The 71,050-nt window shown below is 46.7% G+C and overlaps 5 protein-coding genes across 5 annotated transcripts; 2 read left to right on the forward strand and 3 right to left on the reverse strand.

Moving 5' to 3' along the window:
- Nucleotides 1–7,340: 7,340 nt before the first annotated feature.
- LOC102450346 (olfactory receptor 52M1-like) lies at nucleotides 7,341–8,604 on the forward strand. The gene has a single exon (XM_006130082.4). It carries the CDS (start codon nucleotides 7,499–7,501, stop codon nucleotides 8,444–8,446), a length of 948 nt encoding a protein of 315 aa, XP_006130144.4. The 5' UTR covers nucleotides 7,341–7,498; the 3' UTR covers nucleotides 8,447–8,604.
- An 8,870-nt stretch (nucleotides 8,605–17,474) lies between these two features.
- LOC102450574 (olfactory receptor 52M1-like) lies at nucleotides 17,475–18,996 on the forward strand. The gene has a single exon (XM_006130083.3). It carries the CDS (start codon nucleotides 17,576–17,578, stop codon nucleotides 18,521–18,523), a length of 948 nt encoding a protein of 315 aa, XP_006130145.1. The 5' UTR covers nucleotides 17,475–17,575; the 3' UTR covers nucleotides 18,524–18,996.
- A 17,559-nt stretch (nucleotides 18,997–36,555) lies between these two features.
- On the reverse strand, nucleotides 36,556–37,506 carry LOC142827335 (olfactory receptor 52N4-like). The gene has a single exon (XM_075922329.1). It carries the CDS (start codon nucleotides 37,492–37,494, stop codon nucleotides 36,556–36,558), a length of 939 nt encoding a protein of 312 aa, XP_075778444.1. The 5' UTR covers nucleotides 37,495–37,506.
- Nucleotides 37,507–51,564: 14,058 nt separating this feature from the next.
- Nucleotides 51,565–52,536, reverse strand: LOC142829799 (olfactory receptor 52K2-like). The gene has a single exon (XM_075931444.1). It carries the CDS (start codon nucleotides 52,534–52,536, stop codon nucleotides 51,565–51,567), a length of 972 nt encoding a protein of 323 aa, XP_075787559.1.
- An 11,718-nt stretch (nucleotides 52,537–64,254) lies between these two features.
- On the reverse strand, nucleotides 64,255–65,193 carry LOC142829813 (olfactory receptor 52N4-like). The gene has a single exon (XM_075931538.1). It carries the CDS (start codon nucleotides 65,191–65,193, stop codon nucleotides 64,255–64,257), a length of 939 nt encoding a protein of 312 aa, XP_075787653.1.
- Between the last annotated feature and the right edge of the window lie 5,857 nt (nucleotides 65,194–71,050).

A 71,050-nucleotide genomic window follows, 5' to 3' on the forward strand; every position in this document is an offset into this window, starting at 1 on the left:
TCTAGTGTCCCAGAGATGGCACGCTTGCTGGCTTCTAAGATCACCAGAGTGAATGGCAAAAAATTTGAAATGGTGCACAGAACTCTTCAAAACACACGAGGCTAATACAACCATGTTTGCAACCCTTGATTGTTCTGTCATCAAAGCACATAAAATGCCTTCAGCACACTGCATTTGCATTACTGAATGACTAACACTCCTGCGGTAAGCTAATGGGGGAAGCGTGACATTTTCTGCCCCAAAGCAACACCCTGGTATGTCATGTAAAGTATCAATGGGAACATTATGATTTGCTGATTTTTCTCTGCAAGTGGGAGACAGGGGAGGGATCAAGTGAGGATTTCCTGTTGTGTTCCTTCCCTCTGGGGCACCTGGCATTGGCCACTACTGGCAGACAGGATACTGGGCTAGATGGACCTTTCGTCTGACCCAGTCTGGCCATTCTTATGTTCTTAATATGATGGCCCTCTTTGTATGCATGAATATTTTTTGTATCTAAAGGTATGAATATTGAAAATGTGCCAGGATTTGAAAGGTTATCCTGGATGACATCTACAAGGAAGCTTACATCTAGTTTTGCCAGGACATTCGGGATGTACCAACAAGGTAATGCCCCCTTAAGAAACACCATAGAAACTTAACCTCTCATGATCTGCGGAGGGGACTTTGCTTAGAAAAATAGAGTTCCTCCAGTGTGGCCAAAGCTATTATGGGGGATGCAACATCCTCACCAGGCATAACCCAGAGGGTGACCAAAATGATGAGGGGGCTGGAGCACGTGACCTATGAAGAGAGGCTGAGGGGTTTGACTTTGTTTAGCCTGCAGAAGAGAAGAGTGAGGGGGGATTTGATAGCAGCCTTCAACTTCCTGAAGGGAAGTTCCAAAGAGGAAGGAGAGAGGTTGTTCACAGCAGTCTATGAGTCTATGGATGGCAGAACATGGAGCAATAGGCTCAAGTTGCGGTGGGATAGGTCTAGGTTGGATATTAGGAAAATCTATTTCCCTAGGCGGGTGGGGAAGCACTGGGATGGGTTTCCTAGGGAGGGGGTGGAATCTCCATCCCTAGAGGTGTTTAAGTCTTGGCTTGACAAAGCCCTGGCTGGGTTGATTTAGTTGGAATTGGTCCTGCCTAGAGCAGGGGCTGGACTTGATGACTCCTGAGGTCTCTTCCAATTCTATGATTCTATGATTCTAACTCCCCTCTTAAATTAACACTACAAAACAATTTATGAGCCAGGGCTGAAAGGAGCTGTGCTCCCGGCCGGAAAGGATTTCTAGTTTGTGTAGGTGAGATGGGTGGGCTGTTTGTGCCATCAGAGTGAGAAAGGGCTTGATTCAGATCCTGTCTAGTGGGTATAGAACTGAGATTGTGGTTTTGTTCATTTCTTCCGTAACCAACTTTGATCTGGTTGCTCTTATTGAGAGTCACTTAGAATTGAACCTTTCATGCTTAATAAAGATGCTTTACATAGCAGGGGAAGGGATAGCTCAGTGGTTTGAGCATTAGCCTGCTAAACCCAGGGTTGTGAGTTTGATCCTTGTGGAGGCCATTTAGGGAGATGGGGCAAAAATTTGTCAGGGATGGTACTTGGTCCTGCTGAGAAGGCAGTGAACTGGACTCAATGACCTTTTAAGGTCCCTTCCAGTTCTAGGAGATAGGCAATCTCCATTATAAATAAATAAAACATTTTCACCTAGAACAGTGTGGTTTTTGATATGCAAAAGGCAATTCTGTGCAGGGTCAGGGCCTGGTGTACAGAGTTGGGGTCATCAGCTGGGGACCTTACAAGAACTGGCTGGTTCTTTCTGTTGTCAGTTCATAGGTGACTATCGAAACATTCAAGGAACTGCTGCGGGGTGTGTCCCTTCCCGAATATGGCTGTGTAAGGGGAACACCCAGAGAGGACTTCCACTTGCCGGAACTGCATGGTGTAAGAGGAAGCTGATATTGATATGCCAGAGGGCTCAGTGGTACCTCATTCCAGGTTACACCCCAGTGCTGTGCATCACAACTCATAGGCTCTGCTGGACTGGGAGTCCATTTCACTTTTGTCATGCCCTCAGTTACTGGCAGAGAGGCAGGTGTCATGGTAGGGAAGTCAGGACTCCTGAGTACTGTTAGTCATTCTCTGTATGATGCTGGCCATGGCTTGTCTCTCCCTGCCTCAGTTTGCCTATCTGTGTTATGGGGATATGTTGATAGTGATTTTCATTTGCAAGCATTTGTGGAGGTCCTTGAATGAAAGGGGCAGCCCAACAGGAGGATAGTTTCAGATGGAAAGTTACTTCCAAAGTTACAGCCCCGTGTCTGCTGACAGTCCTTAGGTTTCCCCTCTGTCAACTGCCTCCAGTTCTGTCTGCCTGCTATCTGATTAGGACAAGAAGCAAGCAGCAATTTAAACTGCTTAAACTGTAGCAAGGGAGATTTAAGCTGGACATTAGGAAAAACTTCCTAACTGTCAGGGTGGTCAAACACTGGAATAAATTGCCCAGGGAGGTTGTGGAATCTCCATCTCTAGAGATATTTAAGAGCAGGTGAGATAGACATCTGTCAGGGATGGTCTAGACAGTACTAGGTCCTGCTGTGGGGGAAGGGGACTGGACTCGATAACCTCTCAAGGTCCCTTCCAGTTCTAGTGTTCTATAATTCTATGATCAGTCAGCCTAGGTATTTCCAGGGTGGAGCAGAGTCAGGACACAGGGCTGCTACAGAGTAGATGAAAAGCCCAGAAAGGGGGGAAGACCTGCTAAATAGAAGCAGAGGATGGCAGGACAATTAGAAACAGCTGGGAGGGAGCTGGTTCAGGCCGATTGGGTCCAGCTGACTCCACTGCTGGCTTGCTGGAGGCCTTTAAAGCCCTCCTCAATTGGCAGCTGGGGCGCAGAATGAGAGGATAGAAGGAGAGGCAGACAGAGATTGTTAATTAACCAGAACAGCTTTAGAATTGACAGCAGGGGAGGGAATTGCAGGAGGAGAGGCTGAGCTCCCTACTAGCTGCAAGCACTAGGTAAAGGGGGGAGAAGCCAGCCCAAGCAGTGGTCTGGGTAAGAGAGGGCCTTGCCAAAAGGCCTACATTTACATTTACATTTACAAAAGGCCTACGTCTACATTTACTTCCTAGTTTGGAGTAGGGCTGCAAATATAGGTGACTGAAATTGCTAATGATATGCAAAAAACATGTTTTGAGGAGTAATGTTAGTTTGAACTTCCTGGTTTGAATCCGCTGTGATTTGAACTAGCGTGCTAGCTAGATCTTGCTAATGAAGTGCAGGATATTTAAATCCCTGCTCCGAACTAGGGAACAAATATAGATGTACCCCAAGGGAATCAGAGCCCAGGGAAATCAAGACATTTTCCCTAGGTTTTTTTTTATATATTAATGCTAATATTTAAATCTACACAAATGCACAGTGCATCTGTTTTCTCCCTAACCTAGCCCAGTGCGCAAGATTTCCCACCTCCCTTTGGGATGGTCCCTTAATGACTGTTTACTCGTAAAGCTGGGAAGAGGAGACGGAAGCACAGCCAGCGAGAGAGAGGCACGGGGGTCCTGCGTGTTTGCTCTCCAGCTTGTTTCTAGACAGATGCTGCGTCTTCCCTAGATGCTGAGCGCACCCCCCCCGGGGACTGAACAGGGCTGCATTATAAGCACTGCAGGTGCCCACGTCGGATCTCAGCGAGGGAGGCTGCTGCAGATGCTGCCGTGAGAGAAGAGCAGGACGCCACTGCCTGAGGGGGAGTCCCAGGGAAGACACTTCCATCTCAAAATTCTCAGGTATCTGTCTCCTTCTGAGGAGCTCACCTGCTTGACAGACCCAGCGCACCGTGGGCATGATGGAACATGGAGTAAGTCTTCTTTCCTCGCTGCTCTGCACAGCCACTAAACATCCCAGGGCCCTTTGTACTGCTGAATGGTTTCCCCCAGTGACATGACCTAACATGTCCCTCTTTGCTGTGCTACCGGCCTGTAGACCCAGAGTGGCTCTATTTCTATGTTACAAGGTGTTAAATACAAGGCCCCGTTCTGAGGCGATGGCCTATACTGTCATAGAATCATAGAGCTGGAAGAGACCTCAGGAGGTCATCAAGTCCAGCCCCCTCCCAGAGCAGGACCAATGCAACTAAATCAACCCAGCCAGGGCTTTGTCAAGCTGAAACTTAAAAACCTCTAGGGACAGAGATTCCACTCTCTCCGTAGGTAACCCATTCCAGTGCTTTCCTCAGGATCTGCTCAGGCAAAACTGCCCTTGGAGTGAAAACCGAGTAAAGACTCCGTAGGTCTGTTATCTCCTCCTCTTGCGTTTGAGGGCTCTGGCTATTAACACGGGTGATGTTACCCAATTTCCATGTGCTGGGAAGCATGGAGGCACTAGATCTCCTCAATCGAACGATGACAAGAATTTTTCCACTTGGGAAAAACATCTTGTCTTCTAGCTGTTACCACCAAAACGTTAAAAAAAAAAAAAACCCACAACCAGTTCAGCTGGAAACAGATACCGAGCCAGGAAAAATCCAGTCCAGATGCTTCCAGTTTGACACACTTATACGCCACTGAAAATGAGTCGTCCTTATAGAAAGTGTCAGATTGTGCATGATGCTGATAGTATCACCTTTAATTAAGGCAAAGACAAAACCACTTGCGAATCCCATTCAACATATTTCTTTGGCTCTGTATGTGGATAGGGGCTGCACAGGAGAAATATCTATGCTGTAAACCATATTCTGTTATCACGGTGAAGCATTCAGCTTTTCTATGGGCCTGCATTTTCCCTTGATATTGCGATGGTAGAGACAGCCAATATAAATACCTGATCTATTTTCTTTAGATTCATAGGATTTAGGGCCACAAGGTAGCATTAGACTGTCCAATCTGAATTCCTGTCTAAAGAAGGCCTTTAAATTTCACCTAGTTATCTCAGTGTTGAGTTCCATAATGTGTTTTACTAAGGCCTTGTTTATACTAGGATTTTACAAGGTAGAAACATAGATCCACAGGGCCAGAAGGGACTTCAGGGCCGGCCAGTCTAACCCACTGCTGAAAATCAGGATTTGTTGTGTCTAAAGCACCCAGGAGAGATGACTGTCCTGTTGTCTTTGAAAACCTCCAGCAAAGCAGCACATCGAACACATCAGAAAAATCTAAGCTTATTGCAGATGTGCCCTTCCCTTGATCAACCAAATGTCCACTCTCATTAAAGGATGAAATTGGATTCCTTAGAAAAAAATCTGTTTTCCTTATACCCTGTCGTCGTTGGGCATTAACTGTAATTCTAGACTTTTATTTTAAACTAATCACATACCCGCCTTTCCATTGCTTCCTAAGCTTGTCAAATTTCATTTCCCTTTTTAAAAAATTCATTCTCTTTAACAAACAATTGTCCAGTGCTTGCGTGTTTTAAGGCTCTGCTGCTGCGTGATCGTGTATTTCTGGTTCTGGGCGAGATGGGTCGTGGATTGGTCAGTTTGTAAGTTTGGCGTTCAGAGCTCCAACGTTCTACTGTAGATACTTTTTAACATTCTCCTTATGAGTGTGAATGGACTAGAAAATAGTTAATCACTTCAGCTGATATGAATTCCTCATGCTATTTTTTTCCCAAAAGCAGAACAAAACTATTCCTTGGACCCATCTGCATTTTCAGCAACATTAAGACCTTTCTTTTTGTCCTCCCATAACTGGTGTACAAAAATGTCTAGGATTTTTCATTCTTAATATACAAAATAACCACATTTTGTTGTTATATTTAGTAATATCCACTCTTTATTTCTTAATATCGATTTTTCTTTTTTCCGAGTTGTTAGATATTGCTTTCCCACACTCTCTCCATACTGCCTTCCCTTTCCCACTAAACTGAATATTTCTCCAAAGTTACCCCCTTTTTTTCACTGTGCAATCATGACTTTTTAGCTATCTAATGAATGCCTCTCAATCTTCATTCCCATTTTCTGCCTAATTTTTTTTTCTCCCAGTCTGTTTTGTTCATAATTTGCTTCAGCTTCGGGAAATTAGCAGTTTTGAAGCGCCACGTGTCTACAGATGGGAATTGTTCTCTTGTTTTCGACTTCAGTGTAACAAGTCCCATTATTTATTTTCCTCTCCTCCGTCATATCCTTTGTGTGTTCTCTAAACTAAAGAGTCCCAGAATGTTCAGCCTGTCTGCATAGGCTAGTCTCCCTCATTCTCACCGTCTGTGTGGGGAACTCCCCTTTTGCTTTGCTTTATCCTTTATAGAGACAAGGCGACCAAAACTGTGTGCATGTTGACAGTGGGTTATTCTCCATGCCATGCTATAGGCATCCCAAAATTGCCTTTGTTTTGTCCAAAGGAGCAGAGGTTTCCACTCAGCTGCTGTCTGTGATGTTCAGATGTTCTTCCTGAGGTGTATTTTCCATGGGCTGTGTCCTGAAGCACATGATTTGGCACAGGTTTAGTTATTTTCCACTCAGATTTTGTGCAATCAGGTGACTGGGCCCTACGGCATGGATTTGGTAGCTGTAGGGTAAACTGAGGCAGTGCTAGTAGGCCTCTAAACAGCATGACTCTATCCTGCGATCAGGCCTGGGAGCACCACAGTCAGGATAAGAGCTGCAGGCAATAAAAAGACCCTGGGCACCATAGCAACCACGTTCTAAAACACTCGGATAGAATCTCAGTTAGTTACATAACACATTTTGCTTAAGATAACAGTCATAAAATTTGCTTAACTGTCTTGCTTCACTCCTAGATGAGCCTGAGAACCAAGCGCTGCACCAACTCAAGGCCATACCCGCCTGCTATAAAAACATCATCTATGCAGACTAAAATGTTATTACTGTTTTGCTGACATGTTTTGGCATTTGAACAGTAACGACCTGTATATTAATTAGTGAGTTGTTACTTTGCAATGGGTGGAGATATTATGTAATCTTTAGTAGTTCTATTGGCTTATTTCGTCTTGCTGCTAGACCTATCAAATCATTTTTCCTCCGTCCACCTGCTGACTATATAACCTATTGTATTGTGTTAATTAACCAGTGTTCACCAGGGGAACCCCTGCGTGTCTCTCCATCAGCTGGTGTATAATAAATCCTCCGCTTGTTTTCACCTGCATCCAGAGTGTCCTGGATTATTTCCAACAGTAGCCTGGATTTTATTGCAATAAAAAAAAAAACAATGAGGAAGAACCAGTCTCCACACTCCAGTTTCCAACAGGCGCCTATTAAGGTTCCCCACACAAACTATTGACACTTGCAGCACCATCCAATATGGAATTGTCATTAGAAGAGTCGGTCGTTTGTTCATCATTCATTTCTCTGAACAATGACAATTCTACCTGTCTGTGGGAGATGTGCAACCAAGCTGTTTCAACCTTGAGAACAGCCTCCAGCAGAGCATTCTATGTCTCACATATTGCTATTGTCTCTCCATCCAGGTACTTGTACTGTGACCATCTCCCGGACTCTGGTAGAGGCAAGAGTCGCTGTTCTCCCTCAGAGTTGGTCACAGTCTCCTGAACTCCATGTCAGATTTCAACGCAACTGACCTCCACAACCCGTCCACCTTCTTCCTGATGGGCTTCTCTGGACTGGAGGGATCTCATGTCTGGATCTCCATCCCTTTATGCATTATGTATGCCATAGCGGTCTTGGGGAACTTCACCATCCTCTTCATCGTGAAGAAGGAGCCGAGTCTCCATGAGCCCATGTACTATTTCCTCTGCATGCTGGCTGTCACCGACCTCACCATGTCCACATCCATCCTGCCCAAAACCCTGAGCATTTTCTGGTTCAATTCCAGGGAGATCTATTTCAGTGCCTGCCTCACCCAGATGTTCTTCCTTCATTGCTTTACAGTAGCGGAGTCTGGGATCTTTGTGGCCATGGCGTTGGATCGCTACGTGGCCATCTGCCATCCCCTGAGACATTCTATCATCCTGACTAACCCTATGGTGGCCAAGATCGGCCTGGCTGTGCTGCTGCGCGGTGTCATGCTCGCACTGCCCTACCCCCTCCTGGCGAGGGAGTGGCCATATTGCAGAACCAACCTCATCGCCCACTCGTACTGCAAGAACATAGCCCTGGTGGCGCTGGCCTGCGCCGACAGCCGTGTCAGCAATTATTACAGCCTCTCTGTGAAGTTCATTGTGAGTGGTCTGGACCTGTTTTTTATCACGCTGTCCTACAGCCAGATCCTCAGAGTCATCTTCAGCCTCCGCACAAAGGACGCCCGGCTGAAAACATTTGGGACCTGTGGCACCCAACTCTGTGCCATCTTAGTCTTTTACATCCCAGATCTTTTCTCCTCCGTCATGCACCGGTTAGATCACAATGTGCCTCAGCATGTCCTCATTCTCATTGCTAATGTGTACATTGTGGGGCCCCCTATGCTACACCCAATCATCTACGGGATGAGGACCAAGCAAATCCAGGACAGGTTGTTCAGGCTCTTTACTCATAAAAGGACCTAAAGTTTCCTCCTGATGCATTCACTCTCAGACTGAACTCCATGGAGAGCTCACTGGTGACTTGGTACTGGGCCCTCTTTCCTGATTCATGGACTGGTCAGTTAGACGGACATTGGACCCCGTCCTGACCTTATTTTGCTGTGTCAGCATGGCCAACTGGGGAATCAGTATATGTAAAATGAACTCATTGTGTTGCCACTTTTGTTATTGCTTGTAACTAAACCCTTAAGATCCCACCCTTTGCCACGTCTCTTGCACAGAATCCCTTCCCTGCTCTGTCTCTTCAGCCCAAGATCCTCCAATCCCTCGCTCCTCTCTTTCCCTTTCCTTGCCATTCACTGGGTCTGTCCATATTCCCCATCTTCGTCAGCTGTGAGTGAGTCATTTCAGTTTTGGGTGATGGTATGTTTGGCTCTGTTTGCATTGTCTGCTTAGGATCTTGATAGCTCGAGTGTTTGATAGCAAACGCAGTGATTAACTGACAGTAGCACTGTATCTAATTCCTATGCAAAAGAAAGGAATTTAAATAAATATTGGAGTTGTCACGAGTCAGTTAAGGGACAGTGGTTAGGTTTAAAATGTTCATGTGATGCAGCTTCTGTTCTAGCACCTCCTTCTGGGAACAGAGACCTGCGATCCAAATGCCAAGGCTGTGAGAATAATTTCAGCTTGGCTCCCACAGTCTCTCCACATGCTTCAGCAGAACCTTCCTGGAGCTCCCTCTTGGGCGCGCTCTGTTTCCAGGTTATCTTCACTGGGGGCACATGATTGTTAACATGAACAGGCCCAGGCTGGCAAAGTGTGTGCAACCCATGGTCAGATTGGAGGAAGCAACTTGCAGGCTAATGGAACCAGATTCAGTCTTTCATTCGGGAAGGCGATCTGTCTTCCGTCTTAAAAATAACTTGACTGTTTGGGGCCAGTTCATTCTAAAGCAGCATGCATGTTGGGAAGCAGAGGTTGGCTCACACTAGAAATTCATTATTACTTGAGCTCTACTAGTCTAGTTCAAATGGTACAATTGCTCTCCTGTGGACACAGTCATATCTGTATGAAGGTGCTTTATACCACTTTAGTGAGGGCAATAATCTCTTCATCTATGTCTTCACTGTGAGTTATTCCACAGCAGAAAATTTGCTAATGAGAGGCTCATTAGCATAAGTCACGATCTCATTTGCATATTTTCTGCTGATCCATTTTTGCACGAGGGGGTTTTGCGCAAAAACAAGCAGTGTGGACATTTCCTTTTTGCGTAAAAAACCCCTTTTTGCACCCGATCAGTATACCTCCTTTTTTGAGGCATACGGATCTTGTGCAAAAAGGGTTTTGTGCCCAAAAAGGAACATCCACACTGCTTGTTTTTTGCACAAAAACCCCTAGTGCAAAAATGGATGGGAAGAGATTATGCAAATGAGATCCTGACTTATGCTAACGAGCCCCTCATTAGCATATTTTCTGCCAGAAAAACCCACCACGAAGACGTAGCCTTGTGGTGTAAGGCAATTTTAAAGATGCTCTAGGTAGCACTACCACAAGTCTTTAGGTAGTGTGGCACAGTCTTCGCTCAGGCACTTTGCCGTGGGGCCTCTTCTTTGTCCACAAATCAACCGGAGATCCTTTGCAGTGCTGTCACCCATGCCTTTCATTGTCAGTGCCAATTTTCCCCCACCCTCTATAGACCAAGCTTTTGATCACAGAAAACTCAGACAGCCTCTCCTTCTGGCTTGGGAGGACACTCAGTCTTCCCCCGTTCCTCCCCTTTTCACTTTCCCTCTGGCTGCCTTATCTTGCCCTTTGGCTAACGAGGCCCACAGCTGCTTCCATTAGCCCTTCAAGCCTGGGCTTGTTCATCTGGCTTCCATTCAGCCAGGCTGTAGTGGCTTAGCCAGCCGTCTGCCATGGTAGGACTAAACAAAGCCACATCTGCCTCCCCAAAAGAATTCTATATCTACAAAGAACTACCCGGAGAACAGGCCTTGACGTGTTAGGAAAGACCAGAATTAAGGGGACTTGTGAGATCAGTGCCCTTGTGCATGGGTCTTACGATACAGACTCACAAGTGTGGCCATGGGGGTCAGTTCCCTTCCCCTAGCTACGTCAATTTCATCTGACCTGGTGTCTCCATTCCTTGCTGGCTTCCTATGATGACCCGAGGACTTTCTGGAGTGAGCGTGGTCCAGAGCTCACCACTGTGCCCCACAGCAGGAATATGATAGGTAGGGGGTGTCATACAGATTGTATGGCCAAAAGATCTCTTCTGACCTTAAAGTCTATAAATCTATGGCAAGCTGAGCATGGGCCATTGGAGCTGCCTCTGGTGTTCTCATGGGTAGCCTGCTTGACCTGTACAATGAACAGTGAGCGAGCGACAGCTCAAACATTCAAAGCAGCTGGATGTTAGCCCCACCGAGCAGGGATGGGCATGGCAGTGACATCACAAGGGCCTTTGGCAGCACCTCAGTTTTTGTCAAAGAAGGTTGAAAGGCGATGACTTCACAAAGCACCATGACAACAGGTAGATAGGAGGGATAGCAGAGCAGGGGCAATTTCCTGTGGCTTCTCGTTCAGGTCTCTCCTTAGGGACTGAGACAATTCAGGTTCACATCCTTGAGCACGAGGAGGAGGGTTTTTTCTTCCCACTTAGGCTTTGGTTCTTCCATGTCACTGGGGCCATTGGGTTTGTCTTTTCTGGTTTCCCTTTGCCCTGATTCCCTCCCAGCACTGGCCAGGAGAGGTCTGCTCTCCAGCCCTTTTTCAGGAAAGCGCCCACAAAGAGGCAGGGTGGGGGAAGTGCTTTGGCAGTGATCCCCACCGGTGACTTGACACACCCTTGGGGACATCACCTGACATCTTAGGGATTTCACAGGCTGTGGGGTTTCCTCTCAAGCAGAACAGCGATCTCCTGTCCCCAAGATCCCTTCATTTCCATTGAGTTCTGGTGGCCTTCCAGCAGAGCCAGGGGCCTGCTAAGCAGTCACATACCTTCCTTGGCCTCTTTGATTTTAAATTAGATCCCATATACAGCCTGGGCCTGGACTCCACTTAAATGAAGCAGCAATTCCGTGACATCCTTGCAGTGGCGTTCGGTCATCTCCATAGATAACAGGAGTTATTTAGCTAAGTTTCGCAGTGGGTGACTGCAATAGAACAGCGGGTCTGGGGGCACTGCTGTGAGAGTCAGAGGAGGGCCATCTGCTCAGAACCAGGGCTACTTACAACCCAAGACTGGGGTCCTCCTCTATGTAGGTATGTCTAGACTACACGGCTCCGTTGACAGAGCCATGTAAACTAATTTACCCGACATAGTCAATGAAGCAGGGATTTAAATAATCCCCGCTTCATTAAAATAAACATGGACGCCTCGCTGTGCCGACAATCAGCTGATCCGGCACAGTGCAACAGTCTAGACGTGGATCAGTCAAAAAGGGAAGCCTTTGTCAACTACTCCCTTATACTCGTGAAATGAGGTTTCAGGAGCGGTCGGCAAAGGCTTCCCTTTTTGACTGATCCACGTCTAGACTGTTGCACTGTGCCGGATCAGCTGATTGTCGGCACCGTGTGGCGGATATTTTTATTTTAATGAAGCAGGGATTATTTAAGTAGCTTCATTGCTTCCTTGACTATGTCGGGTAAACAAGCTTACATAGCTCTGTCGATGGAGCCACGTAGTCTAGATATACCCTAAGGCACCAAACCAGCCACACAGATCCCTCCAGCTGCTACTCTGGACAGCAAAAAGTCTTGTAAGCAATCCCCTCCAACACTCCAGCTTTACCTGTGTCACAGCCAGCACTGCTTCTTACACAGGTGAGAGGTTCCAAAAACCAATCTCGCCACCTCCAAACAGGTTCTCCCAGTCCCAAAGGACCAGCCACCCAGGTCAATATATACCCCACATCTTACTCCAAAGAGCACTCTGGGCTAGTCCTTTAACATAAAAAAATCTACAGGTTTCTTAATAAAAACAAAAAAGAAGGTTGAGAGTAGGTTTGTTAAAGAAAGCGTATGACACACATCAATCACCAAGTCCCTGGTGCAGTCTCTTAGCAGAGATGGAACACGGTGCTGGCTGAAAAGTCTCTGGTGCACAGCCTATGCTAGGATGGGGGTCAACGATTCCTTCCAGTTCCTTCTGCTTCCTCTATCCTTAGCAATGGTGCTACTGGATCTCTGTCCTTAGCAATGATGTGGAGGGCAGGAGGGAAAGACAAGGATAATCTTCAAAAGCGACGAGGAGTCCTGTGGCACCTTATAGACTAACTGAAGTGTAGGAGCATAAGCTTTCGTGGGCAAAGACCCACTTCGTCAGATGCATGCATCTGACGAAGTGGGTCTTTGCCCACGAAAGCTTATGCTCCTACACTTCAGTTAGTCTATAAGGTGCCACAGGACTCCTCGTCGCTTTTGCAGATTCAGACTAACACGGCTACCCCTCTGATACTTGAAGGATAATCTTGCCCATGTGGAGGGAAATTCATTGTGCTCCTGAGTGATGGTAGCTCCCAAAATGGAGTTGATCACATGATTACCATGTCCTTTTGAAGCAAGGAGCCAATGGGTCACCAGGTGTGTCCTCCTGAGGCAAGGAGTCATTGGCTGTTTCTAGACTGCATCCCTTTTTCGTAAAAGGGATGCAAATTAGATGTATCGCAATTGCAAATGAAGCAGGGATTTAAATCTCCCTGCTTCATTAGCATAAAAATGGCTGCCGCTTTTTTCAAGCTCGGAGCTTTGCCGAAAAAAAGCTCCAGTCTAGACACGGATCTTTCAAAAAATAAAGCCTTTTCTGAAAGATCCCTTATCCCTCATTTTAAGATGGATATCTTATTTTCCGAAAGGGGTGCCAATGTAGACGTAGCCCAAATGATGTGTCCAAATCAGCTGTTGTCACTCAAGCAAGGGATCTTGGGATCATCCTGGCTCGTTCTCTGCAAAGATCAACTCAGCGTGCAGCAGCAGTGACAGAAAACCTGGACAGAATGTGGGGGCCCATTAGGAACGGGATAAATGCGAAAACAGAAAATGCAACAATGCTGCTCTAGAAATCCCATGGAGTGAACTCTGCGAGCCGTCGGGTTTGCCCATCACAAACAAAAGATATATTAGAAATGGTACAAGGAAGGGCCACAAACAGGATTGGGGCATGAGACAACTTCCAACAGAGGAAAGATTAAAAAGACTTGGTCTTTTCAAGAGATGGATAAGAGGTACCCCACTATAATGTGCGTGACTGATGAGAATGTCTGATCTCTATTTTCACAGCAACATCCCCCCGGAACAGCAGGCAGTGTTCTGCTGCCACCTCATCCATCTTTCTCCAGATCTGTCTGTCTGCTATCTACTCAGCCACCCTGGGCATTTACAGGGAATCAGACTTGTGGAGATCAAAGCATTATCCCTTGTTTACTTATTAATTAACTATACACAGAGTAACCAATTATTTCTTGCCTTCGCACAGAGCCCACAAGTTCTCATCTCCCTTTGGGAAGGTCTCTTAATTGCAGTTTACTCCAAAAGCTGGATCAATTACACATTAGCACCATCAGGCTGGTCTCCAGCCTTCATTACACCCAAAGGCTGCTTCTACCCTACACACTGAGCAAACCCCACTGGGATTGCACAGAGTTATATTAAAAGTGATGCACACCCTTATGTCAGCTCTTGGCGTGGGATGCTGCTGCAGATGCTGGAGTGAGAGAGACCTGGCTAACTGGGAGGATTTTCAGGGAAGACATTTGCATCTCAGAATTCACAGGTACCCATCTCTTGCTGAGTAACTCACCTGCTCTGCAAACCCAGGTAGGGGGATGGAAAATATGTCTATTTTTCTTTCTGTACTGTACACTTATTAAATACCCCAAGGCCCTTTTCTGCTTCCCATGAGTTTGCTTCAGTATCATGAATGGAAAGGTCCCTCAACCCGCCGATAGCTTCCAGATCAAAGCTATTTCAGCCGTCTACAAGTGTTAGTAGATGAGCAATACAAAACCACGTTCTCAGGCTATCGCCCATATTTTCTTTAGGACCCGCTGAGGCAAAGCTCCCCTGGATGTAAGAACTGAGTAAAGATCTGAGGAGCCAGCTCTGTGTCTGTGCCCTCCTCCTCTTGAATTTGAGGGCTCTACTGGTTGAGCGTGGGGTGTTAACAGCCCTTCCATGTGCAGTGAAGCTTGGAGGAAATGAAGCAATGGGCTTAAATTGCAGCAAGGGAGGTTTAGGTTGGACATTAGGAAAAACTTCCTGTCAGGGTGGTTAAACACTGGAGTAAATTACTTAGGGAGTTTGTGAAATCTCCATCTCTGGAGATATTTAAGAGCAGGTTGGACAGACATCTGTCAGGTATCATCTAGACCGTACTGGGTCCTTCCATGAAGACAGGGGAGTGGAGGTGATAACCTCTCATGGTCCCTTCCACTTCTAGTGTTCTATGATTCTTTGAAGAGGTGGGGCTTTTAAATATGACAATTACAAGAATTTTCCAAAATAGGAAAGACATCTCATCTCCTAGCTGTTACCTCCAAAAATTTCATTGGTATATTTTCCAACACTAGATAAAACGCCTCAGAGAAATTGAAGTTCATGCATCTGTGCAGTTCCCTTGGTCAACCAAATATAGTCTCCATAATAGATGAAATTCTATTTATTTTATAAAATCTGTTTTCCATAAGCCCTGTGGTTGATTGGCATGAGCGATAATCCGAGACTTTTATTTTACACTAATCACACACTGTTTTTTCCCATTATTTGATAAATAGTGGACGGTTTATCAACTTCCATTTTTTAATAGAATCATAGAATACTAGGACTGGAAGGGACCTCGAGAGGTCATTGAGTCCAGTCCCCTGCCCTCATGACAGGACCAAATACTGTCTAGACCAACCATTAATACTTAATGTTTAATGTAGAATTGCTCTGTGTTTGCTTTTTTAAGGCTGATTATGTACTTTTGGTTTTGAAAGAGATGGGTGGTTGATTGGTCAGTTTATAACTCTGGTGTTCATAATACTAAGGTTTTGTTGTGCATACTCTTTAACATCCTCCTTGACCACTCATGCACTGGAAAATATTTCATCACCTCATGTCATATGAGTAATACAATTTTAGTTGGGCTTGGTCCTGTCTAGAGCAGGGGGCTGGTCTTGATGACCTTCTGAGGTCTCTTCCAGGTCTATGAGTACCTCACACTTCTTCCCAAATAAAGAACAAAACTATTTCTTGAACACATCTACATTTTTAACACCACTAACCAATTCCCTTTCTCCCACTCATAACTGGTGTAAACCTTTTCTGTGGTTTCTTTTGTTCTTAATATACTTATATATATCACAGAAAGGTGACTATTAACTTTGCCAATCATTGTTTTTTCCCTGATCTCTTTGACATCTCTTATCAGTGTTAATAATATCTAGTTAGTTTACCTTGCTATCTATTTTTCCTTTGTCCCAGTTGTTATATATTGCTTTCCTGTGCCCGCCCTCCCAGTTGTGGCTTTCCCTTTCCCAATAAATTGGGTTTCTTGCCTGACTGATCAAATTTTTTTCTACCATGGAATCATGGCTTTTCAGCTCTCTTGTGGACTTCTCTAAAGGGTCCCATTTTTCTGTCTAAATTTTCCTCCAAATCTGTTTTTCTAATTTGCTTCAGCTTTGGGGAATTAGCTCTTTTTAAGTATTAACACTAGGTCTACACTATGCGGAAGATCGACTCTGCTGCAGTTGATCTTCCAGGGTTTGATTTAGCAGGTTGAGGAAAGACACCCTAAATCAAACTTAGAGACTACCCCCATCAGCATCGGTACTTCTCCTCACAAGGAGAAAGAGAAGCTAAGGGGAGTGTTTGCTCCTGTCAGCCTCCCGCTGTGTGGACAGCATGGAAACATAATTTAAGATACGTTGACTCCAGCTACGTAAGTAATGTTGCTAGAACGTGCCTTAATGTGCCTTAAGTTGATTTTCTGCAGGAGTGTAGACTAGGCCTTAAGTCAACTTTCTACAGATATCACCGGTTCAGAAGTGTTCTCTCTTTCTTCACTGGAATTGAATGAGTGCCATTCTATTGAATGAGTGCCATTCTATATTTTGCTCTCCTCTATCATATGCACTGTTGTTTGTCTCTTCTCAAAATTAACAGGTCCAGAATTTTCAGTCTGTCTGCACAGAGTAGTCTCCCCTATTCTCATAGGAAAACACCCTTTCTATCTGCTTCATCTTTTATAGAGACTGGGTGACCAAAACTAAGGGCGGGTCAAGAGCAAGTTATTCTCCATCCCATTCCATAGGCATCTCAACATTGTCCGTGTTGCCACAGGATGTTGTGAAGACCACTGTTCAAAAAAGCTAGATAAATTCAGAGTTATGTCCATCAATGGCTATTAGCCAGGATGGGTAGGAATGGTGTCCCTAGTGGGTTTGTCAGAGGCTGGAAATGGATGACAGGAGAAGGATCATGTAAGGATTACCTGTTGTGTTCCCTCCCTCTGGGACATCTGTCGTTGGCCACTGTTGGGAGATAGGATACTGGGCTAGATGGATCTTTGATCTGATCCAGTATGGCCATTCTTATGGCCCTATGTTCCTAGGTGTTTTGGCCACCGATGGCCAGTTCTTTCCCCAAGGTGCGTTCTAGTTGGGATGGCTCCCCTACTACACATCTTGACAAAGGTTTGGTTATTTTCCACTCGCAGTTTGAAAAACCAGGTAACTGGAGAACTCCCTATTGCGTGGATTCTCTATCCTGTATTCCATTTCAATAAGAAACAATGACCAATAACCAATATCCACATTCCGGTTTCCTGGTGGTGCCAATGAATGTTTCCTACACAGCAGTGTGTTGGAACAATTGACTTATGGAGAACCTTTTTATAGAATTGGCATTAGTGGGGGTCAGTTGTTCATAATTTATTTCTCTGAAAACCAGAAATATAATTTTGCTATGCGTGAAGAGTGAACAATCTTCTTCACCCATCAGAAAAGCCTTCAATAGCGCATGTCATGTCTCATATTCACTTTGTGTCTCCTTCCAGGCACTTGAACAGAGGCCATCACCATAGACTCTGGGCACATACAGGAAGTTGAGGGAATATACAGTACCTATAAGAGACAACATTCTCCATTGGAGTTGGACACCTACTCTATGTCAAAATCCAACACAACCAGACTCAACAACCCCTCCACCTTCATCCTGATGGGTATCTCTGGACTGGAGATGGCTCATGTCTGGATCTCCATCCCCTTCTGCACCATCTATATCATATCTATATTGGGGAACATCACCATCCTGTTCATAGTGAAGAAGGAGCGGAGCCTACATAGGCCCATGTACTATTTTGTCTGCATGCTGGCTGTTGCTGACCTGGTTCTGTCTACGTCCATCCTGCCCAAAACCCTGGGCATCTTCTGGTTCAATGCCAGGGAGATAGATTTCAGTGCCTGCCTCACTCAGATGTTCCTTGTTCACTGCTTCACGGTGGTGGAGTCTGGGATATTTGTAGCTATGGTTTTTGATCGCTACATGGCCATTTGCAATCCCCTGAGATATTCCAGCATCCTGACAAACCGCATGGTGGTCATGATCGGCCTGGCTGTGGTGCTGCGTGGCAGCATGCTTGTACTGCCATATCCCCTCCTGGCAAGGCAGTGGCCATATTGTAGAACCAACATCATTGCCCACTCGTATTGCAAGCACATCGCCGTGGTGACACTGGCCTGCGCTGACATCCGTGTCAGTAATTACTATGGTCTCTCTGTGACAATCTTGGTGACTGGTCTAGATATGTTGTTTATTGTAGTGTCCTACACCCAGATACTCAGGGCCATCTTCAGCCTTCACACAAAGGACACCCGTCTCAAGACCTTTAGGACCTGCAGCACCCAACTCTGTGCCATCTTAGTCTTTTATATTCCAGACGTCTTCTCCACCGTCATGCACCGGTTCGATCACAATGTGTCCCTGCATGTCCTCATTCTCATTGCTAATGTGCACCTTGTGGTGCCTCCCATGGTACATCCCATTATCTATGGGGTGAGGACCAAGCAAATCCGGGACAGGTTGCTCTGGGTCTTTACTCATAAAAAGACTTGACATTTTCTCTTGGTGCGTTCACTCTCAGACCAAACTCCATGCAGAGTTCATTGGTGACTTGATGCTGGGCCCTCTTTCCTGACTCATTGACTGGACAGTCACACAGACATTGGACCCTTTTCCTGACCTCAATATGACCAACTGGGAAATCAATCTATGTACAACTCATTTTGTTGCCACAATGTACAACTCATTGCTGTAACTAGATGCCGAGGGCCTCATACTTTTCCACGTGTCTTCCATACAGCTCATCCCCGCTCTTCTTCCTCTTGCCTTCTTTATCTTGTTCTGCTCTTCCTTTCCCCTGTCGCTCTCCATATTCCCTCCATAGTCCACACTGTCAAGGAAGTCATTTAAGATTATTTTTGTGGAGTTTAAACCTGTTTCCAGTGTCTACTCAGGCACTTGAAAGTCCTAGTTTTGTGGCAGATAACATTGCAGTTAGCTGACAGGAGCACTGTACCTAATTTATATAGAAGAGAACAAAACAAATAAATATTAGATCCACTCAACTCTAGTGCTATCATCTGGTAACAAGTCACTTAAGGGACATGGTTGGGTTTAGAATTTTAATACAGGTGGTCCCTGTTATAACTCCAGGTTACGTTCTTAAATAATGCAACTAATAGCAAAACAACTTTTAAAGGGGAATTAATACCCATAAGCAGGGCTTGCCAAGCAGCGGTGAGTCCCGCTCACCAGCCACGCGGTTCTGCAAGCTGTGCATGTGCAGATCGCGCGGTGCCGGCTATGCTGGCTTGTAATTTACTCACCCTGGGTGAGTAGATTACATGATTTGTCAAGCCCTGCCCATAAGAAATATTGTAATTAGCCTGAGATACGTTCCCAACACATGCAGTTCACACACGTGTATATACCTATAGTCTGTGTCTACACTGGGCCACTTATTCTGGAAAATCAGCCGCTTTTCTGGAATAAGCTGCGAGCTGTCTACACTGGCCCTTGAATTTCTGGAAAAGTAACGATGCTCTACTGTACAAAATCAGCCGCTATTCTGGAAAAACTATTATGCTCCCGCTCAGGCATAAGTCCTTATTCTGGAACACTGTTCCGGAAAAGGGACAGTGTAGACAGCCCAGTAGTCTTTTCCGGAAAAAAGTCCCGATTGTGAAAATTACGCTCGGGGCTCTTTTCCGGAAAAGCGCGTCTACATTGGCCACGGACGCTTTTCCAGAAAAAGGGCTTTTCCGGAAAAGCAGCCTGCCAATGTAGACGCTCCTTTTCCGGAAATACTTATAACGAAAACTATTCTGTTTTAAGCATTTCCAGAAATTCATGCCAGTGTAGACACAGCCATAATGTACCTATAACCCATAAAACAATAAGTAGAAATAGATAAGATAAGTATGCACCCCCTGCTTGGTCAGAAATATATTATGATAAAGTATGTGCACTCGCAATGCATTCACTTCAAAACTTACAGACAGCAAGGAGAACGCAAAGGAGTGACGTCATGGCACACTACAGTGCCTGCTGCCCGGCCACCACAAAACTCACCTGGTCTACGTTGCTGGCTTTTGGTCCCTTGAAAAATGACACAAGTGCGGATCTGTGTGATGTATTATGAATTTAGTTTCTTTAATTAATTGAGAACTTAGATGCAAATGATGAATATCGAGACTTATAACTGGGATCCCCTGTATTACTTTGTTACTAACTCTGAATGCAGCGGAGAGAGACCCAGTCGTTACTCATGGGGTAGGCATGAGGTGTGATGGGTCACAATAGGATGCAGATACATCTGGGTTCTAGCTGAAAACATTAGGATGGCCATATTGGGTAAGACAAATGAATCGTTGAGCCCCAGTAGGCTCTGTCCCAACAGTGGCCAATGTCAGGTGCCTCAGAGGAATTGCCCAGAAGAGGGCAATGGTTAAGTGATTTATGCTCTGTCGCTCACACTCACCTTCTGCTAAACAGAGGATAGAGACACCATCCCTGCCCATCCTGGCTGAGAGCCACTGCTCTTGCCCCTCAATATATCCTCTGGCAAAGAATCCCACTCCTCCCCTTTGTTAGCATTGTGATGCCAACCCCCACCCATGTCACAAGCCCTCCTGCCCATTGTGTTTACCATAGATGGACCTCTCTTCCCCAGTTCCACCCCAGTGTGAAGGCAGAGAGATGCTGAGCCAGTAGTTCATTGATCTGATGCTGCAATTTCCCCCTTCGGCTGATCGCTTGCTTGGTTCCCCAACTGTTTCCCAGGTTCAATGTGCAACCCACACACCTGCTCGGTGTGGGTCACTGCCCATGTAGTGGCCCTGAGACCACTTACAGAGGGCACATCTACACCTCAGGGCAAAAGTTGAATTAAGCTATGTGACTCCAGCTACATCAGTTGTGGACCTGAAGTTGAAATAGCTTCACTGGGTTTTCAGTGCTGTCTACACAGCAAGAAGTTGAAGGAAGAACTCTTCCTTGGACTTCCCTTACTCCTCGTGAAATGGGGGTTACAGAGGATGGAGTGAGAAGTCCTCCAGCTCAACATTCTTTCAAAATAATGCACTATTTGTTATTCTGAAATAATGCTGCTGTGTAGACGTACCCAGAAAGAATTATGAGTTTGTGCAACAGCCTTAGCTGAGAGCCAGCTAGCTTTTAGCTCAAGCTATTGAAGCTCATGCACTCAATTTCAGGTTTGGTTCGTTCCAGGTTCGGTTCTGCATGATGGCATTGCACATGCCCTTCCTCAACCCTCTGTGTTGTGCTGCCTGCAGAGCCATTTGGCAACATGGATCGCATGTGTGTCCGCTCACCAACCAGTTGTATTGTTGCTCCAACCCTATTGTGCGTGTATTGCAGGTGCAGCGTATGTACTACACCCACTGTTGTCTGGATATTCCACCCCGGTAATGTACTGGAAGGACTCATTGAAGAGCACTGGTTGTAATAGCTTCCCCAGTGGCTTCCGCACATTTGCCCATCAGGGAGTATTTTCAGCTTTTGGCTGCAACCAGTTTAAATCAGAATTTATCCACCCTACCAGTCGAGTTACATTCTGCAAAGCATGTACATTGTCATACATTCTGCAAAGCAGGTACATTGTCATGCATTCGGGGTATGTCTAGACTACAGGCTATTGTCAACAGAAGTTTTGTCGACTGATACTGTCGACAAAGCTTCTGTCGACAAAGAGCGTCTAGACTACATCCAGTTCTGTCGACAAAGCAAGCTGCTTTGTCAACATGAGAGTGTACACACAAAAGACAGTGTAGATGCAATAACGCCTTCTGTCAACAGAACTCTGTCGACAAAAGGCGTTAGATCTAGGCGGTCTATTCTGCACCCGCTAAACCAAACCCTGGAAGATTGACCGCAGAAGCATCATTCTTCCATGCAGATTAGACACGCCCTTAGAGACCAGAGGGTTATATTTGTTTGGCCATTTGTGACCAATCCCATCTGTGGATGACTGTGTTTCTCAGTCTCATTGATCATCGCATAGTCTAGGGAATCTCAGGGAATCCCATGCAAAAAGGCCTCATAAATTCGGTAATCGCCACCAAGTCAAGACTCCGTCTCCCAATTTATACAACACACATTGACACTGCCAAATTCCCATGGGGGGATTAACAATTCAATTTTCTAGGTGTAGATCCTCATTTGTCTTGCTATTGAGGGTTGTTTCTTACTTTTGCAACCTCTAATTGTTAGATCTGGGTAGGGTTTCCAACAGACACAATTATTATTAGCAGCAACGAACATTCCATCCCGGTCCGGGGGAGGAGGAGAAGGGGAGGGCTTCATTTCCTTTGTGAGTCCACAGGCCTTGACTTTTGTGGCTCCTTGTTTTCCTCACCAGGCCATAGCCTACTCCAAGCCATGGTATCCTTAGCATTCGTTAGCTAGTGCCACTTTTGCTAAAGCTCTTTAAAAGCCTGAAGGGGGTAGAGAAATGATCCTTTTTAAAAAACATCTCCTTGCCGATTGCAGGAAAAACAGAACAAGGGCCTTCCTGGTTTTGCCCTATAGGCAAGTGAAGTTGCAATGGCTTTCTTCTCATGGAAAGGCAGAATTACCCCATCGTGTCTTTATGAAATTCAGAAGTTGATTTACCTCAGTTTCCCTTGTACAACACACCAGGTTTGCCATGCTTTCCCAGCTGTACTCTGCCAACATTTATTCATAAGTAATATCGGAAAGGCAGCATCCTTGGGGCTTGACTGTTCCACAAAAACTTCTTGGCTCAGAAGCCAGAGCTTTTCACTGCAATTTATCTAGCTCCCTTTTGAACCTTTTAAAGTCCTAATCTTCACAACATCCTCTGGCAAGGAGTTCCTCAGGTTGACTATGCGCTGAGCGAATAAAACCTTCCTTTTATTTGTTTTGAACCTGCTGCCTATTAATTTCATTTGATGACTCCTAGTTCTTATATTATGGGAATAAGTAAATAACTTTACCTTATTCACTTTTTCCACACCACTCATGATTTTATAGACCTCTATCCATATCCCCCCCTTAGTCTCCTCTTTTCTAAGCTGAAAAGTTCCAGTCTTTTTAATCTTTCTTCCTATGGGACCGGTTCCAAACCCCTAATCATTGTGGCTGCCATCTTCTGAACCTTTTGCAATGCCAATATATCTTCTTTGAGATGAGACGACCACATCTGTATGGAGTATTCAAGATGTGGGCGTACCATGGTTTTATATAGAGGCGATAAAATATTCTCTGTCTTATTCTCTGTCCCTATTTAAAGATTCCTAACATTCTAACATCACAACAATGTTTCCCAATTTTTATCCACCCGGGTTTCAGGCTTCTGAATTGACCTTTTTCTCTTCCCCACCCCCCTGGTAGGCGGTATGATTTTAAACAAAATGCATTTATCTAGACACAAACTTTTCACTCGATGGGCCCCAAAGCTTTTTGTCTTTTTTCCCCTCCTTTTCATGAAAACCCTTTCTGGGGACTCATAAGTCAAGGCATTCCTTATCCCCTGGCAGCCATGTTTTGAAATATAAATACTTTCCTGGAGAGGGGAGAGAAGCAGAGGGACGGGAAGGAAGAAGAAACAGAAGACATGGAAGTGAGAAAAGGAGGGAGAGGTGAGAAGAAATGGGGAGGGGACGGGCCACGGCCATGTCACAATGGCGGCTCATAGTCATTCTATAATCAACCAGGACTCCGAGGTCCTTCTCCTCCTCCGTTACTTCCAACTGATGTGTCCCCAGTTTATAACTAAAATTCTTGTTATTAATCCCTAAATGCAGAACCTTACACTTCTCACTATTAAATTTCATCCTATTGCTATCACTCCAATTTACAAGATCATCCAGATCTTCCTGTATGATATCCCAATCCTTTTCTGAATTGGCAATAGCTCCCAACTTTGTGTCATCCGCAAATTTTATTAGGACACTTCCACTTTTGGTGCCAAGATCAGCAATAAAAAGATTAAATAAAATTGGCCCCAAAACTGATCCCTGAGGAACTCCGCTAGTAACCTTCCTCCAACCTGACAGTTCACCTTTCAGTATGACCCGCTGTAGTCTCCCCTTTAACCAGTTGCTTATCCACCTCTCAACTTTCATATTAATCCCTATCTTTTCCAATTTAAGGGATTAATATGAAAGTTATGCCTCCTGATAGCCAAGGACAAAGGAAAATAAATCAAAATGATTAAATTCCTTATCATATGTACAGTCACCTAAAGTGCAACAAGTACCTGATTATTTTGCTTCAAATTATTCGGGAAGCTTTTATATTAGAGCAAGTATTTCAGCTGCAAAGTGCCAGTATAGGAGCGCAGCAGGAATTGAGGACATTCTGCGAGAGCATGTTGGGAAGAGTTGTGAAATTCTGGTTTTGTGAACTGGGCTGTTGTGCTGGACGAGAGGGCTGTGCACCCCAGAATGGGATCACGCCAATTGCAACAAAACAACTTGCACTTCACCACCGAGAACTAAGAAATGAGTGCACCTCATAGTTAATTTGACGCAGGCTTTTAGAGGTAAGGTCAAACTCTAGCTGGCAATTTCTGCTAATCTCAAGGGGAGGAGTGGACAGACAAGTACATGGGGGAGAATGAAAGAAGCTAAATGGATGAAAACTTTGAGTCTAGATGCCCCTAATATTAGAGATTAGTTGAAAGTTAGGAAAGTGATGGGGTCCAGGAGGGATCTGTATGGACAATGTGTCATGTACATCTGAGCACCTCAAGCTGAGGTTGAAGAAAAGCAGCAGCAGGCAGAAACTGAAGGGCAGGAGAAGCAGCCCAGAAGGCAAAGCTAGACCATGGACAGAAGAGCCAGAGCTGTCCTGAGGCAGAAGTGGGGAGATGGAGCGGCACAGAACCAGGACCTCAGCCAGCACAGACCGGCTAAGCCGAGGCTGGGGAACCTTTTTGAGGTTGGGGGGCTGCTGATCCACAGAAAAATCAGCTGGGAGTCACACACAAGTGAGAAGCCAACCCCCCCCCCCAACCCTCACTGATGTGGCCCCAGACTGAGGAGACAAACGCTCCCCACATTCCCCTCACACACCAGAGCCCAGTGGGGCCCAGGCGAGTAGAGTTTGTGTGTTCTAGTCCCTCAGTAGGCATGAGCTCCCAAATGTTAGGAGGAGAGCCCTGAGCCTCAGGGACTGGATCCAGGCAAACTGTGGGCCACATCCTCAAACCTGAGGTTCTCCACCCCTGAGCTAAGCCAAGAGTGAGCCAGGCCTCGGCTATGTGGAGAGCCGTATTGCGAGTCTATTAATGAACTTTCTTAATATAGATCCCCGTCTGGCACACGACAGTGCAATTTTGGGTTTATACGCCCAGGAGGGGTGTTAGTCTGGAGAGCTGGAAAATTGGCTGGAGTGAGGAGTGTTAGAGATAATGTAAGATCCAAGCCTGTATTTTCACCTGAGATTGAATTTTGGATCTTGTTTGCCCTTTTGATTTTTTTATACGATTATACCTATGGGATGTGTCTAGACTGGCAAGGTTTTGTGCAAAAGCAGTTGCTTTTGCGCAAAAACTTCCCAGGTGACTACACTGGCCACTTGAATTTGTGCAAGAGCACTGACCTCGTAATGTAGAAAAACAGTGCTTCTTGCGCAAATACTTTCACAGTCCCGCTCGGGAAAAAGCCCTCTTCCGCAAGAATACTTGTGTAAGCAGGCCAGTGTAGACAGGGAAGAACTGTTTTACACAAAAAAGCCCCGATGGCAAAAATGGCAATTGGGGCTTTCTTGCGCAAAATCGTGTCTAGATTGGCCTCGGATGCATTTGTGCAAAAGCACTTTTTGCGCAAAAGCATCCGTGCCAATCTAGATGCGCTTTTGCGGAAATACTTTTAAGGGAAAGCCTTTTCTGTTAAAAGTATTTCCGCAAAATCATGCCAGTCTAGACGCAGCCATATAGTCTTATGTCTTATGCCGATGTACGTGAACAAAGGACAAAGACACTGTGTGTGAGCTGCTTCTCTCTGGCCAGCTGAGGTTGTTGTTATAATGGGGCAGATTAGAACAGCTGAAATGCTGCAGGCCCATCAGGAGTATAATGTAGGAACTCACATTTTCAGACTTTCTCAGTCCTATCTCAAGGGAAGATCAAGCAACCAGTCAGGCAGGGCCAAGGAGGGCTGGGAGAAGGTATAAAACATGAAAAGGCACAAGAAATGCCCCTCCTTCACCACAGCACAACCTTACCCATTCCATGGAGTTCACAAGAAATTGGATGAAGACTCCAGACCCAAAACTCACAGAATTATAGGGTTGGCCACCGACCATAACCCTCTGCCCAAAGCAGGACCAACCCCAACTACATTATCTCCTCCAGGGCTTTGTCAAGCCAGGACTTAAAAACCTCTAGGGAAGGAGATTCCACCACATCCCTAAGGAGATTCCACCACCATCCCAGTGTTTCTCCACTCTCCTAGGGAAATTGGAAGAACTGACCAACAAAGACCATGACTATCAATTGAAATGGGTGAGACTGAGGACATGAATTTCAAATGTACCTAGGACAAGGTCGTGCGTTTCCTGCTAAAGCTCAGGAAAGTCCAGACACTGGGAAACAGGGTTCTGCAGCCTCACAGGTACGGGACACATGCTTTCTGGAATCAAACCCCAATAAACATCTCATTGCCAGCCACCTGAGACTTCTGTTCTTCTGCTTTCTGTCGGCAGGACAAGAACCAAGGGAGCGGGTGAGGGGAAAGTTCTGTCCTGTCTAGCTGCCATGACTGGGATACATCACATTGGACAGGCAAATAACACTATGGTAATTCCCCCTCTGTGACCCAGCTGCTTAGGGGAGTGGGAATCTCATGACGGTAGCTGCAGGCTCTGACAAGCTGTGCCAATGAATGTGTTAAATAAATGTAGAAGGTAGAATCAGGGCCCATATCAGGTGTGGGGGTCAACTGAGCTTGAGACTGAGAAGGAAATAGGGGAGATTTAGGGAGACCAAAAGGAAGGGAATATCAGAACTTAAAGGAATGGTGTTTCACAGTGTGCAACGGGGCAGTGTAGTGGGTAAAAAGCAGTAGCTGATCTCCAAAATATTAAGGATTTGGAAGGGATAGTGGACGAGCAACAGGTTTTAATGGAAAAATCCATCCTAGTGGGGGAGGTAGCACATTTAAAGACATGGCGTCCTGCATGGGCAGAAAGTCTTCGGAGGTAATTTGACAGGAGAGAGATGAACTGCTTGGGAGGGCAGGCATTTTAGAGGATGAACTGCACCAATGTAAGCAAGGATGTGATGGGCAGGGCCAGGGAGGGAGCGAATCCTGAACTACATGCCCTACTGATAGCAGGAAAAGTGGCTGATCCTCCCTCTCATCCTGAGATTGCCCATGACCACAAGTGGTTGTTTTAACTTGGTGGTCCACAGTTCAAATCCCTGAGAGACAGGCTACTCCACAGGAGCTCACTCAGGGGCAATAGCAGCCCCTAAGGGTAGTTGGGGGGATGAAGTGGCTCTGCTAATAGTCCAGGTGGAAATTCACCCTTTGTCCATAAAGGATCAGAATTCATTGCTGAGTCAGCTGGGGAAGGTACCCCAGGATGACTGGGATTAGTTTTTTCCACCTTGATAATTGGCCCCGTCAGGAAATGCGCCACCATACACCCTGTGCTTTTCCTGGGACACCTGGGCAGGAGGGTCACAGAAGGAAAGAGAAACATAAGGCATGGAGTGTTAGGCATGCTAGTGATAATTTAGGATTTAGGTTCTGTATCTTTGCCTGAGATTGAATTGGGGGTCTTGTTTGCCCATTTCACTTTATACAGTCTTACATCTGGACATATCTTATGCTAACACATGTGAACAAAGGGCAAAAACACCATGGCGTGGTCAACTTCTGATACACAAATCCAGCAACGTTAATTACATCCCTGGAGTCGAAGTATCTTAAATCAGGTTTTTGCCCCGTCCACACAGCAGGAGGTCGATGGTAGCACACGCTCCCATCAGCTTCCCTTACTCCTCATCAGAAGCAGGACTCCTGGCGCCGATGGGAGAGCCCTCTCAGTTCGAATTAATGGGTCTTCACTAGACCTGCTCATTTGAACCCTGGAAGATCGACTATGTAGTGTAGACAAGCCACAAGTGTCTAGCTTCTCCCCGGCCAGGTGAGTTTGTTAGTCTAATGGTACAGATGATAGAAGTGTGCCTGCTATGGAGGGTTGGGATACTGGGACACAAGGCTTTGTGGCATCAGAGATTTGGATCGCATGCTTGCTGGAAAATAACAGCAACAAGTGTGGCATTGCCAGTACGTTGGACTTCTTGTCTTCTACGCTCTGTCTACATTTGGGTGGGTGGTACCATCCACTGTTGTGTTGGGTGACAAAAGGACCTAGAGTGGTTGAATCACCAGTAAAGAAGAGTGAAAAGGGGCCAGGGAGCAGTTCCCATGGCTTCCTTGCAGCACCCTGGCAGTGATACCCCATCACACTCAAACCTTCTGGAGACAAAATTAGGCTCACGGTCACCTGTGATGCCTGGGACTGTAGCCCTAACAAAACAACTCCAGGTAGCAGTTATTTCAATCCAACACATGAGCAGGGCACAGCTATGCAATTACCGCCACTCTGAAATAGCCTCCCCGGCATCACTTCAGGCAAACGCCATTGCTGTTCCCGTGTAAAATGTGGGATGCCACGTGAAGGGAATTCTGGGACATTTTTGGGTGAGAAAGGAATCACATAGTGGGTGGAGAAGTCCCATTGCCCTCGTTCTGACACAGGGTAGCACAAACTTTTCTGCATCGATTTCTGAAAGAGCAACCCAGTATTGAAATGTGATGATTACTCGGCACAGAGACTAGATGAAGTACAAGTCCAGGACTTTAACAGGGTTCAAGAAAGCACTAGATAAATTCATAGAGGTTAGGTCCATCAATGGCTATTAGCCAGGGTGGGTAGGAATGGTGTCCCTAGACTCTGTCGGAGGCTGGAAATGGATAATAGGAGAGGGCAGACAGGATACTTGGCTGGATGGACCTTTGGTCTGACCCAGTCTGGCTGTTCTTATGTTCTAACTATTAGGGTACATCTAGACTGCGAGGATCTATTGGGAAAAGGTACACAAATTGCATTGCGCATTTTGCTTACCTTTTTCCAATAGTTGTTTCAGAAGAGGCTTTTCCATCTACACTGGGCCAAATTTTGGGAAAGAACCCTCTTTCGGAAGCACCCTTCTTCATTGTGGAATAAGGAAGACAGGGCTTCTGAAAGAGCGCTTCTGCTCTTCTGCAAAAAAAAGGGGGAAGAGGAAACACATTCCCTGCACACGGAGGAGTTTTGTCGGGATACCAGAGGTATCCTGAAAACCCTCCATGATCTAGACGTACCCTTAGAAGACGAAGACTTTGAGCTGCCAGAGATGTATCCACGTTAGGCTTCCTAGAGAGTTAGGCTCTGTCTAGACTGCAGGGTTTTTTCCAAAAAACTTCACCTGAGTATAGACTACAGCCGCGTTCTTTCGAAATTAAATCGAAAGAACGCGGCTTTTCTTTCGACGGCGGTACTCCTCATTTCACGAGGAAGAATGCCTTTTTTTCAAAGTGCTCTTTCGAAAAAAGGCATTCTTGAATGCAAGCAGGGCTTTTTCGAAAGAGAGCATCCAGACTGCCTGGGTGCTCTCTTTTGAAAAAGCGGATCACTTTTTTGAAAGAAGAGGTTGCAGTCTAGACGCTCTCTTTTGAAAGAGGCTTTTTCGAAAGATTCTTTCAAAACAGCCTCTTTCGAAAAAAGTTTGCAGTCTAGACGTAGCCTTAGAGGCTACACCTTTGATGCCAGAAGGCTGAGAGAAGAAAGCCTTTTCCTCCCCCGTGAGCTTCCATCAACTCAGGATTATGTCATTTGGCCTTTACAGTCTGGCAGTGACTTTTCAGAGTCTAACGAACTGGGTATTAAAGCAACCTGGGTAGTATGCCACAGCATGCTGCAACAAATTAAAATGGTGAGGGCCCTTTCTATCATGACAGCACCATTTTTTTTAGGCTAAGCTGTCTGTGAATCTCCATTTGCCCTAATCGTCTGAGCCCCTGGTATCGGTGAATCATTTCTTCACCCCTTATGCTGTGGTTCTCCAGAGTCTATTTTCTGCTACTCCCACTGCTCGCGGAGCTGACGAAATTGTCTGGAAATCCGAAACAAGAAAAGAGTCCTCAGGGACTGAAGAGGGAATTATAAAGGTCACTGTCCAGCAGGCGAGTGTGAAACAGAAACACTGATTCTCAGGGCTCAGCTTCCTATCGTGGGAAGGAGATTCTATCTGCTTGCTGAGCGGGATTTCGGTGAGTTGTGTTTCTTGATTAAAGGTAGTGCTAAGTGCTCCTGAAGGGCTCCAGGGTCCAAAACGTGAACCATCTGGGCAGGAATTCACCAGCACAGGGACTTGAACTGTTCAGTATTGTCAGAAACACATTGCAAAATGTTTAGATAAATAATTTCCTTTAAGATCAGTTCCTGCTCTCTCACTGCGCCCTTCTTTCTGTCTCCGGAGCTTCTTTGTTTAGGAGTGTTTTTTTTCTCTCCTCAATTTTCCCAATTCAGCAATTTAATTGCCCTTTTCCTAATATCCAGCTTAAATCTCCTTTGCTGCAATTTAAGCCTATTGCTTCTTGTCCTATCATCAGAGGTTAAGGAGACTATTTTCTTTCTTTCTCCTTCCTGTAACAACCTTTTAGGGACGTGAAAGCTGCTATTTTGTCCCGTCTCGGTCTTCTCTTTTCCAGACGAAACAAACCCAAGTCTTCCACTCTTTCCTCATAGGCCATGTTTTATAGACTTTTAAACATTTTTGATGCTCTTCTCTGGACCTTCTTCAATTTGTCTCCATCTTTCCTGAACTATGGCACCCAGAACTGGACACAGTAGTCCAGTTGTGGCCAAATTAGTGCAGAATATAGCAGAAAATTATTTCTCATGTCTTGCTTGCAACCAAGTTTACTTGGGTTTTTTTTGCGACAATGTCACAGTGTTGACTCGTATTCCAGGTCTGCTCTGACTATTCAAAGATTACAGCTAATGGCTCAGCTATCTCCTCAGTCAGTTCTTTGAGTATCCTAGGATGCATTTCGGCCGTGCTGGTGACTTGAAGACAATTAACTTGTCTAAATGATTTTGAACACATTCTTTTCCTATTTTAACTTCTCAATCGACCCCAGGCATGAGGAGGGGAAACAGCTGAGTTTCTGAGACCTGTCTCTGCTTGCATTTGTCAGTGGGTGCTCACAAAAATGTGTCTCCACAAAAGAAAAAATGGAAGTAGGAAAAATACAGGCCAGCAGCTCTAAATACCAAGTCCCATGTGCATTTCTTCATCATTCTGTTTTGCACAGTCATAGCCAAGCTTGATAATGTCTGTTTCCAAGGGGGATATGGAATTGTCATGTTCGATCTTCTGGGTTTCGAATTAGTGGGCTTAATGGGGTACGTGTATACTGTACTACTATTTTGGGATACCGGAGTATCCCAAAATAGCTATCCTGTGTCTTCACAGAAAGCCCGTTAATTTGAGTTCACTATTCCAATGTCCTTGTAAACCTCATTCTACGAGGAGTAAGAGACATTTCAGAATAGTGGTGTAATTCAAAATTTGGATGACAAAATAAGCTATTTCGAAATAAGATTCACAATTTGCATAGCTCAAATACTATATCTTATTTTGAGTTATGGTGCAGTGTAGACGCACCTGCGAAGACCCACTAATTCGAACTGAGAGGGTGCTCCCATCGGCACCAGTAGTCCTGCTCCTCATGAGGAGTAAGGGAAGGTGACGGGGTTGTTTGCTTTCATTGACCTCCAGCTGTGAGGATGGCGCAAGAACTCGATTTACGATAAGTCAACTCCAGCAATGTCATTAATGTATCTTATTGCGTATCTTAAGTTAACTTTCCCCTTTCATGTAGACCAGGCCTAAGTGAAGAAAGCCATCTTCTTTATCAGTTTTGAATTTTCCAAACTTTAGTTAAAATAAATGTCCTCTGGATCTTATTTTGCAAGAAAGGGGGACACATTCTCTATGTACTCTCTACCAGTATTGAATTTTCTCATGTCTCCACTTAATTGTCTCCTTTGTAAGTTAAAAAGTCCAGTGTTCTCAGCCTCTCTCTGTATGAACGTTTCTCCAGGCCTTTGATTAGTCTCCTGGCCCTGGTCTGAACCCCTCTAGTTCTGCATTCTCCTGGCTCAGAAGGATACCCAGGATGACACACAGGAGTCCAGAGAAGGGTAAAACATTGACTAACTGACTGCATGGAATTATCATTTCTGTACAATTCTGCCATCCCACTCCTCCTGCATCCCCCCTGTTTTGCTAAGTTTACATCCATGCTCGTACCGTGAGCAGGGCTTCCCATAGCTGTGAACCATGACTCCCTGGTTCCTGCCTTGGATCCGTATAGTTAATTTAGAATGTTATTAAGGTGTTTGGAGAGTTCAAGATTTTCCCACCAGTGGGCAGACACATTGAGTTATTGACGTCAGAGTTCATCCGTCATCATGCTGCCCTTCCACCTGGCATGGTGAGCTCCCTCTGGGGACTTCTCTGGACTTCACTGAAATAAAGAACCTGGTGCCATCTGTAAATGTTTCTACCTCACTGCTCACCCCTATTTCCAGATTGATTATAATAGTGAAATATGTTCCGTGCCATTTGTTATAAAGTGTGTAACCCCCTTGCTCTGCTTGTCTCCCTTCACACACCTCAAGCATTTGGGATCATGATCGACTCATTCATAATTCCATGGCAGCTTTCAACCTCATCCCAACTATCCCTTCCTCATTCATCCTAATGGGCAGCCCACGTCTGGATTTCCATCCCTTTCTGTGTGTGTTACATTATCTCCCAGCTGGGAAATTTCATGATTCTATTTGTGGTAGGCAAAGAGACCACCCCCCAAACTTTCAGTACCTCTTTTCCCCAGGTCACAGCTCCCTCCCTGAGCCTGCACCACCTGCTACACACATCCCCCAGGCCAGAACCCTCTCCTGCACCCATGCCCCCTCCCTGACTCTGCACCTCATACTCCTGCCCCACGTCATCACCCAAACTCACTGAACCCCCTTCACCCAGCTCACAACTCCCTCTCCAATCCTGCACCCCTGTCTAGAGCCCCACCCTCAGGCAAGAATTCTCTCCTGCACCCACAACCCCTCCCTGACTCTGCACCCCAAGCCTCTGCCTCAGATCACAGCCCCCTTCTTCACCCAAACTCCTTCTCAGACTCCACAGCCCCTGCTGCATACCAATCTCCTAACCCTAAATTGACTTATCGTAAATCTCCCTTCTGCTCCCAACCTCTGTCAGAGACCCCACACCCTCTCACTAGAAACACAGCTCTTGACCACTTGTCAAAATTTGGAGTGGCCTCCCATTAAACATGATTGCCCACCTCTGGTCTGGAATCTTTTGTCCCATCTCTTTTTATCCCATAGGAGCAGTAAGGTGTGAGATTTTGCTATGGTCAGGGATAGGCATTTCTTTAACCTTTTAGGGCACATCTACACAGCAGGGCAAAATTCGAATTAAGCTATGCAACTTCAGCTATGTCAGTTGTGTAGCTAAAGTTTCAATAGCTTAAGTTTGCTTTCTTGGCACTGTCTACACAGCAGAAAGTGGAAGGAAGAACTCTATCCCTTTGACTTCCCTTACTCCTCGTGAAATGAGGGTTACAGGAGTCAGAGTAAGAAGTCCTCCAGCTCGATAGTAGTTCAAAATAACGGCTTGCTGTGTAGACATGCCCTTAGTGTTTTATACCTTCCCCCCATTCCTCCTTGCCACTCCCAACTGGTTGCTTGACCATGCCATAAAATAGGCGTTGAGGTAATCTGAGAGTGTGCGCTCTTTAATTATGCTCCTACCATGCTCACAACCTATTAGCTATTCCTGTTTCATTATACTGAAAAAAAATTGCGAAGTCAGAAGCACAGCACACAATGGCTTTGTCCTTTGCTTCCAGGAGATCTGTTGTGTGGGAAGTGAGGACAGTCGATGACATCATCCCCCACTTTACATTGCTTTCATTTATGGTGGGAATCATTATTTCCAAAAATGGTTCCCGGTCAGATTTGTGAAAAAAATGCAGGTACACAAAATGGAGTTTAGTATCATGTAGTCTGGTCACATGTCCGTCCATGTGCCGCCAAGTCGTAATAACCAGTATCCACTGGTGCGCCAGAACATTTAGGTTCATAAAAGGCTATTAGGCAGAGGATAGAATTGGTGTCCCTGGCCTCTGTCTTTCAGAGGCTGGAGAAGGACGGCAGGAGACAAATCGCTTGATCACTGTCTTCGGTCCACCCCTTCTGGGGCACCTGGTGCTGGCAACTGTCGGCAGACAGGCTACTGGACTAGATGGACCTTAGGTCTGACCCAGTACAGCCGTTCTTATGTTCTTATTCTCAGGAAGGTGGGGCATAAGCTTCACTTAAGATCTATTGCTGTCCTAATAGGCCATTATCCAGAATAGGCCCTTCACAATGAGCTGTCTAGACTGGACGTATTTTATCTAGGAGATGTTACCCAGGTGTAACCATATCTGAAATACAGATGTTTAGTTAGTATTCATCACTTCCCATGTAAAAATAATGTATTTGCAAAGATAGGGTAAACATTTTCCGCAAATCATAACTTTTCCAATGACACTTAATAAGAAATAGCTTGTACAAAATGTGTCATCATTACATAATAATCCATAGCAGTATGAAGTTGACGGCACACAGTGTGACAATGAGGTTATGAGGAACACCCTCCCCCCTGCTGTTAAAAATTTACACGACTACAGTAAAGCACCATGGAAAACACAATCTCAAATATATATACCAAACGATGGGCTGTAAATTAATGGTTAGCATAAAGAAAAAGATCTTGTGTCATCAAACTTAGTTCTTTGGGAATATCTGCTCAACGTGCACCAGCAGTAAAAAAAAAGTTAACAGACTGTTTGGGAACATTAGAAAAATGGGAAGGCAGAAAAACATAATAATGCCAGTATGTAAGTACCATACCGTTAATACTGTGTGCAGTGCTCACCAAACATCACCGCAAAGAAGAAATATTGTAAATGGAAAAGGTACAGAGAAGGGCAACAAGAATGACTGGGATTAAGGAACAGCTTCCAGCTGCAGAGAGGATGAGCAGACTGGGGCTTTTCATCCGGCTAAAGATGCCTCAGAGGAGAAGTGCGAGAGATCTGTGAAAGTGTGAACGCTGTGGTGAAAGTGAATACAGAAGTCTTGTTTACTCCCTCCTATCACACAAGAACTGGGGTCTCCCAAGGAAATGAATAGGAAGCAGATTTTAAAACAAAGAAAGGGAAGTACTACAGAAAACATAAAATCAGTCTGTTGAATGCATTGACTTTCCCAGTTCCAATTTATGTTTTCGGAGATTGGGGGATTGGATCTGCATGCAATATTCAAGATATCTGCATGCAGTATTCTCAAGTTACAGTGTGGAGGTCTGGGTTGGATATTAGGAAAAATTATTTCTATAGGAGGGTGGTGAAGTTCTAGAATGGGCTACCTAGGGAGATGGTGGAGTCTCCGTCCCTAAAGATTTTTAAGTCTTAGCTTGACATAGCCCTGGCTGGGTTGATTTAGTTGGGTTTGATCCTGCCTTGGGCAGGGGGCTGGACCTGATAACCTCCTGAGGTCTCTTCCAACCCTATGATTCTATGATATGGTCATACCATGGATATAGAGAGAATCAATATATTGTTCTCTGTCTTATTTTCTATCTTGTTCCTTATGCTTTCCAGCATTCTCTTAGTGTGTGCCTACACAGCTGCGCTAGCTTGAAACAAGCTACACAATTTGAGCTAAGCAAATTGCATCGTTTATTTAGGGCTTATTTAGAGATGTCTATTGTGAAATTTGGTGTTCTCTACACAGCCAAATTTCAAAATCGACAGCTATTCTGACAAGTCCCTTAATCCTTGTGGAATGAGGTTTACAGGGACATCGGAATAACAAACCTGTTATTTTGATTGCATTTCAAAATAATGAATGTGCTGTTAAAACACAGAAAATGCTATTTTGGGATATGAGTATCCAGAAATAGTGCCACTGGCTAGACGTACCATTAGGTTTTTGGAGTGTGGTAGTACATTGAGTAAATGTTTTCAGAGAACTTTCCACAATAACTCCAAGATCTCTATCTTGAGCAGCAACAGTTAATTTAGACCGTGTCTTTCCATATGAATATTTGAAATTACTTTTTCTATGTGAATTATTTTGCATTTCTAAATCTTGAATTTTGTACCCAGTTTTTTGGGATAATTTCATAACATTTTGCATTATGCTTTGGACTTCACTATTCTGAGTAGTTTTGTATCATTTGTAAACATTGCCGCCTCATTCTTACATCTATCTCCAGATCATTTATGAATATATTGAACAGCAGTAGTCCCAGAATACTTTTTCTTCCTGGTGACTTATCACTGTTTAATGGATCCATTTGTTCCAAAACCTCTTCTATGGATACCTCACTCTAGGAGAGTTCCAAAATGCTCACCAGGAAACTCTAGTAGAATGTCAGGTTTACCATCAGTGGACACAGGTGATCACACTCTGCAGCTATATTTAACCATTTTCTCACGAAGCTCTTTGGTTTTGACCCCATAAACAATAGGGTTGAGCATGGGCAGAAGGAGATAATAGAGGTTGGCCACGATGATGTGAAAATGTGGAGCGATGCCCTGGCCAAACCGGTATGTCAGAGTGGAGAAGAGGAAGAGTGGATAAGCCATCAGCATCACGCAGATGTGGGCACTGCACGTGTTGAGGGCTTTCTGGTGGGCTTTCTTGGAGGGGATTCTGAGGACAGCTTTGATAATCAGACTATAGGACAGGGAGATGAGGGTCAGGTCGAATCCAAGGATTAGGAATACGATCACCAAGCCGTATATCTTGTTTACTGTGATGTCCCCACATGACAATTTTGCCACAGCCATGTGGTCACAGTAGGTGTGAGGGATCAGGCGGTTGGCACAGAACGGCTGCCTGCTCAGGAGCAGAGGTAGGGGCATAACAAAGAGGACAGCTCTTATCAAACCCACTAGCCCTAGCATAGCGATGCGCGCATTGGTGAGGATGGTGGCGTATCTCAGAGGGTTGCATATGGCCACGTAGCGATCGAAGGCCATTGCCACAAGGATGGCTGAGTGCATCACAGAACCTGAATGAAGTAAGAACATCTGGGTGAGGCAGCCATCCAGTGTAATGCCTTTCCAATTGAACCAAAATATACACAGGGCCCTTGGCAAAACAGTCGAGGATGCAATGATTTCTGTGAGCGCCAGCATGCTGAGTAGCAGGTACATCGGCTTGTGCAAGGTCTGCTCTTTGCTAACAACCATCAGAAGGATGGAATTTCCCAAAAGACCAATCAGATAGAATGTAGAGAAAGGGATGGAAATCCAGATGTGAGCTGTTTCCAGGCCCAGAATTCCTGTGAGGATGAATGTGGAAGGGTCAGAGGGGGTGAGGTTGAAAGACGCCATGAGGTGGTTGATGCATCGACGGTGCCCAGAAATGCTCAGGGGGCCTGTGAAGAGAGAGAAGCAAGAGAGAGGAGGAGTACACGCTTAATAACAAATGGTGTGGTAAATAGTTCTAGTTACTGTTGTCATGGAGTGTGGGGGAATCCCCAAGTCCTGCACCCCATCCGCACTCAGACATGACTCTCAGCTAGCAAATAGAACAGAAGGTGTATTGGTTTTCAGGGACACAGCATAGCATAAGATCGATGTTAACACAGGGATCCTGCTCTAAGCCCCTTCTCTCATCCTAATGTAGCCGAGACTAACACATCCCCCAGGCCCTTGTCCCCAGCCTGGTGTCATCCCCACCTACCCTTTGTTCCCCATCCTGGGCAGGAGTTGTCATCTCCCATATTTGGCCCTCGGGTGTGAGATGCCGAAATCAATTCTGCAGTGAGTCATCCCCCTTCCTCCAGACAGTAGGGCTAGACTACACGTTTGTTTTTGTAAGTGGCCTTTTTTCAAAAAAACTTTACCTGCGTCTAGACTGCTGCCATGTTCTTTCAAAATTAAATCGAAAGAACATGGCGGGTTTGTGACAGCGGTAAACCTTTACGAGGAAAAACGCTTTTTTTCAAAAGAGCTCTTTCAAAAAAAGGAGTTCTTGACTGCAATCAGGGCTTTTTCGAAAGAGAGCATCCAGATTGCCTGGGTGCTCTCTTTCGAAAAAGCGGATTGCTTTTTCTAAAAAAGTTGTGGCTGTCTAGATGATCTCTTTTGAAAGACGCATGTAGTCTGGACGTACCCTAGGGGTCACACACAGCACAATACAGCAAAGAGTGAATGTCACCACAGAGTGAACACAGGACTACAAAAGTGGACAAAATCCCTGCGACATCACAACTGCCAATCTCGGAAGGGGGCCGGCAAGGAGGTCTAAGCATTTGCAAATGGTGCCAAATTCTTTATGGCATCGTGAAGTCCACAGAAGTCTTCAGAGAGGGCCAGTGAAGCTAAGTCAGTGGGCAGCATGATGGCAGATGGAACATGAAGTCAACAACTGCAATGAGTTTTCCCATTGGAGGGAAAAGCTTGAATTCCTCAAACACCTCACAAGGTTTGAATGGAACGGTGTGGACTCCGGACTGGGAGATGGGAATTATGCTACAGAGATCTGTGAAATCCCACTCCCCAGGCAAGCATGAAGAGCGGCATCCAGCAATGGGCTGGACATTCACTCAGAAGCAGTAGCTCCATCTTTCACCCTCCTCTGGACTCTCTATAGGGTTTGGGTCTCCGGCTATAGAACCTTGGAAAATAGTGGCTTGCCCAAAGGCACCTGGGGCTGAATGGCTAAGCAGCAGTTAGGCACAAAAGGACGGGGGGTTACAGTGGATGAGAAGCTGGTTATAAGTCAACAATGTGCCCTTGTAGCCAAGAAGGCTAATGGCATATTAGGCTGCATTGGGAGGAGCATTGCCAGCAGATCTAGAGAAGTGATTATTCCCCTTTATTCAGCTCTGGTGAGGCCACATCTGGAGTATTGTGTCCAGTTCTGGGCCCCCCACTACAAAAAGGATGTGGACGCATTGGAGAGGGTATAGCGGAGAACAACCAAAATGGTGAGGGGCGTGGAGCACATGACCTATGAGGAGAGGCTGAGGGATTTGGGCTTCTTTAGTCTGCAGAAGAGAAGAGTGAGGGGGGATTTGAGACCAGTCTTCAACTTCCTGAAGGGGGGTTCCAAAGAGGATGGAGAGAGGCTGTTCTCAGTGGTGACAGATGCAGAACAAGGAGCAACGGTTTCAAGTCACAGTGGGAGAGGTCTAGGTTGAATATTAGGGAAAACTATTTCCCTAGGAGGGTGGGAAAGCACTGGGATGGGTTCCCTCAGACATCTCAAAGTCCCCTCCAATTTTAGGATTCTATGACAATTAACTGAGCTCAGGCTAAGGTAAGGAAACTGATAAAGGGGAAACCCTCATGCACACCTCACTTGAACAGACTGATTGTTACTTTACAAAGGAGAAGACTACAAAGAGTGCATCTACACAGCAGGGTTTAACTAGAAATCAGCTCTGCAAACTGAGCTCTTCAAGGGCGTATCTTATTTTGAAATAGCTTATTTCGAAATAGGGAGCATCTACATAGCACTTATTTGGGAATAGAGCACTCTTCCTCCAACTTCCCTTACTCCTCATCCAATGAGGGTTATGGGAGTCAGAGTAAAAAGTCCTCCCGCTTGACAGTATTTTGACACGATTTCAAAATAACTGCCGGCTGTATAGGTACGGACTAAGTTGTTTCAGAATAGCGCTAATTATTTCGAAATAATGTTGCAGTGTAGACGTACCCAAGGAGACAGGAGAAAAGCAATGGAGGCAACTCTGAGAGAAAAAAACAACTATCAAAGAAGTTGTCTGTTTCTTTGTTTCCCTAGAGAGACGTTATTAAACTTGCAAGAGCAAACTAATCCACTGCATCAGAAAGAGAGGATGTATGGCAAGAGACCCCCCTGGCTTAACCAGGAGATATTGAATGATTTCACAATCAGACGGATTCCTACCAACAGTGGAAACCAGGTCAAAGTACAAAGGATAAATACAAACAAATGACACAAGTACATAAGGGCAAAATTAGAAAGGCCATGGCACAAAACAAATTCAAATTAGCCAGAGACATAAAGAATAACATGAAAACATTCTGCAAATGTGTGATAAGCAAGAAGAAAACCAAAGACAGGGAAGGTCCCTTGCTCAACGAAGAGGGAGAAACAATAACAGGAAATGTGGAAATGGCAAAGGTATTTAACGATGTCTTCGCTTCAAAGTGTTCACCAAGAAGGCTGGTGGTGATTGGACACCTAACATGGACATTGCTGAGGAAAATAGGGTCGATTCATAAGTTAAAATAGGAAAAGAATGTGTTCAAGATCACTTAGAGAAGTTAATTGTCTTTAAGTCACCAGCACTGCCAAAATACATCCTAGGATACTCAAAGAACTGACTGAGGAGATAGCTGAGCCATTAGCTATAATCTTTGAATAGTCAGAGGAGACCTGGAACACGAGTCAACACTGTGACATTGTTGCAAAAAAAAAGTAAATTTGGTTGCAAGCAAGACATGAGAAATAATTTTCTGCTATATTCTGCACTAATTTGGCCACAACTGGACTATTGTGTCCAGTTCTGGGTGCCATAGTTCAGGAAAGATGGAGACAAATTGAAGAAGGTCCAGAGAAGAGCATCAAAAATGTTTAAAAGTCTATAAAACACGGCCTATGAGGAAAGAGTGGAAGACTTGGGTTTGTTTCGTCTGGAAAAGAGAAGACCGAGACGGGACAAAATAGCAGCTTTCATGTTCCTAAAAGGTTGTTACAGGAAGGAGAAAGAAAGAAAATAGTCTCCTTAACCTCTGATGATAGGACAAGAAGCAATAGGCTTAAATTGCAGCAAAGGAGATTTAGGCTGGACATTAGGAAAAGGGCAATTAAATTGCTGAATTGGGAAAATCGAGGAGAGAAAAAAAACACTCCCAAACAAAGAAGCTCCGGAGACAGAAAGAAGGGCGCAGTGAGAGAGCAGGAACTGATCTTAAAGGAAATTATTTATCTAAACTTTTTGCAATGTGTTTCTGACAATACTGAACAGTTCAAGTCCCTGTGTTGGCGAATTCCTGCCCAGATGGTTCACGTTTTGGACCCTGGAGCCCTTCAGGAGCACTTAGCACTACCTTTAATCAAGAAACACAACTCACCGAAATCCCGCTCAGCAAGCAGATAGAATCTCCTTCCCACGGTAGGAAGCTGAGCCCTGAGAATCAGTGTTTCTGTCTCACCTTTATAATTCCCTCTTCAGTCCCTGAGGACTCTTTTGTTGTTTAGGATTTCCAGACAATTTCATCAGCTCTGCGAGCAGTGGGAGTAGCAGAAAATAGACTCTGAAGAACCACAGCATGAGGGCCTCCCCTGGGAGTGAAGAAATGATTCACCGATACCAGGGGCTCAGATGATTAGGGCAAATGGTGATTCGCAGACAGCTTAGCCTAAAACAAATGGTGCTGTCATGATAGAAAGGTCCCAAGCCATTTTAATTTGTTGCAGCATGCTGTGGCATACTACCCAGGTTGCTTTAATACCCAGTTTGTTAGACTCTGAAAAGTCACTGCCAGGCTGTAAAGGCCAAATGACATAATCCTGAGTTGATGGAAGCTCAAGGAGGAGGAAAAGGCTTTCTTCTCTCAGCCTTCTGGCATCAAAGGTGTATCCTCTAAGTCTACGTCTAGACTGCAAACCTCTTTCAAAAGAGGCTGTTTTGAAAGAATCTTTCGAAAAAGCCTGTTTCGAAAGAGAGCATCTAGACTGCAACCTCTTCTTTCGAAAAAGTGAGCCACTTTTTCGGAAGAGAGCACCCAGGCCGTCTGGATGCTCTCTTTTGAAAAATCCCTGTATGCATTCAAGAACGCCTTTTTTCGAAAGAGCACTTACAAAAGAAGGCGTTCTTCCTCGTCAAATGAGGAGTACGCAGTCAAAAGAAAAGCCGCGTTCTTTTGATTTAATTTAGAAAGAACGCGGCTGTAGTCTAGACGCAGGTGAAGTTTTTTCGAAAAAAGGCTACTTTTTTTAAAAAAACCCTGCAGTCTAGACACGACCTAACTCTCTAGGAAGCCTAATGTGGACTCACCTCTGGCAGCTCAAAGTCTTCCTCTTCAAAGGGTACGTCTAGATCATGGAGGGTTTTCAGAATACCTCTGGTATCCTGACAAAACTCCTCCGCGTCCAGGGAATGCGTTTGCTCTTCCCCTTTTTTTTTGCGGAGGAGCAGATGCGCTCTTTCAGAAGCTCTGTCTTCCTTATTTACAAGGAAGAAGGGCGCTTCTGAAAGAGGGTTTTTTCACAAAATTTGGCCCAGTGTAGATGGCCAAATTTTGGAAAAGCCTCTTCTGAAACAACTATCGGAAAAAGGTAAGCAAAATGCGGAGTGCAATTTGTGCACCTTTTCCCAATAGATCCTCACAGTCTAGATGTACCCTAATAGTTAGAACATAAGAACAGCCAGACTGGGTCAGACCAAAGGCCCGTCCAGCCAAGTGTCCTGTCTGCTCACAGTGGCCAATGCCAGGTGCCCCAGAGGGAATGAACAGAAACAGGGAATCATCAAGTGATCCTGCTCCTGTCATCCATTTCCAGCCTCTGACAGAGTCTAGGGACACTATTCCTACCCACCCTGGCTAATAGCCATTGATGGACCTAACCTCTATGAATTTATCTAGTGCTTTCTTGAACCCTGTTAAAGTCCTGGACTTGTACTTCATCTAGTCTCTGTGTCGAGTAATCATCACATTTCAATACTGGGTTGCTCTTTCAGAAATGGATGCAGAAAAGTTTGTGCTACCCTGTGTCAGAACGAGGGCAATGGGACTTCTCCACCCACTATGTGATTCCTTCCTCACCCAAAAATGTCCCAGAATTCCCTTCACGTGGCATCCCACATTGTACACGGGAACAGCAATGGCGTTTGCCTGAAGTGATGCCGGGGAGGCTATTTCAGAGTGGCGGTAATTGCACAGCTGTGCCCTGCTCGTGTGTTGGATTGAAATAACTGCTACCTGGAGTTGTTTTGTTTGGGCTACAGTCCCAGGCATCACAGGTGACCATAGGCCTAATTTTGGCTTCTGAAGGTTTGACTCTGATGGGGTATCACCGCCAGGGTGCAGTCTGGGAGCCATGGGAACTGCTCCCTGGCCCCTTTTCACTCTTCTTTACTGGTGATTCAACCTCTCTAGGTCCTTTTGTCACCCAATACAACAGTGGATGGTACCTGAGGGCCTACCTAAGCCAGACAAGTACAAAGATACCAGCTACTGGAGGGCTTTTCCTTCCCCCTCTCCTGGTTCTTCTCAGGCAGACAGAGCGTAGAAGACAAGAAGTCCAACGTACTGGCAATGCCACACTTGTTGCTGGTATTTTCCAGCAAGCATGCGACCCAAATCTCTGATGCCACAAAGCCTTGTGTCCCAGTATCCCAACCCTCCATAGCAGGCACACTTCTATCATCTGTACCATTAGACTAACAAACTCACCTGGCCGGGGAGAAGCTAGACACTTGGGCTTGTCTACACTACATAGTCGATCTTCGAGGGTTCGAATGAGCAGGTCTAGTGAACACCCACTAATTCAAACTGAGAGGGCTCTCCCATCGGCGCCAGGAGTCCTGCTTCTGATGAGGAGTAAGAGAAGCTGATGGGAGCATGTGCTCCCATCGACCTCCTGCTGTGTGGACAAGGCAAAAAATTGATTTAAGATGCTTCGACTCCAGGGATGTAATTAACGTTGCTGGATTTGTGTATCAGAAGTTGACCACGCCATGGTGTTTTTGCCCTTTGTTCACATGTGTTAGCATAAGATATGTCCAGATGTAAGACTGTATAAAGTGAAATGGGCAAACAAGACCCCCAATTCAATCTCAGGCAAAGATACAGAACCTGAATCCTAAATTATCACTAGCACGCCTAACACTCTACGTCTTCTGTTTCTCATTCTTTCTGTGATCCTCCTGCCCAGGTATCCCAGGAAAAGCACAGGGTGTATGGCGGTGCATTTCCTGACGGAGCCAGTTATCAAGGTGGAAAAAACTAATCCCAGTCATCCCGGGGTACCTTCCTCAGCTGACTCAGCAATGAATTCTGATCCTTTATGGACAAAGGGTGAATTTCCACCTGGACTATTAGCAGAGCCACTTCATCCCCCCAACTACCCTTAGGGGCTGCTATTGCCCCTGAGTGAGCTCCTGTGGAGTAGTCTGTCTCTCCGGGTACGTCTACACTACAGCGCTAATTCGAACTAACTTAGTTCGAATTAGTTAATTCGAACTAAGCTAATTCGAACTAGCGCATCTAGAACTAAAAACTAGTTCGAATTAGCGTTTTGCTAATTCGAACTAGCGCATCCACACTGATTGGACGCAGGGGTGCATTTAAGGGCAGCTGAAACCGGTTCTGGCAGGGCATCAGGTCAGTAGTTGCTTTGTGTGGCTGCTGTCTGAGGCTATCTGAGGCTCGAGCTTAAAGGGACCCCCCCGGACAGCCGGTTCTCAGCTTTTCCTGCTTGCTTGCCAACCTCGCCGAGGGACAGCAAAGCGTTGGTCTCTTGTCCCATCTGTGTCGGTGCTTCCCTTCGGGGGGGCCGCTGCAGGTGGCAACATGGAGCCACGGCTCGCCCTGCACCTTCTGGTGCACTTTCTGAACTTGCTGCTGCAAGCCTGCCACAAATGGCTCGAGGCTGCCTGGCACCACCTGGTGAACATCAGCCCCCTGCCTCTCCGCCTGGCCGCCCTGGGGGCCGTGGAGGAGCCGCGGCGGCGCCCCGGCACTGGCGTACCCCGCCACGTCTGGCGTCTGGACACCAGCACCGACTGGTGGGACCGCATCATCCTGGAGCGCTGGGAAGACTGACAGTGGACCCAGAACTTTAGGATTAGGAGGGACACCTTCCTGGAGCTCTGCGAGTGGCTCGCCCCTGCCCTGCGCAGAAGGGACACTCGCATGAGACCCGCCATCCCCCTCCAGAAGCGGGTGGCCATCGCCCTCTGGAAGCTCTCCACGCCGGACAGCTACTGATCCATCGGGAACCAGTTCAGCGTGGGGAGATCCACCGTCGGAGCGGTGCTCATGCAGGTATGGCACTCGTCGGCCACCGAGCTGGGGGGGGGGGGGCTGCGAGGAGGGGATGGGCCGCCCCAGGGACAAAGGGGGGGGCGGGAGGAGGCGAAAGCGCCCCGCACCGGAGGGGTCGGGCTGTCCCGGCCGTACTACACGCTGCCTGGGGGGTTGCTTCCGGGAGTGGGGCACGGGGCACTGCCAGGGCACGAACGCTCCCAGCCACCCGGGCGCCCCACTGATTGGCGCTTTGCTGTGTCTCTCTCCGCAGGTGGTCAAGGCCATCAACCGGGTACTGCTCCGCAGGGTGGTCCACCTCCCCGACACGGACGCCGTCATCCGGGGATTCGGCGCCCTCGGCTTCCCCAACTGCGGGGGGGGCCATTGACGGGACGCACATCTCCATCCGTGCCCCGGAACACCAGGCGTCCCGGTACATCAACAGAAAGGGGTACTTCTCCGTGATCCTGCAGGCCGTGTGTGACCACTGGGGACAGTTCACGGACATTAATGTGGGCTGGTCCGGCAAAGCACACGACTCCCGGGTGTACCGCAACTCCTCCGTGTGCCAGCGGCTGCAAGCCGGGACCTTCTTCCCTGACCGCCACATCAGGGTCGGGGACGTGGACATGCCCGTGTGCCTGGTGGGGGATGCCGCCTACCCACTGCAGCCCTGGCTCATGAAGCCCTACACGGGGCACCTCAATCCCTCCCGCCAGGCCTTCAATGCCAGGCTGACCAGGGCCCGCATCATGGTGGAGGGGGCCTTCGGGCGACTGAAAGCCCGCTTTCGATGCCTCCACACCCGTCTGGACCTGGCCGAGCACAACATCCCTCCCGTGGTGGCAGCATGTTGTGTGCTAGACAATTTGTGTGAGCGGAAGGGGGAGGCTTTCCTGCCAGCCTGGATGGCTGAGGCTGACCGCATGGCTAGCCACTACGGTCAGCCCCGCACCGCCGCCATCAGGGAAGCCCAGCGGGGGGCCGTCCGGATCTGGGAAGCCCTGCGGGAGAGCTTCCTGGTGGAGGAGGAGGAGGACTGACCTCTCCCTGCATGCCCCACTGGGGCCTTCTTCCACCCTAGCCCCCTTCCCCTTTCCCCTCCCTACCTACTGTCAAATAAAGACACCTGTTTTTGAAACAAAAATGTCTGTTTATTTCACAGAACTGGGTGGTGGAAGGGAGGAATGAGGGTGGGAGAGGGGAGGGGGAAACCTGGGACGAGGGAGCTGGAAAGGGAGGGAAGGGAGGAAGGGAAAGGAAAGCTCAGGGGTGGGAGTCCGGCTGCCTCTCCCGTCTCTCCACACTGTGGGTCCGGGGGCGTCGGTGGGAAATGGTTGTGGAGGGGGGGCAGGAGGGACAGGGGGTGTGGAGGAAGCAGGAGCGGAAGCAGGAGCGGGAGCAGGAGGGGGAGCAGGGGGAGGAGGAAATGGGAAGCGGACCAGCAGGCTCTGGAGGTGGCCTCGCAGGGCACGGCCCTGCTCCTCCAGGGCCTCCAGACTCCTCCGGCGCAGCCTCAGGTCCTCCTGGACCCAGTGGTCCTGGGTGCGGAGCTGGTGGTCCATGAACCGGAGGTGCCACCGCTGATACTCCTCCTCGTTCCTGGCTCTCCTGCTTGCCCGGGCACAGGCAGCTGCTGCAGGCGGGGTGGTGCGCCCTGCAGGCCCAGGTGCTGCAGCTGTGGTGCAAGAAGACCAGTGGTCAATTACCCCAGGGGCCCAGGTGTGTGAAACCCAGCTCCCCTCTGCAAGGCCAGGGCCCCTGCAGGATCCCCAGCTGCTGCTCCGTGGTGGGCAACGCCCAGGCGCACGGTCCCGGGGCTCCCTCTCGCCCCAGCCCCCCGTACACATAAGGGGAACACGATGGTACTCACAGGTGGACGCCTCCCTGGCCTCAGATGACGCAGGCGAGCGGCTCTGTGGCGTGCCTCGGGGGTCCCGGGTCCCAGGCAGGCTGGCAGCAGGCTCCTGGCTCTCAGAGCCCTCTTCCTCCTCCTCCGTCTCCAGGAGCGAGCCCTCTGCCCCGGGGTCAATCACGTCCCGGGGGGCAGGGACAGCATGAGGCCCCATGATGCGGTCCAGGGCATGGAAGTGGGGGCAGGCCTCTGGGTCGGCCCCTGGCTGGCAGGCCCGGGAGTAGGACTGCCGCAGGTCTTTGACCTTGCAGCGGACCTGCTCCCGGCTGCGCTGGTGGCCCCTGGCGGCCAGGCTGGCAGCCATGCGGCCGTAGACGGCCGCGTTCCGGTGGCTAGTGCGGAGATCGTGGACATTGGAGGCTTCCCCCCAAACCTCGATGAGGTCCACGATCTCCGCACTTGACCAAGCGGGCGCCCGCCTTTTGCGCCCCTGGGCAGGCTCCTGGGAGCCGCCAGGCTGGTCCTGGGGAGCAGTGGAGGGCTGGGAGCCCTCGGGTGGCTGGCTCATCCTGTGGCAGGTGCAGGGTCTGCTGGCACGGGTGCTGGCAGCCTTGCAACTGGCACGAACTGTGTAGCCAGCCTGTGGCCATTTAAGGACCCCGGGGCCGGGAGGGGGGCAATAGAGTTTCCCTGGTGTTGGCCAGAGTGGCCACCAGGGAAACCTGGGAAGCATTAGCCTCCCACTAGTTCGAATTAAGGGGCTACAGACCCCTTAATTCGAACTAGCTAGTTCGAACTAGGCTTAATCCTCGTAAAATGAGGTTTACCTAGTTCGAACTAAGCGCTCCGTTAGTTCGAATTAAGTTCGAACTAACGGAGTGCTAGTGTAGCGCCTAGGAAAGTTAGTTCGAACTAACGTTCGTTAGTTCGAACTAACTTTGTAGTGTAGACATACCCTCAGGGATTTAAACTGTGGACCACCAAGTTAAAACAACCACTTGTGGTCATGGGCAATCTCAGGATGAGAGGGCGGATCAGCCACTTTTACTGCTATCAGTAGGGCATGTAGTTCAGGATTTGCTCCCTCCCTGGCCCTGCCCATCACATCCTTGCTTACCCTGGTGCAGTTCATCCTCTAAAATGCCTGCCCTCCCAAGCAGTTCATCTCTCTCCTGTCAAATTACCTCTGAAGACTTTCTGCCCATGCAGGACGCCATGTCTTTAAATGTGCTACCTCCCCCACTAGGATGGATTTTTCCATTAAAACTATTGCTGGTCCACTATCCCTTCCAAATCCTTAATATTTTGAAGATCAGCTACTGCTTTTTACCCACTACACTGCCCCTTTGCACACTGTGAAACACCATTCCTTTAAGTTCTGATATTCCCTTCCTTTTGGTCTCCCTAAATCTCCCCTATTTCCTTCTCAGTCTCAAGCTCAGTTGAACCCCACACCTGATATGGGCCCTGATTTTACCTTCTACATTTATTTAACACATTCATTAGCACAGCTTGTCAGAGCCTGCAGCTACCGTCATGAGATTCCCACTCCCCTAAGCAGCTGGGTCACAGAGGGGGAATTACCATAGTGTTATTTGCCTGTCCAATGTGATGTATCCCAGTCATGGCAGCTAGAAAGGACAGAACTTTCCCCTCACCCACTCCCTTGGTTCCTGTCCTGCCGACAGAAAGCAGAAGAACAGAAGTCTCAGGTGTCTGGCAATGAGATGTTTATTGGGGTTTGTTTCCAGAAAGCATGTGTCCCGTACCTGTGAGGCTGCAGAACCCTGTTTCCCAGTGTCTGGACTTTCCTGAGCTTTAGCAGGAAATGCACATCCTCATCCTAGGTACATTTGAAAGTCATGTCCTCAGTCCCACCCATTTCAATTGATAGTCATGGTCTTTGTTGATCATGTTCTTCCAATTTCCCTAGGAAAGTGGAGAAACACTGAGATGGGTTTCTTAGGGAGGTGGTGGAAACTCCTTCCCTAGAGGTTTTTAAGTCCTGGCTTGACAAAGCCCTGGAGGAGATAATGTAGTTGGGGTTGGTCCTGCTTTGGGCAGAGGGTTATGGTCGGTGGCCAACCCTATAATTCTGTGAGTTTTGGGTCTGGAGTCTTCATCCCATCTCTTGTGAACTCCATGGAAGGGGTAAGGTTGTGCTATGGTGAGGGAGGGGCATTTCTTGTGCCTTTTCATGTTTTATACCTTCTCCCAGCCCTCCTTGTCCCTTCCTGACCAGTTGCTTGATCTTCCCTTGAGATAGGACTGAGAAAGTCTGAAAATGTGAGTTCCTACATTATACTCCCGATGGGCCTGCAGCATTTCAGCTGTTCTAATCCGTCCCATTATAATAACAAACTCAGCTGGCCAGAGGGAAGCAGCTCACACGGTGTCTTTGTCCTTTGTTCACATACATCGGCATAAGACTGGCATGATTTTGTGGAAATACTTTTAACTGAAAAGTTTTTCCATTTAAAGTATTTCTGCCAAAGTGCGTCTAGATTGGCATGGATGCTTTTGCGGAAAAGCATCCGTGGCCAATCTAGATGCAATTTTGCACAAGAAAGCCCCAATTGCCATTTTTGCCATCGGGGCTTTTTTGTGTAAAACAGTTCTTCCCTGTCTACACTGGCCCTCTTGCGCAAGTATTCTTTGCAAGAGGGCTTTTTCCCGAGCGGGAGCGTGAAAGTATTTGCGCAAGAAGCACTGATTTTGTACATTACAAAGTCAGTGCTCTTGCGCAAATTCAAGCGGCCAGTGTAGACAGCTTGCCAGTCTAGACGCATCCTATAGGTATGAGTATAAAAAAATCAAAAGGGCAAACAAGACCCAAAAATCAATCTGAGGTGAAAATACAGGCCTGGATCTTACATCCTCTCTAACGCTCCTCGCTCCAGCCAATTTTCCAGCTCTCCAGACTCACACCCCTCCTGGGCGTATAAACCCAAAATTGCACTGTCATGCGCCAGACACAGATCTGTATAAAGGAAGTTCATGAATAGACTCGCAATACGGCTCTCCACATAGCCGAGGCCTGGCTCACTCTTGACTTAGCTCAGGGGTGGAGAACCTCAGGTTTGAGGATGCGGCCCCCAGCTTGCCTGGATCCAGCCCCTAAGGCTCAGGGCTCTCCTCCTAGCATTTGGGAGCTCATGCCTACTGAGGGACTGGAGCACACAAACTCTACTCGCCTGGGCCCCACTGGGCTCTCGTGTGTTAGGGGAATGTGGGGAGCGTTTGTCTCCTTCTCAGTCTGGGGCCACATCAGTGAGGGCTGGGGGGGGGGGGGTGTTGGCTTCTCACTTGTGCATGGCCTGCAGCTGATTTTACTGTGGGTCAGCAGCCCCCCAACCCCAAAAAGATTCCCCAGCCCTGGCTTAGCCGGTCTGTTCCGGCTGAGGTCCTGGTTCTGTGCCGCTCCACCTCCTCACTTCTGCCTCAGGACAGCTCTGGCTCTTCTGTCCATGGCCTAGATTTGCCTTCTGGGCTTCTTCTCCTGCCCTTCAGTTTCTGCCTGCTGCTGCTTTTCTTCAACCTCAGCTTGAGGTGCTCAGATGCACATGACACATTGTCCATACAGATCCCTCCTGGACCCCATCACTTTCCTAACTTTCAACTAATCTCTAATATTAGGGGCATCTAGACTCAAAGTTTTCATCCATTTAGCTTCTTTCATTCTCCCCCAAGTACTTGTCTGTCCACTCCTCCCCTTGAGATTAGCAGAAATTGCCAGCTAGAGTATGACCTTGCCTTTAAAAGCCTGCGTCAAATTAACTATGAGGTGCACTCATTTCTTACTTCCTGGTGGTGTAGTGCAACTTGTTTTGTTGCAATTGACTTGATCCCATTCTGGGGTGCACAGCCCTCTCGTCCAGCACAACAGCCCAGTTCACAAAACCAGAATTTCACAACTCTTCCCAACATGCTCTCGCAGAATGTCCTCAATTCCTGCTGCGCTCCTATACTGGCACTTTGCAGCTGAAATACTTGCTCTAATATAAAAGCTTCCCGCATAATTGGAAGCAAAATAATCAGGTACTTGTTGCACTTTAGGTGACTGTACATATGATAAAGAATTTAATCATTTTGGTTTATTTTCCTTCGTCCTTGGCTATCAGCTCATCACGCTGATTAATAAATCTCTTCACACAGGGCCTCTGGGAAACAACCTTGCATCAGAAAGCTGCGGTGTTCCACAGTGGTCTGGGATTCTCAGAAAGGCCAAGGGACAGGGTGGGTGGGGGGGGGGTGGAGGGCAGATGGGAGCTGATGGAAGAGGACAGGTGATGGTCAGAGAGAGAACTATCAGAGCAGTAGCCGTGTTAGACTGACTCTGCATAAACAATGAGGAGTCCTGTGGCACCTTATAGACTAACAGATTTATTGGCGCATAAGCTCTCATGGGCAAAGACCCACTTTGGCAGTTGCATGAGAAAGAACTGAGGAACACAGCGAGCAGTATTTGGTGATGGAGTCATAAGAAGTTAGGCTGAACTCAGTATTGTGGAAGTGCAGAGTCTGAGAAAGCTCCTCCCACCTACCTTTGATTGACAAGCAGATATTCTTTCTCTGTCTTTTCATGTAGGCTTAAAGTCAACGGGCCAACGCGAGCACATTCGGTAGGTGTGTTTGCTCACTTTCTCACGAAGCTCTTTGGTTTTGACTCCATAAACAATAGGGTTGAGGACGGGGATGAGGAGGAAATAGACATTGGCCAAGATGATGTGAACCTGGGGCGCGATGCCCTGACCGAACCGATGTGTCAGAGTTGAGAAGAGGAAAACAGGATAAGATGTCAGCATCACACAGATGTGGGCTGTGCAGGTGTTGAGGGCTTTCTGGTGGGCTTTCTTTGAGGAAATTCTGAGGACGGCTCTGATGATGAGACAGTAGGACAGGGCGATGAGAGTCAGGTCTAACCCAATGCACACAGATGCTAACACCAAGCCGTATGTCTTGCTGACTGTGATGTCTCCACATAACATTTTTGCCACAGCCATGTGATCACAGTATGTGTGGGGAATGATGAGGTTGGCACAGAATGAATTTCTGATCAGGAGCAGGGGCAGGGGCAGGATGAAGAGAACAGCTCTTATCAAACATGCTAGTCCTAGCTTGGCGAGTCGTGCATTACTGAGGATGGTGGTGTATCTCAGAGGGTTGCATATGGCAACATAGCGATCAAAGGCCATTGCCACAAGAACAGCTGAGTGAATCAAAGTACCCATGTGGAGGACAAACATCTGGGTGAGGCAGGCACCCACAGTAATGCCTTTCAAGTTGAACCAAAATATACACAGGGCCTTCGGTATAAGGGAGGTGGAGGTGGTGATGTCGGTGAGTGCTAGCATGCAGAGCAGCAGGTACATCGGCTTGTGCAGGGTCTGTTCTTTGCCTACCACAAATAGAATCATGAAATTTCCCAGCAGGCCGATAACGTAACACAGACAGAAAGGGATGGAAATCCAGATGTGGGCTGCTTCCAGGCCAGGGATGCCCATTAGTATGAATGAGGAAGGGATAGTCGGGGTGAGGTTGAAAGCTGCCATGGAATTATGAATGAGTCGATCATGCTCCTAAATGCTTGAGGTGCCTGTGAAGGGAGACAAGCAGAGCAAGGGGGTTACATACTTTATAACAAATGGCACGGAACATATTTCACTGTTATAATCAATCTGGAAATAGGGGTGAGCAGTGAGGTAGAAACATTTACAGATGGCACCAGGTTCTTTATTTCAGTGAAGTCCAGAGAAGTCCCCAGAGGGAGCTCACCATGCCAGGTGGAAGGGCAGCATGATGACGGATGAACTCTGACGTCAATAACTCAATGTGTCTGCCCACTGGTGGGAAAATCTTGAACTCTCCAAACACCTTACTAACGTTCTAAATTAACTGTATGGAGCCAGGGCAGGGACCTGGGGGTGTGTCTAGACTACAGGGTTTTGTCGACAAAAGTGGACTTTTGTTGACAAAACTAAACCTGCGTCTACACTACCGCTGAGTTCTGTCGACATAACGTTGCCAGAACTCAGCAGTTTTGTCGACGCTGGTATACCTCATTTTACAAGGAATAACGCCTTTTGTTGACAGAGTTCTGTCGATAGAAGGCATTATTGCATCTAAACTGTCCTTTGCGTCCACACTGTTATGTCGACAAAGCAGCTTGCTTTGTTGACAGAACTGGATGTAGTCTAGACCCTCTTTGTCGACAGAAGCTTTGTCGGCAGTATCTGTCGACAAAGCTTCTGTTGACAAAACCCTGTAGTCTAGACATAGCCTGGGAGTCATGGCTCACAGCTGTGGGAAGCCCTGCTCACAGTATGAGCATGGATGTAAACTTAGCAAAACAGGGGGATGCAGGAGGAGTGGGATGGCAGAATTGTACAGAAATGATAATCCCATGCAGCCAGTTAGTCAATGTTTCACTCTCCTCTGGACTCCTCTGTGTCACACTGGGTAACCTTCTCAGCCAGGATAATGCAAAACTAGAGGGCTACGTCTACACTGGCACCTTTTTCCAGAAATGCTTAAAATGGAACAGTTTTCCATTATAAGTATTTCCGGAAAAAGAGCGTCTACATTGGCAGGATGCTTTTCCAGAAAAGCCCTTTTCATTTTCACGATTGGGGCTTTTTTGTGGAAAAGACTACTGTGCTGTCTACACTGGCCCTTTTCTGGAACAGTTTTCTGGAAAAAGGACTTTTGCCTGAGCGGGAGCAGCATAGTTTTTCCGGAAAAGCAGCTGATTTCTTACAGTAAATCGTCACTGCTTTTCTGGAAATTCAAGGGGCCAGTGTAGACAGCTTGCAGCTTATTCCGGAAAAGCAGCTGTTTGTCAGCTCAGCACGCTAGTCTGGACGCTCCCCCGTCGACATCAAAGGCATTTGTCAACCTCCCTCATCCCACGAGGAATACCGGGAGGTCGACAAATGCCTTTGATGTCGACGGAGGATGTTCAGACTAGCGCGCTGAGCCGACAAACAGCTGACCAGCTGTTTGTCGGCTCAGCGCGGCAGCCATTTAAATTTAAATGAAGCTGCGATTATTTAAATCGCCGCTTCATTTCCATTTGCCTATGACCCTAATCTACATGGCCCCATTGACGTTTAGACACACCCAAAGATCTCTATTTATTTAGTGTAACAAAGATGGTTAAGGGGTGACATCACAGTCTGTAACTATCTACATGTGGAACCAGCTATATGTAGGATTTTTAGCCTAGCAAAGAGAAGTGTAACAGAATCTGATGTCTGGAAGTTTAAGTGAAAGAATTTGTGGCTAGAAATAAGGCATATACTTTTAAAACAGAGAATGAACTTGAACATTGGAATGATGTACCAACAGTCTCTTTGACAAATGCATAAACTAACAATAGAGAGGTTACGTCAAAAATAAGCACCAGCTCCCTAATTGAAGATGTCCTGGGATTACTTCTCATTAAACAGAAAAGAGACAAGAATTACCAAATCAAATACAGTCCACACAATGCAGTGAATGTTGAAAGAAACTGAAGCACGATGAGTCAGAAAAATAGCATGCACCTGGAATAGGATTGCATCTCAATAAAGCTTACAGAAAAATGATGAAATGTAGAGTAGTGTTCTGTTTTGGCATAGCTAAATCAATGCTTACGGCTTGAAAACTCTTCCTAAATGGTAAGAGCTATGACTACCAAATTCAGTATATAACTTCCTCTTATCATAACTTAATGCAACATAGGGGTTTGGTTATGCCAGGAAAACGGGATGTGCTGGGAATGACATTGCTTCTCGTGAAACCAACACAAAAGACAGAATCAGCGATTCAAGTACAGTCCCCAAGATTGACACAACAGAGAGCATGTTGATAGGGACTGAATCAACGTAAGCCAGAAAAATAGGACACACCTAGAATAGGAATGCTTCTCAATATAATTTACAAAAAGAGATAAAATGGAGAAACGTGGAGAAGTGCTCTGTTTTCACTCAGCTAAATCAATGCTTAAGGTTTGAAAACTAGAAGGCAAAGTTGTTGGAAACCTAATTGACTAAAACAGAGCAAATTTTGAGTCTTTATAGGGATGATTAGACTTTATAAGGATGAAGAAAAAATACACTTGATGGAATTCCCAATTAATTCCCATTTTAAAAAATTACTAAAATTCATAAAAATAACACTCTGTTTTTTAAAAAGACAGTCATTTGAATAAAGCATGTAAATTTTCCTTTTATTTCCGCCCCCAAAAATATTAAGGACCTGAGCAATACTGGGAAAATCTGCTAATTATTCGATAATCACGTCATAGGAAATCACAAGGAAGAACAGGGGGTGGTGTCACACCGAGGGGCATGGTTCTTTTCTGTGGTGAAATGCCTGAAGTTACATTACAACAAAAGCTGTTGGGAATTAAAAACCCACATAAAGGTTCTGACACCGGGTGTAAGTTCTGTGACTTGTCTGCACAAAGAGACCCTCAGACCCATCCAAATGCACTTGGAGCCAAGAACGTTCCCAGCACCGGCCTTGGAAGCATAATCGCAAAGAACGATTTAATTTCAGCTGTGCTGCCCATGGATCCGTGAACATGCCACTCCCTATCTCCACTGACCACGGTGCAGCTCCCTGTCCCTGTACCTAACCCAACACCCTCAGTGCTGCTGGCTTGTCTGTGTATATCTCCCCCACACCCCTGCACTCGCCAGCACTGCCCACTTATCCATGTAGATCCCTCAGAACTTCACTGTCCTGCCACCCAGAGACACCCCTCACCTAGAAACAAAACCAGGTGCCAGACCCCACAGTGACTGCTCACAGCAATGTCTCCTCAGACTCAGTGAAACTGAGTGTCTACCAGCACTGGGGAAAACCTGTCAGGAGAGAGACAGGATGTGGAAACTAAAAGGAGCCGAGGTGAGTAACTTCCTCTGAATTCTACACAGCTTTAAGGTGCCACAGGCCACTAGAAACCCCGACACTCCTTCCTGAGGCTGCTTCTCCTTGTTGGCACGTGCTGACATTGTCAGGGGCCTGTAGTGGGACGACTCCTCAGGGGAGCTGGGAGGGTGCCGATGGAGTCTGGTATCAGAGGCAAGCTCCTTCACTGTGGTCCATGTTACGTTACAGGCTGAGACAGCTCCTTCCCCGGGAGGCCTCCTTCTGCCACTATGGTCTATGCATTAGGCCGGATGTCCTTTCTCTATTTCACCCCGTTCCATGCTTCTGAGCCACTGTGATCGGGATCTTGCATGTCCTTCAGTTATGCCCCCTCACACACACATACCCTCATACACCGTGTGTTCCTGGACCTCCCTGGATGAGATTCCCAGCACTGCCTCTAAGCCAGAAACACGCTGATATTTGTACTGCCTTTCGGTGTTCCTTGCCCTTTCTGCAACCAGAGATGCAGGGGCACAGAAGGTGCGCACCTCTCTCCCACTCTGAAAATAAAATGATCCTGCCTGTTCTGGACTTCTCAGCTGTGCGTTTGGCATCTCGGCAACCCTCTTGTCAGTTTTTTTCTGACCCGAATGAGCTCACCCATCCTCAGAGGCCACAGGATGACCCCAGGTGATGTCACTGACATTTATCGGGGCCTGTATTTACGGTTCTTCTTGGGGAAAGAGGGTGAACTTCTGGCCTGTTTGGGAGTGTTGCCATGGGTCTCGTTGGGTCCGTCTACTGTGCGGCTATTTCAGGATACCGGAGGTATCCCGACATATCTACCCCATGTCTACACAAGCTGCCTGTTATTTCACCATCCCAGTAAACCTTTTTGCATGAGGAATAAGAGATGCTTGAAATAGCGCTTTATTTTGAAATTTGGCACTGTGTGGATGTGCCAGATTTCGAAGTAACCTATTTTTAAATAGATGCAAAATAAGATACACAATTTGCATAGCGCAAATGACGTATCTTATTTCGAGTTTAGGGTGCAGTGTAGACACACCCATTGTGACCAGATCCATCGTTAATGTTTACATTTTGGTTCTGATCTCCAAAAATCTCGGTGTTGGGTCCTGCTACAGAGAAAGAACTATTCCGCCTGGGTGCTGCAAGGAGTGTGAAGAATCCTCCCAACTTATGTGGTGTGCTGAGACCTGGTAGCAAAGCCCTTAGCACTATTAATACAGAAGCAGGCAACTCACCGAAATGCTGCTCAACAGCGAGACGAAATCTCCACACTGCAGCCGGAAGACAGAACCCTCCAAATCAGTGTATGAATTTCACACATCCGAGACTCATCGTGCTCAACAGCCACCTTTATGATTCCTCTGCACAATCCCTGTGGGCTCTCATTTTGGCAGGACTCCTAGACAATTCCCTCTATGAGCACCAAGAAGAGCAAAAAACAGACCCTGCAGTTTAAGAGTCTCTCCCAGGAGTGAAGAAATGATCTTCCAATACCAGGGCTCAGATTGTCAAAGCAAACTTAGTCTTGCAGGCTATTCAGCCTAGCAAATGACAATGGTGTTCTTTTTTGTATGTAATTTGTACTTCTACCTGAACTATGTGTGGGCATGCTGCACAGGAGCAAAAAACATTTGTAGTTGATTTTAGTATCATAGCTCTCAATAACCGTGATGTAGTTGTACCATCCACTCTGTTAGCCTCTTAAAACTCACTGCCTCCCTGACAGGTTGCCTGCTTCTGATGCACTGAAAGCAATATTTGCTGTTACTTGCTGAGTCTTTGGCTAAAGCGGCGAGGAGTCCTGTGGCACCTTGTAGACTAACTGAAGTGTTGGAGCATAAGCTTTTCATAGTCTTTGGCTAGTCGTTCTGGAATTTATTTTTGGCCTTCCTCATAATCAGGGCTCGACACATCTGCTGATCTACTTGCCCATGGCAAGTAGATTTCAGCCGGTCGCCCCGTTCACCAGCGGTTCGCGCATGCGCAGTGCGGGTCTCGTGCATGCGCAGTGTGGGGCTGGCGAGTGGCTTTCACCACGATCATCGAGCCCTGCTGATAATATCTCGACACTTCATTTCCCAGAGTTTATGTTCCTTTCTATTTTAGGCAAAATAGAATTTTACTTCCACTTTTCAAAGAATGTCTTTTCACCTCAAAATATTTATTTCACTTTCTTCTTTAACTATGGTGGCACTTTTTTGATCATACTAATTGATATAGATATAGATATAGATATAGATATAGATATAGATATATTTAGGCTAAACATTTAAATTGAGCCTCTCTCATGGTACCTTGAAAAATGTTTCCATATAGTTTGTAAGGATTTCACTTTAGGACTATATTTTTCAATTTCTGTTTAACTAACCTCCTCATTTTTGTGTAGGCACCATTTTTCAAATAAAATGCTACCATAGGCTGCGTCTACACAGCAGGTTTAACTCGAAATAAGCTACGCAAATTGATCTATGTCAATTATGTAGCTTATTTCGAAATAGGTGATAGGAAGTGTCTACAAATGTATTTCGAAATAGAGCACTCCTTCTCCAACTTCCCTTACTCCTTGTTCAATGAGGGTTACAGGACTCAGAGTAAGAAGTCCTCCAGCTTGACAGTATTTTGACACTAGTTCAAAATAATGGCCTGCTGTGTAAATGCGAACTATGTTATTTCAAAATAGTGCTAGTTATTTCAAAACAGTGTTGCAGTGTGGATGTACCCCATAGTGGGCTGCTCTGATGTTTTTAAAATCCCTCCACATTGATATTAAATGTTATTACCTTACAGTTATTATTACCAAATATTTGCCCTAATATACACTTACTTCTTGGATCGTATCCTGTGCTCAACGTTGGACTAAATCAAGAATTGCTTCTGCTCTTGTGGGTTCCAGGACTAGTTGCGCCAAGAAACATTTGTTTAAGGTGTCAAAAAACTTTCTCCCTGCACCTCATCTTGAGCTTATACATACCCAGTCAGTAAGGGGATACTTGAAATCCCCTATTAATATTAACTTAAAAAACAACAAATAGTCTGGTAGCACTTTAGAGACGAACAAAACATGGAGATGGGATCATGAGCTTTCATGGGCACAGCCCACTTCTTCAGATGACCAGAGTGTTGGATGTCCAGAACTAAAATAAATGGGAGTGGGGAGAAGGAAAAACATGGGGTGGGGAACAATAAGAGGTAGTGGGTATAAAAATATCAAGGGGAAAACCAAGCTGGAATGTAACAGGAAAAACAAATAGTCTATAAGCACCTACAGACTGGATAGTCAAAAGAGGCAGATAAGAACCATTAGTAGGCACTTAAGCTATGTCTAGACTGCAAGCCTCTTTTAAAAGAGGTTTTTTTGAAAGATACTTTCGAAAAAGCCTCTTTCAAAAGAGAGCATCTAGATTACAACCAGTACTTTCGAAAAAGCAAGCCACTTTTTTGAAAGAGAGCACCCTGGCAGTCTGGATGCTCGCTTTCGAAAAAGCGGTTTGCATGACATAGCACTTTTTTTCGAAAGAGCACTTTTGAAAAAAAGGTGTTATTCCTCGTAAAACGAGGTTTTCCGCAGTTGAAAAAACTGCCACATTCTTTCAATTTACTTTGGAAAGAGCGCAGCAGCAGTCTAGACGCAGGGGAAGTTTTTTCGAAAAAAGGCCACTTTAAAAAAAAATCCTGTTGTCTAGACATACCCTTAGAAAGGAAGAGTACTAACAGCAGATACTATACAGACAAAGAACCATTGGCACCTTCATTGTTTGGTAGGTTGATAATGTCTCAGCCAACCGGTATCTATATTTAAGCTATTAGCGTGAGTATCAAACTTGTGAATGAGTTGTAGTTCCAGTCCTTCCCTGTGTATTTGGCTTGTGGAATTGGTCTATAACAAAACAACCACTGGAAGATTTGTTAATGAATACCAATGCAGATTGAAATGTTCCCCAACAGGTTTTGTATGCAATCTGCCCCGCACGGGCAATTATGGGCGTCTCCAGCCCCAAGTCAGCAGCAGGGGTGAGGAAGGGGCTGCACCACCCCCCAGGATGCTGTGCAGTTCCTCATAATAAGGACAAGGGTGGGATTCTGCCCCAGAGCATGAGCTGTGCCCCCTTGCTCTGATGTAGGCCTGGTAGAGCTCCTTGACCTTGCTCCAGACCTGCTCAAGGTTCCTGGTATGGCCCTTAGCAGCCAAGCGCTCAACCATCTGGCTGTAGATGTCGGCATTCCACCATCTGGAACGGAGATCCCGGAGGTTCTCCTCATTGCACCACACCTCTTGGAGGTCCAGGATCTCCACATCAGGCCAAGATGGTGCATGCCTCTTTTGGCCCCTGGCAGGCTCCTGGAAGCCCTGGGCGTGCTCCCTGGGATGGCCAGCGGATTCTTGGGGGCTTGGGGCTGGGACATGCTGGCCAGATGTGAGGCACTAGCACCTGCACTGTGGCTGGAGGCTGTGAGGGCCGGCTTCCTGCCACAAGCCTTGTCCCCTATGTCTGCAGCCTTAAGAGCTCCAGGGGAACAGGAATAAAGTGATGAGTGTGGGTGGAGTGGCCAGCAGGGCACCTGTGGGATTTCCTGGAGGCCTCTTCTTTAGAAAAAAGTCCCTGTTCCGTGTCCACATCCACCCTCTTCTGAAAAAGCTTTTTTGAAAAAGGCCTTATGCCTCATGGAATGAGGTTTTCCAGCATCAATAACAGCCGTCTGTTATTTAGATTTTCTTTTGAAATAACGTGCTTGCTGTGTGGACGCTAGTATTGCTTTTCTGGAATAACGACTGTTATTCTGGAAAAACAGTGCAGTGTAGATTCACCCTTAGTCCTTCCTGGGACATGGATGATGCTGGATACTCTATGTTGGATTTCCTGGCTTATTTCATGTCCTTCCAGCTCTGCTCTGGCTACACAACAGCAGGAACAGAAAGGTCACTTTGTACAATTCAAAACCAACACTGTGTTTCTATTGGCTCTTCTGGCCTCCTGCAATTCACTTCCTGCTTCCCTACAATTCCTGAGGCCCCTCTAGGACCCTCTGTCTATGGTTTTAACCCTTATAGCAAGAAAATTAGAGCTAGGTGTCAAGAGCTAATTACCAAGAAAGACTTTAGTTAACTGAGTGGATTGAATGCCTAGAAATGGATATCACCCCTCCCATTCATCACAGAACTGAGTGAGCTTTTTTTTGGAAAACAATCAAGGGTTTCATCATATTTTCATCTCCTGCATTTTGTGGGCACCTCCACTGTTGCCCTCAATTCAACGAGTGTTGTGCGTTTTCTCCCCTGGGCTTCAGCCCCATGGTCTTTGGGGTACATCAGTGCTTTCACAGATGGGGTTGATAAGGCGCCATGTGGCTTTGGCATATGACGAGGCTAGCCCATGGCTCTGCCCGCTGGGCCCTCCCATCAGATTGGCTTCCTCCCTTCCAATCCCAGCCATCAAGTCCCTCTTGTGTGGTGATGTCTCTGTATACTGGGCCCTTTGCCCATGGCCCCACCTTCCTCTGCCCAACTGGTTGCCGTGTTATTTGTGGCATGGCTGACATCTGCTATTCTGGCCCTTGCCATACAGCTCCCAAATATCTCTCAGCCTTGGCTCCCTGAGGTGTGTGCTGACCCAGCTCCTACTTCTCACCTCTCCAGTGTCACCTCTCCAGCTCTACCTCAGCACCCCTGCTCTGCCTCCGGCTCAGCTCTGGCTCTTCTCTCAGTGGTGGGTCTATCCAGACCACTCTGCCTTCTAGGCTGCCTCGCTTGGCCTTGTGTTTCTGGCTGTTGCTGCTTGGCCTCCACCCCCGCGTGAGGTGCTGCAGGTTTGCCAACTTTCTGTTGCAGTAAGAGCCCCAGATCACTTCAAACCTAATGTAATAGTAGCCTGAACAATTTATTGAAACAATTGTTTTTTAAATAACACAACGGTCTACATATCAAGTAACAAGTGAAAGCTTTGGTTAGGTACATAGCACAGATTTGATTAAAAGTAAAACTACAAGCTCTAGCAGGAGTTGCCCTACAGTAGCCACAAAGCCCTGAGAGGACAATGAAATTCTGAATTAAACCACTAATACTGGTACTTGTATCCTTAATGAGGCCTGGGTGGAATCGCAAATTTAAAAAAACTAGCAAATGTTGGTGTAAAAATAACACAAAAAAATATAAAAGCGACAAGGAGTCCTGTGGCACCTTAGGGTATGTCTACACTACCCTCCTAGTTCGAACTAGGAGGGTAATGTAGGCATACCGCACTTGCAAATGAAGCCTGGGATTTGAATTTCCCGGGCTTCATTTGCATAAGCGGGGAGCCGCCATTTTTAAAACCCCGCTGGTTCGAACCCCGTGCAGCGCGGCTACACGGGGCTCGAACTAGGTAGTTCGGACTAGGCTGCCTATTCCGAACTACCGGTACACCTCGTTCCACCTAGTTCTACCTGTTATTTAAAAAACAATTGTTTCAATAAATTGTTCAGGCTACTAGTTCGAACTACCGTTACTCCTCGTGGAACGAGGTGTACCGGTAGTTCGGAAAAGGCAGCCTAGTCCGAACTACCTAGTTCGAGCCCCGTGTAGCCGCGCTGCACTGGGTTCGAACCAGCGGGGTTTTAAAAATGGCGGCTCCCCGCTTATGCAAATGAAGCCCAGGAAATTCAAATCCCGGGCTTCATTTGCAAGTGCGGTATTCCTACATTACCCTCCTAGTTCGAACTAGGAGGGTAGTGTAGACATACCCACATAGACTAAGGGTATGTCTACACTAGCCCCCTAGTTCGAACTAGGGAAGTTAATGAGGGTGACCAAAATTGCTAATGAAGTGTGGGATTTAAATATCCCGCGCTTGATTAGCATATTCCCGGCCGGTTGCCATTTTGGAAACTGACTAGCCTGAAGTAACTGCCTGCGTCTACACACTGTAGAGAAGCGCAATTCTGAGATAAACCCCTTAGTTCAAATTAACAGTTAAACATGGAAGGGGTTTATCTCAGAATCACGCTTCTCTGCCGTGTATAGACATGGACAATTACTTCGGGCTAGTCAGTTTCCAAAATGACAACCGGCCAGGAATATGCTAATCAAGTGCAGGATATTTAAATCCCGTGCTTCATTAGTAATTTTGGTCGCCCTCATTAGCCTCCCTAGTTCAAACTAGGGGGCTAGTGTAGATGTGCCCTAACAGATGTATTGGAGCATAAGATTTCGTGGGCAAAGATCCACTTTGCCAGATGCATGTAGTGGAAATTTCCAGAGGCAGGTATAAATATGCAGGCCAGAATAAGGCTAGAGATAACGAGATTAATTCAGTCAAGAAGGGCGAGGCCCAGTTCTGACAGCTAATGTGGATGTGTGAACTCAAAGGGTATGTCTAGGCTGCATCTCTCTGTCGGCAACTCCTTGTCGCTTTTACAGATCAGACTAACACGGCTACCCCTCTGATACTTGACACAAAAATATATAGGTGGTGTAAAAACAGCAATAACATTCATATCTCTTTATTTCTAAATGCACTCAAGTATTGTCATCACTGTGCACATTTTCTGTTGAATTTAATTTTTACTCAAAAAGACAACATTTAATCCACAGTGGTTTCATCAGAAGAACACTTCGGCTGCTGGCTACGCCATCCACCGTGCCAAGTGCAAACATTTCCTTTTTTTGGTGAAACTCTTTGCAGAGTTTGTATCGTTCCATATAAACTCACTAGACCACTGTACCTCTGACAAATGAATTCAGGATTGTTCTGGCTTTCTTTGACAACCAGAAACTACACATTCTGATAGCCAAAGTGGTAAAGAACTCTTCAAAGTAAGAATAAGAGCCTCCGGAAAAGGGCACTTTTTCCGGAGGATCGGGGCCAGTCTAGACGCTCTTTTCCGGCTTTTTTAAAAGCCGGAAAAAAGCGGCGGACATTTTTATTTAAATGCCGCAGGGGATATTTAAATCCCCCGCGGATTTCCCTACGATGACTAGTGAAATTTACATGCCCCTTCCGGAAGAGGGGCCAGTGTAGACGTAGCCAGAATGTGTAGGAATGGTGTCCCTAGCCTCTGTTTGTCTGGAAATGGGTGACAGGGGAGAGATCACGGGAGGATTAACTGTCGTATTCCCTTCCTCTGTGGAATATGGTATTGGCCACTGTCAGCAGATAGGACACTGGGCTAGATGGATCTTTGGTCTGACCCAGTATGGCCGTTCTTATGTTCTTACATTCTTATGTTCTTATATAGAAGTGCATGGTGATGGAGAGAAAATATATTAGGTGTAAGGAGCTCCTGAGGCTCTGATGTGCCACAATGCTGAGCTCAGCCCAGCTGGGACAAAGCACCCTTGTTTAGAAAGGTGATATCCCTTCCCCCTCTTAGCATGCAAGTTTGAAGATAGTGGCCCCGTGCAATTAAATTCTACAGGTGTATTTGCCCACTTTGTCATGGAGCTCTTTGTTTTTGATCCCATACACAATAGGGTTGAGCATGGGGGGGATAAGGAAGTAGAGGTTGGCCAAGATGATGTGAACATGTGGAGCGATGCCTTGACCAAACCGATGTGTCATACTGAAGATGATGCCAGGAGGATAAGACATGAGCATCACAGAGAGGTGGGAGGTGCAGGTGTTGAGGGCCTTTTGGTGGGCTTTCCTGGAGGAGATGATGAACACGGCCCTGATGATCAAGCTATAGGATAGAGCAATGAGCATGAGGTCAATCCCATAGACTATAAGCATGACGACAAAGCCATATATTGTGTTGACTGTGATGTCCCCACAGGAAATCTTTGCCACAGACATATGGTCACAGTAAGTATTGGGGATAATTAGGTTGTCACAGAACGGCAGCCTGTTCAGGAACAGGGGCAGAGGCAGAATGAAGAGAACAGCTCTTATCAAACCCGCTAGCCCCAGCTTAGCGATTCGTGCATTGGTGAGGATGGTGGAATATCTCAGAGGGTTACATATGGCAACGTAACGATCGAAGGCCATTGTGACGAGGATGGCTGAATGCATCATAGTAGCCGTGTGAAAGAAGAACATCTGGGTGAGGCAACCATTCATTGTAATGCTTTTCCAGTTGAACCAAAATATCCACATGGCCTTTGGAACGACACAGGTGGATGCTCCCATTTCTACAAGCGCCAGCATGCAGAGCAGCAGGTACATCGGCTTGTGGAGGGTCTGCTCCTTGCCTACCACAAAGAGAAGAGTGAAGTTTCCCAGCAGGCCAATCACATAGGACAGGAATATTGGGATGGAAATCCAGATGTGAACAGCTTCCAGGCCAGGGAAGCCTACTAGGATGAATGATAAAGATTCAGAGGGGGTGATGTTGAGAGCTGCCATGAAACCGTGAATGCCTCAGTTGGGCTCAGAATTGCCCATGGTGCCTGTGAAGGAAGGGAAGCCCAGTGATTATCATAGTACACTATTGTAAAAAACACAGTGCTCAATATTTGATAGTTATTATCAATCTGGAAAGGAGGGTGAGCAGTGAGGTGGCATTGTTTACAGGTGAAACCAGACTGTACAGGTCATAGTCAAGTCCAAATAAGTTCTCACAGAGAGCTCACTAAGCCCCAGAAAAGGGGTTTACAGTGGATGAGAAGCTAGATATGAGTCAGCAGGGTGCCCTAGTAGACAAGAAGGCTAATGGCATATTAGGGTGAATTAGGAGGAGTATTGCCAGCAGATCTAGAGAAGTGATTATTCCCCTTTATTTGGCACTGGTGAGGCCACATCGGGAGTATTGCGTCGAATTCTGGGCCTCCCACTATAGGAAGGATGTGAATGCATTGGAGAGGGTCCAGTGGAGGGCAACCAAAAAGATTATGGGTCTGGAACACATGACCTACGAGGAGATGCTGAGGGATTTGGACTTATTTAGTCTACAGAAGAGAAGAGTGAGGTGAGATTTGAGAGCAGCCTTCAACTACATGCAGGGGGGTTCCAAAGCAGCTGGAGAGAGGCTGTTTTCAGTGGTGGCAGATGGCAGAACAAGGAGCAATGGTCTCAAGTTACAGTGGGAAGACCTAGGTTGGATAGTAGGAAAAACTATTTCCCTAGGAGAGTGGGGAAGCACTGGGATGGGTTCCCTAGGGAGGGGGTGAAATCTCCATCCCTAGAGGTTAAGTCTCGGCTTGACCAAGCCCTGGCTGGGATGATGGAGTCAGGGTTGGTCCTGCTTTGGGCAGGGGGCTGGACTCGATGACTCCTGAGGTCCCTTCCAGCCCTGTGATTCTTTGATTCTATGATTCTAAGCCAGCCAAATGGGCAGCATGATGCCTGCTGAATTTGATGTCAGTAACTGCAATGTGTCTTCCCATTGGAAAGAAAAGCTTGTATTCCTCAAACACCTAATGAGTTTCTCATGTAACCGTACAGACTCAGGACAGGGACCTGGCATCATGGGACACAGTGAAAGCATAGACAGAAACTGAGTAGCACAGGAGGAGTTGGATGGGGAATCCTGCAGAAAACACTACACCATGACATCCATCTGTCAATGTTCCATCTACCTCTGCAGTCTACTGTGTAGTCCTGGGCACCCATTTCATACAAGAAGTTGCAGAATTAGAGGGGTTCTGGCAGTGAGGAGTAGTGGGGAGGGATACCAGACCCCCGTGTGACTCCCCTACATGACTTGTCCCCACCTCACCCCAAGCCAGGGCACATGGCTGCACTCATGTATTCTCCTTCCTGTCACACTGTCTGCCTGGGATGCTGCCCTTTCCTTCCAGCTCTGGCTCTTGGACCCATGTCCCTCTTTCCGCCCCCCTCATTGTTACACTTGGTTTCAGGAAAGGGCAACATGAATGATCCAAAGGAGATGAATGAGAAGGGGACATGGGAAAAGTGTCTAAAATACTGACTGGTAGAGATGTAGTTAAGGCCACCAGCAAAGCAAGTACCAGGAAGGGCTTGGACATTTATATGAATGGCAAGAAAGTCCAGTTAGAATAATTACAGCTCCATAAGTATTTTGGGAAGTCTATTCACCAGCCTCATTTGGAGGAGAGCCAAGCTCTAGCCAAGAGGCAGTACAGTGTCACCCTCATTATGGTCCATCTACTGCTGGGGTTCTTGAACCTTCTGCAACATCTGGGACAGTCAGTGCGAAAGAGAAATCACTGGACTGGATGGCCCATAAATCCGATTCATATCGCAGTTCTTATGTTGGAAAGGAGCCACGTTTTCCCCACAGAAAGAGACATATCCTTGCTGGACTGTGACTTTGTGCTCATCAGAATGGGCTAGAAGGACTGAGGGGTCTTGGTAGGTGGGGCTAGAGGCCTGGACCTCTGTTAGTTCACTTAGGGTATGTCTACACTACCCTCCTAGTTCGAAGTAGGAGGGTAATGTATGCATACCGCACTTGCTAATGAAGCCCGGGATTTGAATTTCCCGGGCTTCATTAGCATAAGCGGGGAGCCGCCATTTTTAAATCCCTGCTGCTTTGAACCCCGTGCAGCGTGGCTACACGGGGCTCGAACTAGGTAGTTCGGACTAGGGTGCCTATTCCGAACTACCGGTACACCTCATTTCACGAGGAGTAACGGTAGTTCGGAATAGGAACCTAGTCCGAACTACCTAGTTCGAGCCCCGTGTAGCCGCGCTGCACGGGGTTCAAAGCAGCGGGGATTTAAAAATGGCGGCTCCCCGCTTATGCTAATGAAGCCCGGGAAATTCAAATCCCGGGCTTTATTACCAAGTGCGGTATGCATACATTACCCCGCTAGTTCGAACTAGCAGGGTAGTGTAGACATACCCTCATAGCTTTGGGTGAGAGAATTTCTTCCGGGCATGCAGCTTTCTCTGACACATCATTTTTAGAGGTTGTAACCTACAAGCGTGAGCAGAGACACGTGTCTGCAACTCAGCCACTAATCCTTTTCATGCCTGAAAACCAATGGGGTGTGAAGATGGCAGAAAAGGTTTAATAAAGTTATGTCAGGGAAAGAGGAACCTTTTTTGGGTTGGGGCCAAAATCATTCGGGGGCCACACACAAAAAACCTCTCAGCAGAGCCTGACTAAGAAGCAGAAGGACACTTCTTACATTCCACAGAGACTGGGCGGGGGCGGGGGGAGGGGGCAGCCTAGTAGATTTTGTGTGCTCCAGCCCCATGGTAGGGCAAGAAGGGGGGTCTGGAGCACCAGCAGGCTTCCCAGTGCAGAGGACAGGGGCCGTGAGCCTCAGAGGTCAGATTCAGGCAAGCCAGGGGCTGCATCTGCCCTGGGCCTGTAGTTCCCCACCCTTGTTTTAAGCCCATGAGATCAGTACGCTGAGGAATGAATGTGCAATCCTCACCAGGAATTACTAACAGAGCTGCCTAGCAATTGGTGTTTCAGCCTCTTTGGTTTAACGCCTGTGTCCCAGTAGCTCGCAGGTCAGCTGTGTTTATATAGGCCCTCACATTTTCCAGAGTTCTCTGCTCTCATTATAGAACGTGCAGACTGCTCACCTGGAGAATTGCTCCTCTCTGGCTGTCCTTGGAACACCCCGCAATGCGTCAGGGTGTCATGAGAGAAGCTGCATCGGTGCCTTGGCCTCACCACTCCTCTGGGAAATTTCTCACTGGTGAGGCACAATCGTTGATTGACCCTGGAGCAGGTGGGAATGGAAGCCCTTCAACCCTGGTAGAAGAAGAGCTGCGGGGAGCATGGAGTTGTGGGAGGCAAGGATGACTGGGGAGCATGGAGGAGATACAGGCAACCAATATGCTGTTGGAATAGGTGTAACCTGCAATGGGGAAGGAGAGCATGAATAGACTGTCCACACATTTGGAAAGATGGAAGCAACTGAGAAGCAACGCATAACAGGTTCCCCCCGGGGTGTCACCTGGAACTGAGGTACAACAGAACTCTTTGAATCACCAGCCTGGGATCCCTCTCTCAATATGCTGCTAGGAGATGAGGCAGGCCCCCATCCATAGTCTACTTCCACCAACATTCACACGGACATGGACACACCCAGCTACAGTGACATTCAGGGTCTCTGATCAGCCACTGCATACATCAACAATAGAGAAACAACAGGCAAGAGAACCAGTAGCTCCTTAGCTTGAGACCTCCTTAGCTTGAGAGGATTATTCTAAGAGAGGTGGGTGAGATTCTGTGGCCTGCACTGTGCAGGGGGTCAGACTAGATGATCATAATGGTCCCTTCTGACCTTAAAGTCTATGGCTGTGTCTACACTGGGCCACTTATTCCGGAAAATCAGCCGCTTTTCTGGAATAAGCTGCGAGCTGTCTACACTGGCCCTTGAATTTCCGGAAAAGCAACGACGCTCTACTGTACAAAATCAGCCGCTATTCTGGAAAAACTATTCTGCTCCCACTCGGGCATAAGTCCTTATTCCGGAACACTGTTCCGGAAAAGGGCCAGTGTAGACAGCCCACTAGTCTTTTCCGGAAAAAAGGCCAGATCGCGAAAATGACGATCGGGGCTCTTTTCTGGAAAAGCGCGTCTACATTGGCCACAGACGCTTTTCCGGAAAAAGGGCTTTGCCAATGTAGACACTCCTTTTCCAGAAAAACTGAAAACGGAATAGTATTCCGTTTTAAGCATTTCCGGAAATTCATGCCAGTGTAGACACAGCCTATGAGTCTATGAGTCTATGAGACCCCAGAAAAAACCCATCCTGCCCCGGTCCAAACTCCAAGCTGTTTGAACTTGTTACCTGCTTTGCCCATCCCCCAATGTGGAGAGGACAATGCACATCTGTAGTAATGAAGCTGTGGTTCACCCCTACCCCACACACATCACGTGAAGACTTACTGGGTTCAGGTTGAAAAATAAAAGTTTATTATCGACAGTTTGGGTTTTTCAGGTTTCCATATTCAGGAAAAACAATCTCTTTAGCCTGGGTCCACACCTTTCCCTAGTTCGGTTCTTTTCCCTCAGATGTTGCCAGGAGTCCTCTTGTGCAGGGGTCCAGAACCACTGACGGTCTCAATAATGGCTAATAGGAGGAAACAATCCTAACACCCATTTATGGGAAAAATACCGATTCCACAACATGGAGTGCCCTGGTGACACACCCTTGCAGAGTCACAACATCCATTACTCAGAGGCTGTCTGGAGTGTTCTCAGGAAGACAGAGGCAAGCTCCCCTAATATTTTCTCGAACTCCTCATGACCCTGAATAGGCCCTTCCTAAAATAAATAAATGGAGATTGCCTATTTCCTAGAACTGACCTTGAAAGGTCATGGAGCAGGACCAAGTACCATCCCTGACAAATTTTTGCCCCAAATGGCTTCCACAAGGATTGAACTCATAACCCTAGATTTAGCAAGCCAATGCTCAAACCACTGAGCTATCCCTTCCTATCCAGCTAGGTAAACTGAAAGCATTACCCAGAGGTAACTCCATTTGAATTACAGACACATTCAGTAAGAAGAGGGACTGAAACATCATAGTCCTGGCTTGAGGCCCGAGGCCTAGTCAAAAGCAGTCAAGACGTTGCTATTATAAAGCCAAGTCGACCTGTGAGCAAGAGGCAGGCTCTACTCACAGAATCTGGCAAGAGCAAGGCTGATATTACAGAAAAACTTGATGGCACTAGGTACAAGTTGTAAACTCATTCTAATAAAGTGGTAGCAAAACACCCCATTAGGAAATATAATTTGATGCCAGCACACTCCCCATAGATAAGAGGAACATCCAAATCCAGGTTCAGCATGATGGATAGTGTTTTGATTGAACAGACATATACAAGGTGATGGGTGGCACCCAAGGATGTCAGAAGCTGTCACGGCAATACATGAAGAAACCTATGGAACATGTTGGTATCTGTGTATAAAGATGTATCTCAGAGGGGCTGTCATTGTCCAGCCAAAGGGGAGGTGAAATTTCTGAAACTGTCTTAGCTGTGTCCAATGTCATGGGCACCCATTCTTAGTATCCTTGCAGAATCTGCATAGAATCTACTAGGTGCCAGACTCAAGATACCGTCTTTCCCTCAGTTGAGTGTTCTGGTATCCGAAGGGAGGTGTGGGTTGCTTAGGGGGGTTGTGGAATCTCCATCAGTGGAGATATTTAAGGGCAGGGTAGACAGACACCTGTCAGGGGATGATCTAGATGGTGCTTGGTCCTGCTGTGAGGGCAGGGGACTGGACTTGATGACCTCTCCAGGTGCCTTCCAGTTCTAGTGTTCTATGATTCTATTACTGTGCTTCATCGACAATAAACCTGGCCTGGTG

Source organism: Pelodiscus sinensis, chromosome 1 (genome assembly GCF_049634645.1).
Source record: "Pelodiscus sinensis isolate JC-2024 chromosome 1, ASM4963464v1, whole genome shotgun sequence".
Classification (NCBI taxonomy): domain Eukaryota; kingdom Metazoa; phylum Chordata; order Testudines; family Trionychidae; genus Pelodiscus; species Pelodiscus sinensis.

Bases quoted from the DNA above. Each gene is read 5' to 3' on its own strand.
- LOC102450574 (XM_006130083.3), top strand. From the start codon at position 17,576: ATGTCAAAATCCAACACAACCAGACTCAACAACCCCTCCACCTTCATC.
- LOC102450346 (XM_006130082.4), top strand. From the start codon at position 7,499: ATGTCAGATTTCAACGCAACTGACCTCCACAACCCGTCCACCTTCTTC.
- LOC142829813 (XM_075931538.1), bottom strand. From the start codon at position 65,193: ATGGCAGCTCTCAACATCACCCCCTCTGAATCTTTATCATTCATCCTA.
- LOC142827335 (XM_075922329.1), bottom strand. From the start codon at position 37,494: ATGGCGTCTTTCAACCTCACCCCCTCTGACCCTTCCACATTCATCCTC.
- LOC142829799 (XM_075931444.1), bottom strand. From the start codon at position 52,536: ATGGCAGCTTTCAACCTCACCCCGACTATCCCTTCCTCATTCATACTA.